At 38.8% G+C, this 72,089-nt stretch overlaps 1 protein-coding gene across 16 annotated transcripts; it reads right to left on the bottom strand.

Moving 5' to 3' along the window:
* Window positions 1-11,702: 11,702 nt before the first annotated feature.
* cables1 (Cdk5 and Abl enzyme substrate 1) lies at window positions 11,703-67,583 on the bottom strand. Of its 16 annotated transcripts, XR_012384306.1 has the most exons (11): window positions 66,911-67,583; window positions 47,180-47,251; window positions 45,010-45,102; window positions 42,941-43,018; window positions 34,232-34,337; window positions 32,667-32,820; window positions 30,998-31,101; window positions 24,752-24,858; window positions 18,516-18,723; window positions 15,600-16,902; window positions 11,703-15,225 (listed from the first exon to the last, which is right to left on the bottom strand). XR_012384306.1 is itself a non-coding variant. In NM_001105665.1 (10 exon segments), coding segments are annotated over 10 exon segments (1,578 nt in total). In that variant the 5' UTR covers window positions 67,426-67,491; the 3' UTR covers window positions 16,551-16,761.
* Between the last annotated feature and the right edge of the window lie 4,506 nt (window positions 67,584-72,089).

Here is a 72,089-nt window from a genome sequence, read left to right as displayed (position 1 = left end):
CTGCAGACAGGCCAGTCAAGAACCTGTATCCTCTTCCTCCGCAGCCAGGTTTTTTTTCTATGTGTGCTGAATGTGGTTTTGCATTGTCTTGTTAAAATAAGCATGGATGTCCCTGAAAAAGACACAACTGTCCTATTTTTTCTGATTTGTGGTTTTATAAAATTTGTCAAAATGTTTACGTATCATTTAAGAATATTACTGATATCAATATAAAAACTGAATATATATATATATATATATATATATATATATATATATATATATATATATATATATATATATATATATATATATATATATCCACCGGCTACTTTATTAGGTATACTTAATAGTACTGGAAATTTTCCTCAGAGATTTTGATCCATATTGACATGATAGCATCACGCAGTTGCAGCAGATTTGCCGGCTGCACAACCATGATGCAAATCTCCCGTTCCACCACATCCCAAAGATGCTCTATTGCAGTGGTTCTCAAACTGTGGTACGTGTACCACTAGTGGTACGCAGGCTTCCTTCTAGTGGTACGCAGAGAAATGAAATATGTCATGTACATGCTACACGCATTTCAAAAATGATCAAAAAATGATGTATATAATGTGTCATATATGACATATCGCCTATATTCCTGATGTAATTTGCCACATTTTTTAACTGTGTAGAGTTGTAGCTGCTTTACTGGGCCTACTGCGCTACTGTATTTCAATACTGCTCATTTTGGTGGTACTTGGAGAGACAATTTTTTTCTGAGGTAGTACTTGATGAAAACCACTGCTCTATTGGATTAAGACCTGGTGACTGTGGAGGCCATTTGAGTACAGTGAACTCATTGTCATGTTCAAGAAACCAGTCTGAGATGATTCGTGCTTTATGACATGGCGCGTTATCCTGCTGGAAGTAGCCATCAGACTATGGGTACACTGTGGTCATAAAGGAATGGACATGGTCAGCAACAATACTCAGGTAGGCTGTGGCATTGACATGATGCTCAGTTGGTACTAATAGGCCAAAAGTGTGCCAAAAAAATATCCCCCACACCATTACACCACCACCACCAGCCTGAACCATTAATTCAAGGCAGGATGGATCCATGCTTTCATGTTGTTGAAGCCAAATTCTGACCCGACCATCAGAATGTTGCAGCAGAAATTGAGACTCATCAGACGAGGCATCATTTCTCCAATATTCTATTGTCCAGTTTTGGTGAGCCTGTGTGAATTGTATCCTCAGTTTCCTGAGTGGCACCCGCTGTGGTCTTCTGCTGCTGTAGCCCATCTGCCTCAAGGTTGGACATGTTGTGCGTTCAGAGATGCTCTTCTGCAGACCTCAATTGTACTGAGTGCTTATTTGAGTTACTGTTGCCTTTCTATTAGCTGGAACCAGTCTGGCCATTCTCCTCTAACCTCTGGCATCAACCTGGCATTTGCACCCACAAAACTGCTGCTCACTGGATATTTTCTCTTATTCAGACCTCATAAACCCTATGGCTGTGCTTGAAAATCCCAGGAGATCAGAAGTTTCTGAAAAACTCAGACTAGCCCGTCTGGCACCAACAACCATGTAATATTAAATCACCTTTCTTCCCCATTCTGATGCAGGCTTTGAACTGCAGGAGATCGCCTTGACCATATACATACATGTACATACATACATTTACATAAGTAAAAAAAAGATTAAATGATGGGCTCAAAAACATGGCAGAAATCTGCATACTTCTGCAAACACAGATTCCATGTGGGCCTACTTATTACTAATTCAAGACATGTTGTTATTTCCTCATTCCTACCCTAAATAAAATACATGCATAACACAGATGGAGTACCACCTTTGCTATTATGTAGCCTCACCACTTAAAGTTAACCTATGTTTGCAGGGGCGGACTGGGACTAAAAATCAACCCTGGCACTGTAGCCACACAAGCCCACATTACCACACCGACACAGCCCCATCCATGGACACGCACATTCACTACTTATATTGTTGTATAGATGGTGAAATAATGTAAGCAGTACCATATTTTACGCAGCGGATGTCCTCCAAAGCATTGGGAAACCCCTATACACACACATTCACATACATGCACCACAGACAATTAGGCCTACCCAATCCACCTATAGCACATGTGTTTGGACTTGTAAGGGAAACCAGGAGGAAACCCACGCGAACATGCAAACTCCACACAGAAACACCAACTGACCCAGCCGAGGTTTGAACCATTGACCTTCTTGCTGTCGACGTTGTCCTCACGAAACTATATCAGTTAATTTTATGCATTTGGCAGCTTCTGATTTTAGAGCAATTTTTGGCTTTCTCTGTGCTTTTCGGCACCGCCTTTCCTTTTTTTTACCGTCCATCTCTGACAATTTGCTTGTGTTGCACTTACCTGTTTGTTTGACATTCTCGCCAAATTTTGATTACGTCCACGTAACCTCTGATTGGGTCGGCCCATCTTGAAACCAGTCGGCTATTGCCGATTGGGCCAATGCTTAACATTTATTATCATTATTATTATTATTATTATTATTATTATCATCATCATCATCATCATTATCATAATATTCACATCTTGCAAGAGATAAAAGCTGCCTGCATGTAAAAACAATACATATAAAAAACGTTATTAAAAAAAATAGCATACCGGCCGACATTTAAAAAATGGTCCGGCCCTTCTGGCATTTGCCAGAATTGCCAGATGGCCAGTCCGCCCCTGTATGTTTGGAAAAAAATAGATTTTAGGAAAAAAATCAGTTCACATTTCTGAAGTGCTGAGTTTTGTCTAAACGGATGTAGGAGTCTTACTCTTGCCTCCCACTTTCTGACTATTATCTGGAAATATTTGACATCCAGGTTAATATTTGCATCCAGACCCCTCTCAATATGTTTGTTTCTTTTCCTCTTCTTAAATGGCAGATTTAGGCACCTGCAATGAGCAGCCAAAAGACTTCACAAAAGCATTAATAAGTAAGTGTCTGGATTCAGTGTCTGGTTTTTGCGTCACTGGCTCAGTTACTGGGGTCATTTGACAGGAGAACAGGCCACAAGTGGAGAGAAATGAACTGGATAGTCAGTCGGATAATCATCTGAAGTGCAGGAGGCCCGGATCAGATTCATGGGCCCATCTGCAGCACTTTATTCCCGAGATGCCATTTCATCCAGTGCCATACCTCTGGCCAAACTTTGCAAGGCCACATTCAATTAGGCCCACTGAAAATGCTTTCAAGCGCTTCCTTGTTTACAAACTGCCTTATAAAGAGCGTAACCAAGAGCGTAAGACTGAGTCACCGCCACCGGAGGAAGAAGATAAATCGCCACCTCAGCCAAAACTCCCACCGTTTGAAAAGGAAGCAAAGGGACAATCGCATACCTTGACGATTTTTCACATATTTCTCCACAATGAGGGTGACCAGGAATTTCAAATCAGGAAAGGGCTTTTATTGCGGGCTGAAGGGGGAATTAGCTGCTGAATGGGGAGAGTTAAGCTACGCACGGCGTGTCCGCAGTCAGGCCCGCGTGTTTGTTTTTATCGCTGCCTGAGACTAGTGTGACCGGGCCTTGTTTACCTTGGAACTGTGTCAGAATTCGCTCTCTGCTTGAAACCTTTCCTCTCGATTGCATCAGAGCTATGGGAACAACATTTTCTGAGCCCCATCTGATGTTTTGGCTGCTGCTCGGAGTTTCTTATTACAAGCTATTAGGGACTCATCATTCATTCTCTTCTCGGCTTAGTCCCTTTATTAATCTGGGTTTCGCCACAGCAGAATGAACCGCCAACTTATCCAGCATATGTTTTACGCAGCGGATGCCTGGGAAACATCTATACACACATACACTATGGACAATTTAGCTTACCCAATGCACCGATACTGCATGTTTTTGGACTGTGGGGGAAATCGCCCACACAAACACATGGAGAACATGCCAACTCCACACAGAAACACCAACGGACCCAGCCGAGGCTCAAACCAGCGACCTTAATGCTGTGAGACGATTGTGCTACCCACTGCGCCACCATGCTGCCACTAATAGGGACTATTATTGTAATTTTATTTACACCGTATGCTTAAAACTGCATTTTAGGATATTAGAAAAACATGTTGTGATTTTAACTCTTGTGCATTGTTCAAATTGACTACCCTTTCATTATGTTGGTGGCTGTTTTTGCCCCAGATTAATAAAGGGAGTAAGCCAAGAAGAAAATGAATGAATGAAAATAACAATTATATAGTGTGAAAGCAGCAAATATCAAACTGGCCTTCTGAATATTGTGTACAAAAAGCCAACCAACCAACTTTTTTGTACAGAAATCTCATTTTGCATGCTATCTTTAGCAAATTTTAAATAGAAACACATGAAATACTTGGCTTTCAACTTTTTTTCTAGGACACTACATTAATGTTTTCCTGTGTTTGTATATGAAAAACAAATTTTGAACACAAAACAATTTTTTTTCCTCATGAATTCATAATGTATAGATTTTTATATATATTTTTAACATGTAACTTCTCATTTTACCACAGTAAAGCTCAGTGTCTTCTTTCCAATGACACATAATTTGTGTTTGTACTGGATTCAGGAACTGTTACTATTTAAAGTTAGGTAGGTATAAATCCCCAAAATTGAGTGCTGGCTAACAGGTTAATACTTCAAAGCCAAGCAACATTTATTTATGTTTGCTATTTTAAAGAAATCTTTTAAGGCTGTGTCTGAAATTGCATACTTCCATACTAAATAGTACATTAAAAACAGTATGCGAGTCGAGTAGTACAGTTGAAGTCAGAATTATTAGCCCCCTTTTGAATTTTCGTTAAATAATTCACCATAACCAAATATAGACTATAGATTTATTTCGAGCAAATAAATTTTCACAGTATGTCTGATAATATTTTTTCTTCTGGAGAAAGTCTTATTTGTTTTATTTCGGCAAGAATAAAAGCAGTTTTTAATTTTTTATTAAACATTTTAAGGTCAAAATTATTAGCCCCTTCAAGCAAAACATTTTTTTTTGTTTGGCCCACATGCTGTATGCCAGTGCCGGATGAATGCCTGCTGTGCTAGCTTTATGCCAAATCTGGCCCAGAATTCTTTGCTGGATCCTGGCCTAATTAAACCTCGAAATCACCCCAGAGTGAATGAAAACAGCACACAAGGGTTAAAAGTGTATAAGTCAATACAATAATTGTAGTCCATCTCAAATATTTCAATTCAAATGCTTTTTAACTCAATCACCTTTGGCCAGTGTGTACACTGTACTCTCGGTCAGCACTGTATATAGGTGAAAGGAAAGCTGTCAGCAGACATTTAGTGCTGATGTTATACTAGACAATGAAGTGTGTGCTCACCTGTCAAATAACACACTTAATCTCTGCGATATGTGTCAACATCATCTGATAAACAGACGCTAGGTTTAAAACATCTTATCTACTTCATTCTGGTATAGAGATATTTGGTTTCTGAAGGAGTTTTGTAGTAAAGTTTTCCTTATGAAAGCATTTACGCGTTCTTCATATCAGAGGCGATGTCCTGAACGTGCAGTGTAGAGTATAAGCCAAGTGTGAAGGGTGTGTCTCAAGAGCCAGACAGAACGTCGAGTACAGGCACTGTTGTTTGAGTGAATGACTGCAGATAATAATGAGGAATGTTAGAAACATGAGGTTGATAAGACTGCTTTCTATTCTTTTATCAGCGTTGAGTTGTAAAACACTGTCCTAAAGGACATTTCATGTGCACTCTTGATTTCTTATGTGGCCGCTGTTTACATGAGTACTTTTTGTGTTTTTCGTCTTCCAAGTCCAAACCGAGGTGACCCCCATACAATTCTACCTCGCAATCGAAAGTGCTACTACACTTGCTAGTGCCACTTGGGAAAAACTAGGTTGCTGTTGGAAGTGGTGTTAGAAAGGCCAGCAGGGGGCGCTCAACCTGTGGTCTGCGTGAGTACTAATGCCCCAGTAAAAGTGAAGGGGACACTACACTGTCAGTGGGCGCTGTCTTTTGGATGAGACGTTAAACCGAGGTCCTGACTCTCTGTGGTCATTTAAAATCCCATGGCACTTCTCGTGAAAGAGCATGGGTGTAACCTTGGTGTCCTGGCCAAAGTCCCTCTATCGGCCCTTACGATCATAGCCTCTCAATCATCCACCGAGTTGGCTCCATCACTGTCTCTCCACTCCACCAATAGCTGGTGTGTGGTGAGCGCACTGGCGCCATCCGCTTGTTAAGTGGTGACGTATGTAATACTGTTTCCGGGTCCAAGCCGCCATTCATTTGAGTGGAGAAATCATTTGTTTATGATCACGTTTTATTCCTATCACACATTAAAGTTAATTTTATATAAAATCATAGTGTACACAACAATCTCTATGCTTGCTGCATAACAAATACCAAAAATTTAACAATTTATAAAAAATGAATGACTTTCTGGCCATCGGATATTAGGCATGGACATATATATTGCGATTGTGACTTTCGAAAGTGTTAAATCGCTTTGTAAACGTTTATTACCATTTCATGAATCTCCCCATTCAGTTGAATAGAGCGCTTGGACCCGGAAGCCGCTTCGCGTGACGTCACACTTAACAAGCGGATTGTCCTGTGTCTGCCGTCGCAACATCCAAGTGGATGCTGCACACTAGTGGTGGTGTGGAGACACCCCCCCCCATCATGATTGTGAAGGGCTTTGGGTGTATGGCCATTCACAATATATGCGCTATATAAATACACATTACATTACATCATGAATGTGTGTATAATGTAATGTGCGGAAAAAAACTTGTTGGTTCAGCTGTGTTTGATTTGGAGCTAAACTCTTCGCATGTTTTCTTGTACACTGCAAAAAAATGCTTTTCTTACTTAGATTTTTTGTCTTGTTTCTAGTCTAAATATCTAAAATTTCTTATATCAAGAAGCATTTTTTAGACAAGCAAAACATATTGCCTTGCTTTGAGAAGTCAGTTCAATATAAGTCAGTTTTTCCTTAAAACAAGCAAAATAGTCTGCCAATGGGGTAGTAAGCAAATTAATCTTGTTTTTTCTTTTGACGTAAGATTATTTTGCTTACCCCATTGGCAGATTATTTTGCTTGTTTTAAGAAAAAACTGACTTAATATTGGCATAATATTTCTCAAAACAAGGCAATATGTTTTGCTTGTTTAGAAAATTCTTCTTGATTTAGGAACTTTGATATGGGTAGCAACTAAAATCTGCAGCAGGAAGGTGGCTCTCCAGGAACAGGGTTGGCCACCGCTGTTTTAGCCCAACTAGGCGAGTTGTCGAAGCGATTCAACAAACGCTCAGTTAACCCAACATGGCGATCTAATATTTTTAACTCTTCTATTTTTTGTATAATTATTAACCCAATGTTTTTTGTGTAGCGCATGTCTTTGGTCTGTGGGAGAAACCAAAGTACCTGGAGGAAACGCCAACTGGTCCAGCCAGGACTTGAACCAGCAACCTTCTTGCTGTGATCCGACATTGCTAACCACTCTGCCACCGTGCTACCATATCTGACATTACCAACCTAAATATTGGTGCAGATCAGGTCCAATTATATTTGGTGGTACATTCCACTGTGGCAACCTCTGAAACAGTGACTAAGCTGAAGGAAAATGAATGAATGAATTAGCTAATAGCAATGGTTTCTCCATTCTAGCAAGATCTGACCACCAGAGCATTGCAGCTGAGGTATGAGAGAATTTGCACAAGCATTGCTGTAGATACGCACAGGGAAGGTGGCAAATACAGGTGAAGAGGGAATAAATATTGTACAGGAGATCAGCTTTGGAACAGACTGAATATTTTAAACATGTAAAGCACACTTTAGTGGACTGGTTTTCTTACAGAGACTCGTTCAGTTTGCATAGAAAGTGTCTAAAAGCTGCACGCTTGACTTTGAGACCGAAAGTTGAAGGGCATCATTAAAGTCTCATTGAGAAAGTGAACTTGAGGCAAGTGTTGAAATGACTAGAGATGTACACTCACTGGCCTCTTTATTAGGTACATCTGTCCAATCACATGGCAGCAACTCAATGCATTTAGGCATGTGGCTGTTCTGTGGGCACAAATCCCTTGCTGATGTCAGAGGAGAATGGCCAGACTGGTTCCAGCTGATAGAAAGGCCACAGTACCTCAAACAACCACTCGTTACAACCAACTGAAGTATGCAGAGGAGCATGTCTGAACGCACAACACGGCCAACCTTGAGGTGGACGGGCTACAGCAGCAGATGACCACACCGGGTGCCACTCCTGCCAGCTAAGAACAGGAAACTGAGGCTACAATTTGCAAAGGCTGACCAAAATTTAACAATAAAAGATTGGGAAAACATTGCCTGGTCTGATGAGTCTCAATTTCTGTTGCCACATTCGGATGGTCGGGTCAGAATTTGGCGTTAACAACATGAAAGCATGGATCCAACATGCCTTGTTCAAGTGGTTCAGGCTGGTGGCAATGATCACAGACTGGTTTCTTGAACATGACAATTAAATCACTGTGCTCAAATGGCCTCCACAGTCACCAGATCTCAATCTAAAAGAGCACTTTTGGGATGTGGTGGAACGGGAGATTCACATGTGCAGCTGACAAATCTGCAGCAACTCCGTGATGCTATCATGTCAATATGGAGCAAAGTCTATGAGGAATATTTCCAGTACCTTGTTGAATCTGTGCCATGAAAGTCTAAAGCAGTTCTAAAGGCAAAAGGGGGTCCAACCCGCTACTAGGAAGGTGTACCTAATAAAGTGGCCAGTGAGTGTATATTGACTCAATAAAACAAAGCAAGAAGTGAGAAGATGCAGTTTGGACCTGTACCTGAAATTCCAACATTAAAGGAGCTTCTATGTAAGGAACTCTCAAGGTCTTACAAATAATGCAAAATACAGTTTTCTCATCAAGCAGTGATCTTAATTGTGGTTCCTGATAGTGGGAGGAAGAGGAGTGTGGTGAGCTAGAGATTGTGGTGTTGAGAAGCGCATGTCCAGATAAACAGTGCGATAATGAGACTACAGTGTGTAGTAAACAGAGCCTTGAGTGTTCTCACTGTAATGTGTGTAGAGAGAGAGGCTGAAGGACGTGAGATGATGCAAGACGACAGTGTCAGCATAAATGTAGAAATCACCGAGAAGTGTATGTTGAAGAAACTTCTCCATTTTTTTTTCAATACTTTCCCAGTGAGGAATGAAAGTACACAGCATTTCTTTTAGACCTGTGGTCTGATTTATTTAATAAAGATTATGGCTCATATGGTTTAAAGTTGTTCAATCAAGTCAATATTTAAGTGAAATATGTTGCATCTCAATATGCACACTTTTACCACGTCCTAAAAGCATTTTGGTGAAGAAAAAGTATACTTTTGAGTGTGTGACAATAGAGTATGCAAACACATACTACTGCTCATTAAAGGACTGCTATGTTGCTAGTTACATCCCCTGTCAATCATCTCGACACGTCATCCATATATTTCTGTCATATGTAATTTCCTACCTTATTCAATTATCTTTGGAATGTTTGTTGCCTGGTAATGCTGTATTTGTAAATTACTAATGCACAATAATAACCTACCTTTTTGGAAATTTAGAAGCAGGCTAATCTCCTATTCACGAAACATACATGCTGATAAATCTTCTCAGGAGTTTGGATAACTGTTTTCAGAAAGTAAGGTCCAAAACTAATTTATACAAGTTCACATTGTTGCAGCAGATGGAATATAAGAAGGAAAATGTGACTATATATTTTTTTCAATTGGCGAGATATTAATTAGTCATTCAAACAACTTTACCGAAGCCTCTTGACGTTTGGTCTCGCGCGTCCGCCATGTTTGTAGTTTGTTTACACTTTTTTTCTCAGAGTTTGTAGTTCTTACCGAGTTCACGTCCAACACGCAGTGACAATATTAGCGGTTAGAGTATGGACGGTTCTACACAGTAAACCATTCAGGAACCTTGAACATACTCAACATACTATACGGTTTGGGACACATTAATTCTATTTTCAAATACTATTTAAGAGCAATAGTATGCGAATTGGGACGGAGCATTATATAGATCAACTTTTGCACAGGAAGTGGGAAGCTTTCGCACATTTTCACCCATTTTATGTGTATGCCATGTTTATAAATCAGGTCTTTTATTTTTTTGGTCACACTTTAATATGATGATCCGTTGGCTGAATTAAAGTTACATCGCAACTAATTCTCAATAGATTATAAGTAGACTGTTAGGTTGGGGTTAGGGTTAGTGTAAGCTGTCATGTACTAGCAAAGTTTCTTATAGTCAGTTAAACGTCTGTTAAAGGAGCAGTCTACTAATACTCAAATGAACCATCAAAATAAAGTGTTACCTTTTTTTTAGGGCTATTAGAATTTTACAATTTAATTTGTTATGCCAGCTTCTACAAAGAATTATCTTAATTTCTTTTATCACCTTGTTGTGATTACAACCAATGAATTAAATTAAACAAATTAATTAAACACTGAAAAAATCTGGACAAAAAGCATCAACAAATTAGAGTATAACGTCCATTCATTTTCCCTCGGCTTAGTCCCTTATCTATAAGGAGTTGCCACAGTGGAATGAACAGCCAACTATTCCAGCATATGTTTTACACCACTTTAGTTCATCCGATTCCCATCTGGATTTCCATCTGGCCCAGCTGGAACTCAAACCAGTGACCTTCATGTTGTGAGGCAACAGTGCTTACTACTGAGCCACCGTGCTGCCTGATAAGAGTACAATAACACAATAAATTAATACTCGCATGTTAGTCAGGGCCGGCGTGTCCATAGAGGCGACACTCTCAACTGAGTCTTAAAGGGAATTAGAGATGAGACTCTGTTTGGTTTAAAGCAGGTTATGCTCAAAACACACCCATAACTCATTAAGACACGCGCTTTAGACTTTGCAATTATATAATTAAAATAGAGCCCAAATACTATCACTATGACTATTACTATGACTTCATTCATTCATTTTCTTGTGGCCTTTATTAATCCAGGGTCACCACAGCGGAATGAACCGCCAACTTATCCAGCAAGTTTTTACGCAGCAGATGCCCTTCCAGCCACAACCCATCTCTGGGAAACATCCACACACACACTCATTCACACACACACACACACACACACACGCACGCACCCACCCACGCACGCACACACACGTTTGTTTTTGTGAAAAGTGGGGACATTACATAGGTTTCCATTCATTTTATGCAGCCCAAACCGTATATTATATTGCCCTCACCCCACCCCTAAACCCTACCACCACAGGAGACTGTGTGCAGCTTTACTCTCTGATTAAACTCATTCTGTAGGATTTATAAGCATTTTGAGAAATGAGGACGTCACCAATGTCCTCATATTTCACCTCCTTTTTGTAATACCCGTGTCATACCCATGTCATTATACAGATTTGTGTTCTGATATGTCACAAAATCACGTACACACACACACACTTTAGCCTACCCAATTCACCTGTACCGCATGTCTTTGGACTATGGGGGAAACCGGAGCACCAACGTCAACTGAGCTGAGGCTCGAACCAGCAACCCACTCCGCCACTGCATGCCCATTACTATGACTTAAATTGCAACATTGTTGTGTTTCTATAAATGAAGCAGATTTAAACGTTGACAGAGCACCTAAGTCACAGTCATTTATTGTTGAATTCTTCACATCTTGCATGAAATGAAATATAGAAAGGAAACAAAACAGTTCCTAAAATGTTAGCTTTTTTATTGAACAAGCAAAGCAGCATATTTACACAAATGTATCAGCATTGTACAAACGTTTCATTGATTTCGGGCATCCCAGTCACTTGCTAACAAAGTCTAAAGTGCATTTCACAAGGCCAAATCTTGTTCTTTCTTCTTTCTTTATTATTATTTTTTATCTCTTCACATTCTATCCATTATTCATTAAAGAATTAAGTGGTTAAATGCCAAAACTTATCTAGAAGTGTTTATTCTTTCTCTAAACTGATTTAAATTAGCATTAATCTCTCACAGATGCTTATAACTGATTGATGGAACCGAGTAGTGCATAGTGAACATAATACACTTCACACATTCAAAAATAATAATCATTCTGAATGTAGAAACAGTTTGTGAGATAAAATTCAGCTTACACAAAATTCTGTACCACCGACGGTGATAGAAAGTCTCAGGTTCGAAGGAAACGGAGTCGAAACAACCATCAAATCAAACATTTTGTTTTCTTTTAAAAAGTACGAGTCAAACGCAAGTTTAACACTGCTTTGGTGTACATGCATTAGTTAACACCGTAGCATATTAGTCATACAGATTTCACTTCTGGGCCCAGTTCGGCCAAATAGTGTTGATTATCAGCGGTATGACCTGATGTTGCTTCATACAGTGTGTAGCACTACAAATGTGCTCAGAATCCACTCTAACATAGAGCACGGACACGGTAACCATGAGTGCAGCAAGCCACACCACTAAAACTGTCATCATCAACACTCAAGGGTAGAAAAAACAACAGCGGTACGTAAATGTACCCCTTAAGAACTGTATAAAAGTCCCACTAGAGAGACGCCGCCATTACTGTCTGCAACATATTTTTGCTTGGTGGTTGCACTAACAGAGGAAATGCTGGCTGAAATTAATTTAAATGAGATGAAGACCCCCTCAACATAGAGCTCACTGTACACTACCTAAGAAAAGTATTGTCGCCTATCCAGGTTTTAGGAACAACAAATAATAACTTCTAGTTGATCGTTTGTTATCAGATGTGGCTAATTCATCTTCAATGCCTCCTCCTCCATTTTACCCCAGACATGCTCAATAATGTTCATTTCTGGTGACTGGGCTGGCCAATCCCAGAGCAAATTGACCTTCTTTGCTTTCAGGAGCTTTGACATGGAGGCTGAAGTATGAGAAGGAGCGCTATCCTGCTGAAGAATTTGCCCTTTCCCGTGGTTTGTAATGCACAAATGTCTTGATACCTCAGGCTGTTGATGTTGCCTTCCACTCTGCAGATCTCTCGCACGCCCCCATACTGAATGTAACCCCAAACCATGTTCTTTTCCTTTACCAAACTTGACTGATTTCTGTGAGAATCTTGGCTCCATGAGGGTTCCAGTAGGTCTTCTGCAGTATTTGTGATGATTGGGATGCAGCTCAACAGATGATTCATCAGAAAAGCCGACCTTCTGCTACTTTTCCAAATGATCAACAAGAAGTCAAGTTATTATTTGTTGCTCGTACAACTGGGATCGACGACAAGACTTCTGTCAGGTAGTGTACGCTCTGCCATTCACACAATAGCCTGAAAAGTGCACTTGTAGTACAAAATGAGAATGTCGGCGAGAAACAGTCACAAACTTGCAAGAGTTCAGGATCATTCAACGTTTTTTTTTTTTAAGGCTTTCAACCGAGAGCGATCGTCCGATTTGGCAGAGTGTCAAACTTTGGAATTAAGGTAGATGTGAATGGAAAAACTAATAACACAGAAATACTATAATCTGCTGAAAGAATGCAGAAATCAAACAGTCCAAACTTGGTCGGCATACGAATGTGAAAACCAATGTTCTGTCATCATTTACTTGCCCTTGTCAAGTATTGTTCGATATCGCTCCAACTGTTCATTTTCCCATGAAACACAACAGACCTTCCAACAGTGATTATTAAAGGCGAAATTCGGTTCCAAACTTGTATTGCTTTTCTTTTTCAGATACAGAAGTCAACATTTAAAGTGAATTGTTATCTTTTGAGTTGAAACTATTGAACAACACCATGTGTTGACGAACCTTTTTTGATCACTTCAAATAAGGGCTGCACAATATATCCTTTCAGCATCGATATCGCAATGTGTGCATCCGCAATATTCACATCGCATGCGGTAGATATACAATGCTGAGTTGGGATTATATCTGAGCAAGAGTCACAGTTCAGAACATGAGAATTGTTGAATCATTGCAGAGTTTAACCATAATGGAGGGAAATTGTATTGTTTGCATGTTTTTAAGGCCTGAGAGAGGTTCAAGTATTCAGGCACAAGACATTTAGCCAATTGGAAGTTTAATAAAAAATTATTGTATTAAGTTATTTATACATCAAAAACTTTGCAGGGTAATTTGAACATTTACAAAATGTTACCCAATAGCTAAGCTAACTTAATATCTATTAACAAGGACCAAATTAGAAGTTTATTGAAGAAAAGTCGTAGTTAATCGTTGACCAATCGCGGGAATTAGTGGTCTGCAGTACCGGTGGATACCAGATTTCTTGCAGCGCGAGAATACATTTCCGAATAAAACGCCCATTAGGGTTGGGCCGATAGACGATGGCCAATAGACAACACAATGCTGAGCCAGCATCGCGATCCATTGCCCCGCCCCCATCATAAACCCGGTACAAATAAAGATTGTACCACTGGATTGCGTCTCACTACAGTTGTTAAACGTGATATTCAGACATCCTGTCTCTATGCATTTGCGGGACTCAAAATGCCCGCAAACGAGTGATAATCTCCCGGAAATCGCACGTGTTCCTTCTGGTCATGCACCCTTCTTACCCCCGCAGTCTATCACATGCTACCCCCCCCCCCATTCTAGCGGGAATAGTTGGGTTGGGTAGAAAATTATTCTAAGTGTGCAGCGGGTGAACAAAGACTGAATATACAGCAAAAGCGGTTAGGTGTAGAATAAGACCTGGCGGGAGCAGCACTAAAAAAATCAGTCCCGCGCAGACCTCTAGCGGGAATGGAGCCTTAAAATCAGGGGTGCCCAAACCCTTGGTGGTGCCCAAAAAGTTCTGGAGGACTGGTGTCTTGCAGATTTTAGTTCAAACTTGCCTCAATATACCTGCAAGGATGTTTTTAGAAAGCCTGGTAAAGAGCTTGATTAGCTAGTCCAGGTTTTTCCAATTGGGGTTGGAACAAAACATTGCTGGACACCGGCCCTCCAGGGGTCAAGTGCGGAATAATACCTGGCGGGAGCGGGACAAAAAAAAAAAATCAGACCCTTAAAATGAGGCTTAAAATCAGGGATGCCCAAACTCAGTCCTGGAGGGCCACTGTCCTGCAATTTTTAGTTGAAACTTTCCTTAACACACCTGCAAGGATGTTTCTAGAAAGCCTGGTAAAAGCTTGATTAGCTAGCCTAGGTGTGTCTGATTGGGCTGGGAGCTAAACTTTGCTGGACACCGGCCCTCCAGGGGTCGAGTGCAGAATAATACCTGGCAGGAGCGTGACTTAAAAAAAGTCAGTCCCTTAAAATAAGCCTTAAAAAAATTTATATCGCAATGTCAGATTTTTCCAATATCGTGCAGCTCTACTTGTTAACTACTGTATTCGGTAAAAGTTTTTATTTGTTCTTTACGGTCAATATTTCAGAATATCAACAAATGTGTTCTGCACATAAAACAAAGTGATACAAATTTGGCGAGCAACGAGCCTTCTCATAAAAACCCATTGTATGGATTCAACCAGATCTAAATTTTGCGGGAATAGTCGGGTTGGGTAGAAAATTATTCTAAGGGTACAGTAGGTGAATAAAGACTAAATACACAGCGAAAGCGGTTGGGTGTGAAATAAGACCTGGCGGGAGCAGGACTAAAAAAATCAGTCCCGCGCAGACCTCTAGCGGGAAGTAAGCCTTAAAATCAGGGGTGCCCAAACTCAGTCCTTAAGGGCCAGCGTCCTGCAGATTTTAGTTGAAACTTGCCTCAACATACCTGCAAGGATGTTTCTAGAAAGCCTGGTAAGAGCTTGATTAGCTAGTCCAGGTTTGTCCAATTGGGGTTGGAGCTAAACTTTGCTGGACACCGGCCCTCCAGGGGTCGAGTGCGGAATAATACCTGTCGGGAGCGTGACTTAAAAAAAAAAAAAAGTCAGTCTCTTAAAATGAGCCCTAAAACGAGGGGTGCCCAAACTCTGTCCTGGAGGGCCGCTGTCCTGCAGATTTTTATTCCAACTTGCCACAACTGCAAGGACGTTTCTAGAATGCCTAGTAAGAGATTGATTGGCTAGCCCAGGTGTCTCTGATTGAGCTTGGAGCTAAACTTTGCTGGACACCGGCCCTTTTTAAGCCCTCTGCTTAAAATAAAGTGTGTCTATAAATTCTTTCCAAGTAGTGCTATTTAATTATTAGGTGAAATTGTATAGATGCAATATATCGCAGTACATATGACAGAAAAACTTTATATCGCAATGTCAGATTTTTCCAATATCGTGCAGCTCTACTTGTTCACTACTGTTTTCTGTAAAAGGTTTTATTTACACTGTACGGTCAATATTTCGGAATTTCAACGTGTTTTGCATATAAAACCAAGCGATACAAGTTTGGCGTGTTTTTCATTTTTGGATGAACGTTGAGTCTTCTACTTAAAAAAAAAACTACGGCTTCAGAACAGAGCACTGGTCAAACGGACCAATTTTGTCGCGTTTTTGTAGCTCGCCACTGTATTGAAAACATCAGCGATTTCTACTTTTGTGTTTCATCGAGAAAAAAAACAACCTTATTCGAACAACATGGGCCGATCAAATGCTGACAGAACCCTCAGTATGTCTAACACCTGCAAGCAGGAAAACAAATGTTCCCAGTTAACTGAGAAAAATCAACAGTCTAGGAAAGAGGTCTTCCCTTTAGAAAGTAGCTTCTTCAAGTCAAAACGAAAGAGCTGTCACTTTGGCCGAAAGGAGAACAGTGGAATAGTGTCTTCGTTCCAACATCTGGAGATGATCGTTGGCGATGTGCATAGGGTTTTTTTCTGGGGGAGATCAGGAGAGACGCTGGGCTTCTCCTGATGGGGCTGTCGCTAGGAGTTTTGCAGCAGGCGTCTGTAATGCGGCATGACTTCGTGCTCGGGGAGGTGCAGGTTGAACTCTAGAGCCACCAGAACTGGGAACTCGAAGGCGATCAGCTCTCGACGGTTCACCCTAAACCTCTCCTCCAGTTTCTAGATGGAAAGAGATCAGGGGGTTTCGTTACATAACAGTAATCGAAGACAACCCTTACACAACAGCGGAACGTCTAAAAATACACCCTATTGAGATTTAAAGAATGCCTTTTTTCCCTCTACAATGTCTGATTTTAGTCTCAGGGGGCCTATTTTACTGCTGTGCAAAAGGCAGAAAGTTTGTTTATGGCCAAAAATGAGCTGCTGATATGTGCTAGTTGCCAGATTTTGTTTTATTATTTTATTTTTATTATTTACATGTTCCAACTCCACGTTGTGGCAACTTGTGGTTACATTTTTTTGTTGTTGTTTATGGCTGAAAATGAGCTATTGATATTTTTGTGGCATTGTTTTTCTGGTTGCCAGATTTCCAGTTTCATTGTTTTGTTTTTATTATTTAACGTTGCAACAAGTCTTCGTTGTCGCAACATGTGGTTACCTTTTTTATGGCCAAATAAAATACGTTCACTAATTAGTTTAATTGATTTTCTTGGTTGCCAGATTTCCAGTTTATTATTTTATTTTTACTATTTACATGTTCCAAGTCCATGCTATCGCAACATGTGGTTACATTTTTTTTTTTTTTTGCGGCTAACAATGAGCTATTAATATCTTATCTTGAGTTAGTTCCATTGTTTTTCTAGTTGCCAGATTTCCAGTTTTATTATTTTATTTTTATTATTTACATGTACCAAGTCCACATTGTCGCAACACGTGGCTACTTTTTTTGTTTATAGTTAACAATGAACAATTGATATTTTTGGGACATTCACTAGTTAGTTTAACAGTTTTTCTGGTTGCCAGATTATTATTTTATTTTTAGTATTTACTTGTTGCGACAAGGCCACGTTATCACAAAGTGGTTATATTTTTTTGTTTATGGCTGAAAATGAGCAATTGATATTCATGGGGCATTCGCTCTTCTATCAAATGAACAAGTTATCTTAAGTAGCTTTAATTGACTTTCTAGTTGGAAAGATTTCCAGTTTTATTATTTAGATATTGCGATAAGTCCACATTGTTGTGTGTTGAGCTATTGACGTTTATGGAACATTCACAAGTTAGCTTAATTGTTTTTCTGGTTGCCAGATTTCCAGTTTTATTATTTAACATTTTATTTTTAATATTTACTTGTTCCAAATCCAGGTTATCGCAACAGGGTTTTTTATTTTAATTTATTGTCGAAAATGAGCTATTGTTATTTATGAGACATTTACTCTTTAATCATATAGACAAGTTTTCTTGAGTAAGTTTAATTGTTTTTCTGGTTGCCAGATTTCCAGTTTAAGTGTTTAGAATGAAGTCCTTTTTCTCAGTTTCACACTCTACAGATTTAAATGACTCAAGCTATTGAACACAGAAGAAAATATTTTAAACAATGTTTCAATGAAGGAATAGATAGCCATTGACTACTACAGTACAAAAAAAAAAAATACCATGAAAGTCAATGGTTACAGGTTTCCAACATTCTTCAAAATGTCTCTGTTCTGCACAATAAGCAAATCCCAGCCAGTTTTTGCGTCTCCTTGCAATCCTTCGGTTGTGTTCCATGTTATTTGCATGTGTGGTGACAAAATGCGTTATCGATGCTACAACAATATAAATAAACTTACGTCGATCAGGAGCTTGACTTCATGTTTCTTCAGGTCTCCTCCAATCTTGGCTGCGAGGAGGACACAGGCTCCGGCGCAGAGTTTGCGGTTCTGTTTGTTGAGTTTGCCCTGAAGCACCAGCTTCTCGAAGTAAACAAAGGCCATGGCCACTGTAGACTCCTCATAGCCGAACTCCTCCTGGGTGAGTTTCCGGATCTCTCTCTTCAGGCTACAACACCAAACACAATGCCACATACTCAACTCAATGCTCTAGTATGGAGCCAGATATGGTCTCAAGAAGAATACATTTGCAAAACAAAAGTCGCACAATTCACATTTACACAATCCAATTGGTAAAGTCAAAACACAATTCATAAATGCACAAATCCAATTCATAAATTAAAAACACAATGTGTGAATTCACAAGTAAAAATCATACATAATTCCACAAATGAATCAGATTTATGAGTGAGTATTGAATTAAAAAATTTAGTTTTGAATTTAGCATCCGCTGCGTAAAGCATATGCTGGATAAATTAGCGGTTAATTCCGCAGTGGCGACCCCAGATTAATAAAGGGACTAAGCCGAAAAGAAACGCATTTCACGTATTCATGAATTGTGTTTTGAATTTGTGAATTGGATTTGCTTATTTATGAATTGGGTTTTAAATTCATAAACTTCATTTTGCAGATTTATAATTTTTTTTTGAGTTTACAATTGTGTTTTAAATTAGCGAATTGGATTTGCATATTTATGAATTATGTTTTGAATTTATGAATTGGATTTGCATATTTACGAATTGTGTTTTATATTTACGAATTGGATTTGTGTATTTATGAATCATGTTTTAAATTACGAATTGGATTTGCATATTTACGAATTGTTTTAGGTTTATGAATTGGATTTGCATATTTACGAATTGTGTTTTGAATTTATGAATTGGATTTTTGTATTTAAGAATTATATTTTAAATTTATGAATTGGATTTGCATATTCATGAATTATGTTTTGAATTTATGAATTGGATTTGCATATTTACGAATTGTGTTTTATATTTACGAATTGGATTTGTGTATTTATAAATCATGTTTTAAATTACCAATTGGATTTGCATATTTACGAATTGTTTTAAGTTCATGAATTGGATTTGCATATTTACGAATTGTTTTAGGTTTATGAATTGGATTTGCATATTTACGAATTGTTCTTTGAATTTATGAATTGGATTTTTGTATTTAAGAATTATATTTTAAATTTATGAATTGGATTTGCATATTCATGAATTATGTTTTGAATTTATGAATTGGATTTGCATATTTACGAATTGTGTTTTATATTTACGAATTGGATTTGTGTATTTATAAATCATGTTTTAAATTACCAATTGGATTTTCATATTTACGAATTGTTTTAAGTTTATGAATTGGATTTGCATATTTACGAATTGTGTTTTGAATTTATGAATTGGATTTGTGTATTTATGAATCATGTTTTAAATCACGAATTGGATTTGCATAATTACGAATTGTGTTTTGAATTTATGAATTGGATTTGTGTATTTAAGAATTGTTTTAAGTTTATGAATTGGATTTGCATATTTCTGAATTGTGTTTTAAATTTACAAATTGAATTTGTGTATTTATGAATTGGGTTTTAAATTTACGAATTAGAATTGCACATTTATGAGTCATGTTTTGAATTTACTAATTAAATTTGTGTATTTATGAATCGTGTTTTGAATTTACGAATTGGATTTGCATATTTTCGAATCGTGTTTTGAATTTAAAAATTGGATTTGTGTATTTACGATTTGTGTTTTGAATGTCCAAATAAAATTAGCATATTAATGGATTGTGTTTTAAATTAAAAAAAATTATTTTGTGTTTTTGAATTGTGTTTTGTTTATTTATGAGTTGTTTTGAATTTTCTAATGGGATTTGTGTATTTCCAAATTGTGTTACAAAATAAATTTTGTGAATGTGAATTGTGCATGAATTTTATTTTGTAAACATATCATTTTTGAGACTGATCTGGCTCTATACTCTAGTTACCCAACACTATTTTTAATTTTTTGGCACAGTCAATTTGATGTATTCAACTGGAAGCCCAATTTATACAATTTTAACGACTAGTGATGGCACATGGCTGACAACATTGTGAGTATTTACAGTATGCTTCTGCTTTTCAGTCTGTTGCTGTACTTCTAAAATGTAATAATCAATGGGGTTTCTGTCTGACTGTGTCGAGTTTCTTTGCTGGCATTTTGAGATTACGTTGGAAATGCATACGATGCTACAGTAAAAGTAACTTAAACTCACAATCATTCAGAGAGCCTTCTAAGGTTATTTATGAAAACTTGTACACTGATTTGTTTTATCTTGGAGTGTTTATGCTGGGAAAATCTAATTGGTGTGACGTTTGTGCGCACTCTTGAGGGTCAAACTGTCATAACAGTGTCCTTTTTAACCTCCTCAACTGTTAACAAAATGTCTTTGTTTTTATTATCTTGGCTATGTTTTTGTCTAGTTTTCTTGTATGTATGTTTTTACTTCTATAGTGTTTATATGCATGCAAAGAGCTTTGAGATGCTACTTGTAAATAAAGATTAGCATGATAATGCGTTCATGAACCTGTGATGTCTTGAGTTTGTGCAAACATATTCATACTGATTTGAACAGACTTTTTTTAAACTGATGCTTTCTCACTTTTGTCATTTTTCCTGTGTGTTTATTTTTTGCCAGGAAAGAGTGCTATTATTATTAGTTATAATTATTATTATAATCAATGAAAAGGCATTTCAAGCTTCTATTTACATTTAAGTGAAAAACTAATAGGAACTTTGCCATGAATTTAATGGGCAATAAATCACAAGCTCAAGAGAGAAAGTGAGCTAGCAAAAAATTTGCTGGCTGCAGTTCACTCAATGGCCACTGGTGTCACTAAAAACAAAAATGTCCAAATTTTAGATAAAAAAGCCATTTATACTTCTGCGTTGAGTGATCGGCTCTGCAATAACACTTCTGAAACTCTAGCTGGCAGTAGGTTTTTGTGTTCCTCTGTGTCGAGTTCCTTTGCGGGGGTTTTATTTTTTTTAATGCTACCTTATAGTACAAGTAGCTAAAACTTGCTCATTCAGAGGTGGAAACCGGCAGATGTGCAACAAATTTAATCAGAAGGTAAACACAAAACAAAAAGTCTCCATCTGAAGCTCGGGACTCCACACTTGTAAACACTCGCTCCATCAGGCTTGCAGCTCTCAGCGCCGCCCACACTCGTCACCACAACCAAGCCGACCAATCACAGAGCTTGTGCTATGCGATGTGTAGTTCCATTTTTTGAGAGGTGCGCATCAGCGTCAGCCATGGCGAGGGGTCTGCAACCGCACAAAAGCTGCACCAAAGTATAAATCAGCTTTGACCCATTATTTACTGCACTTAAAGACACGTAATTTAAAAGGCTTGTCTTGTGATTTTGTGCAAAAAGACTGAATCAACCGGAAACTATTTACTAAAACTCCTGACATCATTTCTGTTATCATTCTAAACTTTCTTATTTAGCAGCCCAGCAGAAATCAACATGTTTTATTATTGACAAACTGCTTTGTTCAAGTTTTTCTGGACTTTGCGCACTCACGCTTGCAGCATGGGTATAAATCAGCCATTGGTTTGGTCAACTTTGGACTCTGAATAGCAGAAAGACCTGTGTTAAGAGTTCAATCTTGACTGAAAACCTGAATAATAAAGCTTCAAAAGTTGTAGAATATGTAGAAAGCGACATAATCAACAAAGTATCAGCTTGATTTTCAATGTTGAGGAAATTTATTTTTAAAAGTAATCAGGGCTTTACATTAACTTTATTAATCACCAGTCACTGTGGCTAGTAGTTTTCTAATGTTACTAGCCACTCTGCATTTTCACAAGCCAAAATTTTGTTGTTGGGAAAATTTATTTTATATGCATAAATTTGATGTCGACATGCTAAAATTACTTGATTTAAATTGTGTGTTATGTCCACATGCGTCCTCATTCATTTCACTTTTTGTGTGTCGAGTATGGGCTTGCTCAATGAGCATGAGCAAAGGAGTCATGGTTTCACAGTGTTATACTGCAATTAGTTTTGATTTCACATGACTTTTTTTAGAGCTCAAAAACAACGATTTACCAAATTTATCTCTATAACCACACGAAACAATAATTATTTCTTAGCCACAAATTTTTAATGTGTCAAAACAAGCAAAATATAGCTGTATACTATACTTTTTATTTAACAAAACATTTCTTAAAAAAGAACGAAAAGCAATTGACTTTTAAAAAATAACTATTGTCATGTATCAAAAATAATCACGGTAATCTGTCCTGGCTAAGATCTCTTGGATCACCAGTTAACTGCAAATAAATGGAGAGTTCATCTCCCATTAAAGCAATAATGTAAAAAAAGATAATTAAACAATTATAACAAAAATGAAAGCACAGAAAACCGTATGCAAATGAAAGCAGGTGAAACATACCGTGTGTGATAATGAAAGGATGATCACATGTACACGGTTAACTATAGGCAATTTAATAATCTGTTCAAAGTGAAAGCGACCGGTGCGCGTTTTAAGAAGTCGCGCGCATCACATCAGCTGTTCTCTCATTCGGTATTCACTTGCTTTCTTCTGCTCGCGTGATCACAATTATTTTACTTCTCGATTCCAAGATCACATTAGCATGCATATTGGGTCATCCTTAAATTGTCGAACTCTGCTTTTAGGAAAACTAAAATTTAAAAATTATTTTCAACCAGCCAAAGTGGCTAGTGGGATTGTCTGTCCAACCCGCCAAAGCTGAAATCTACCCTCATTTGGCGGGTGTTAATGTAAAGCCCTGAAAGTAATATAATACAGCCTTAGTCACTTTAAAAAAAAATGTTGGGTTGAATCAATACTGGGTTTTGAGATTGATCATAGCTTTGGTACTATATATTTAGGAAATATACAAACCGATTTTAATGCACAAGACAAATACCTTCTCAAAATACTATTAGTTGCTAGTAAAAAAGCAATAACCAAGAAATGGTTGGAAGAGATTCCACCAACAAAGGATGAGTGGATAACAATTGTAGATAATATGTTTGAAATGGAGAAACTCACCTTTTCTTTAAGACTAAACATGGATAAATGCTATAAAAATTGGTCAAAATGGTTTATATATAAGAATATAGAAAATATATAATTTGCTAGGAAATGCTTTGCAATGAGTGCGAACCCCCCTCCTCCCCTTATTTATATTTATTTATATTTTTTATTTTTATTATTATTATTTTTTTCAATATATGTACATATATATGTATATTATATATGTGAAATATTTTGTTTGGACCGCACATTACAGATTGTAAAAGACTGAATCATATGGACTTGAAGGAAACTATGTTGGTGTTTATGCTTATAACACAGTACCTTTTACTGACGGGTTAGGGTGGGGGCTGATGGGAGAGTAACCTGTACTATAAAAACGACTGTATAAGAAGAATGTAATAATTGTATGTGATGCCTCTGGTGATCTGTTTGTTCCGTTATGTTAAAACGAATAAAAAACAAAAGTTTAAAAAAAAAAAAAAAAAAATGTTGGGGGTGTTCATATTCTTCAGAATATCTTGCTTTGTGTTCAATAGAAGAAAGAGAACCGCTGGAGTGTTACTAAATGTTTTATTTTTGTAATTGTTAGATGAGTTGTCACTTTAAGGGGGGCGTATTATGTAAAAATCACTTTTTAAACACATTTGTGTGGCAGCAGTGTGTGAATATAGCTAGTCTTTAATGGTAAAAATTAATTAAATCAATTTTTTATAATCACACTTAATAAAAAGAGGCTGTAGAAACACTTCGATTGACATTCTCCCTTTATACGTGTCATCAGAGGGGGAAAGCCCCGCCCATTAGTGATTATTTCTCCATCATTAGCATAAACAGCCCTGAGTGAGAAGCAGCCATCCGCCATTAGAGTTTTAATCTGCCACTATGCTGACACATAGGCATTTGTAGCTCCGCCCTCTTTTAAAAAGAGCAAAATCTCATTTGAATTTAAAGCGACAGTCACCAAAACACCACAATTAGACCATTACGGCCTAAAAGGGTCAGTTTTAAAGAGTTATAAAACATTATTTGTGCAGTATTTTGAGCTGAAACTCCACACACACACACACACACTATAGGGACATCAAAGACTTATTCAAAAGAGCATTAGACATCTTTCCTGCGCATTGACTTCCTTACCTTCTGATTTTGCTCAGTGTCAGACGAATGTGTGGGAACTTCTCCTTGAAGGTCTCGTTCATGTCCTTCTTCAGATCAGAGGGTTTGACGTACTCGATGACCGTGGTCTGTAAAGAAGTGAGAATATTTATTGAGACCTGATGTCAAATACACATATGAGCACAAACATTTTCACACAGATGAAAGAGCCACTGTGTTTCTCTGGGTCACTGAAATATTTGGCCAGGTTCAAAGCATGTTTTGGTTTTCTCTTTGGCATGCTCTTTGTGTTTTCTCATTGCAGCCATATCACCCTGCAGTCCAAGACTGGTTACTCACTGAAGCTAAGTAGGGCTGAGCCTGGTCAGTAGCTGGATGGGAGACCACATGGGAAAACTAGGTTGCTGTTGGAAGTGGTGTTAGTGAAGCCACAAGGGTCACTCAACATATAGTCCTAATGGCCCAGTATGGTGAAGGAGACACTATAATGTCAGTCGGTGCCGTCTTTGATGAGATGTTAAACCGTGGTCCTGACTCTCTGTGGTCATTAAAAATCCCATGGCACTTCTCCTGAACTGGGTCGGGTATTGTTTGGGGTTATTTCGATACCAGTGTTAAATCAAAACTTTTAAAACGGTAACGGTGCCTGAACCGATACTTTTGAGCCACAAAATTATGGTGGATGAATCTAGAAAAATCTTTAATTTGACAAAATCTTTTAAAAAAAAAAATAATTTGAATAGAACAATATAATTACAGCTTAAAGTAAACATCAATTCATATTTTATACATTTGAATTACATTAATATATTTCCTTAGATCATGTGTTGGTTAGCATGAATTTAAGATTTGCATTATGAAATTACATTAGCTTACTACTAACCTGTGGAAAGGCTTTCATCAAAATACTGAACTCCGCTTATGACTATGTTTACATGGTTATCAGCAATCTAATGATTTGTCTTAATCTGAATAAGGCAATAATACGAGTCGGGTGTTTACATGAGTTACTTTTTGAATGTTCCTTTCATGATCCTGTCTTACATGTTATAGCAGTTACAGTAGATCGATTAAAGTCATCGCGTCACCATGCTATCCATGTTTCCTTCAGAGCTTCATGTAATTTTAGGTGTTTAATTTTAAATTTTTCGACTTTAACTGCAGTTTCACTTTCATTCAGGAACATTTCATTCATGCCCCCATGACAAACTGAGGTATTTGATGCGAGCATTAAGTAAGGACTGGTGGAAGAGTGCTCATTTAGTGGAATTTAAAACCGCATTTCACAACACAGATGTCTGTGGTCCTTTAAGGTAATCAAAAATCACGGTTTACATGGTAGTCTAGACTCTTAATCAGAGTATTGTCTTTATCATATTAAAATTGGAGCATTGGTGTCCATGGACGTACTCACTGAAAGTGCCAGATGATGTGGCCAGCTTTCAGAGACAGTGCATTCCTCTGCCTTTAAGTTGATTTCATGAGTCCTCAAATGTGTCATTAAGTTTGACGTGTTTCCTCCTTACACAGAATTTTTGCTGTATCAGGATCATGCTTGTAAAATACGCTTTAGAACGCTTAGTTTAAGCAAACTTGATGAACGCGATCATGCGTGTTTATCTGAAGAGTCGCTCCCGCACACCGAATGCCCTGTACTGTGCGTGTTGCATGCGTCCGTTCGTTCTCTAAGCAACAAGAACAAACGCCTGACATCGCCTGTCCATATTCCTCTAAGTTGTTTAGAATGAAATGTTTAGAGATGGTGTGACAACGCGTACCTATGTGTGCCTTTGATGCACCCCTTGATGCTTCTTACGTCCTTGTCGCAGCACCAGTGGCATCGAAATTCATATGCTGATTCGGTCCGGTACATACCGGTTACAAATGTGCGGGTGCTTTAATGGCACCAGGTTTCAGTACCCAACCCTATCCACCAAATTAGCTGTGTCAATGTCTCTCCGCTCCCCCTATAGCTGGTGTGTGGTGAGCGGACAGGCGCCGTTGTCCTGTGGCTGCTGTCATATCATCCAAGTGGATGCTGCACACTGGTAGTGGTATGGAGAGACCTGAAGCGTGATTCAGGCCATTCATTTTAATAGGCTAAAACATTTATTTGCATCGTTTGTAGGTTTCTTTTTTTTACCTCCATATTAGACCTGGGCAATTAATTGAAAAGTATTTAACATTCAGAGCCTATAATCAACTGATTTTTCGAGGTCCTTTTTTTTCGATTACTGTCCCTACCATTTGTGGAGTCACATGACCCCGCTCTGTTAATGGTCGGCAGTCTTCGCGCGGTCACATACCTGTGCACCTCAAAAAAAAGTTTTACTACACATTCCGACAACACGTAGCGCAATCTCTGTGATTGGTCGGCTTGGTATTGGTGACGAGAGTGGGTGCCATTGAGACTGTTTTATTCTTCTGCGTTGAGTGATTGGCGTGACCCACGGCACAAGCCTTGCACGTAGTCGTCCATTTATACGATGCATCTATTATTTTGTTTCCAAAAGTGCAAGTTATTTAATTTTCCTTTAAGGCAATGTGTGTTTTAATGACAGTTGTTCAGCACTGATGTTCAATAAATAATCATAGATAGCGTTTGTTTCCTTCAATTATTTTAAAATCAAGTAACGCATCCTTTATTCAACAATCTCTCACTTGTAATATGTGGGCATATGTACTGTACAAAACCTGTCAGTGAACTATGAGGGCAAAAATAATTATAATTATATTAAATAAAATAATCGTTCATTAATTGTAATAGAGTTAAAATGTTCAATGAATCAAGATTTTTTTATTTTATGCCAAATCCGTACCCCATATTACTGTTTCAACTGTATATATTTACAATTAACCTGCTCTGAATGAACAGATTTAGGAGTTTAGGGATAGTTGGGGTGTTATTGTGGATGGGTTTGCATTTTTTTAGGGTCTGTTATCGGTTATCTGTTACTTTTACACCCAAATGTTTACAGTTAGGTGCTATCAATAATCATAACTTCCAAACTTTAAATAAAATAATAATAATAATGAAATAACAGATCATTATTGTCATATTCACTTGATACATACAACATAATACAAATGTCTGGGGATTTTCAGTCTGACATAGTGTGCATGAGAACTGCATGGCAATTCCTTTATGCATTCTCACTGGTAACTTTCCCTGCTAGAACACAATAGCAATTGTTACAAGTGTTAAATAACCAAGAGAAGGAAGGGGAAGGCCGTCTCCTGGACTGTCTGCGAGTCTGAGTTCAAGTACATGTCTACCATACAATGCAAAAACAATAACAGAGCCCAATAGGAAATGAACAGCGAGTCTTCTGTTAAGTAAACATGATAAAATCACTCTCAGTGAACAATAATGAAAAAATAAAAGCGAAGACTTCATGCAGTCAGAGTGACGCTGTGCACAATGTCAGATTTCAGAACACAGACGATTCTTATGTTTCAAGGCCACCAGTCTGGTATTTCTGCTGTGCAAAGTTCATTACTAATTAACTAACGACTAGAGACTCAAGTTCATGATGTAACAAAAACAAAATATCACTTTATGTATTATACAGTAAAAGTCAGAATTATTAGCCCACCTGTATATTTTTCTCACTATTTCTGTTTAACTGAGAGAATAATTTTTTCTAAACATGATAGTTTTAATAACTGATTTCTTTTATCTTTGCCATGATGACAGTGCATAATATTTTACTAGATTTTCTTCAAGATACTAGCATTCAGCTTAAAGGGTCATGAAACCCCCCCACTTTCGGTTCAGGTCTACCTCAGAATTTTTTCAAAAGATGCATCATAATGGGCGTGGAGCTCCGCGAGCAAAGGGCAGGAGTGGGCGTGGCCAGCAGGGGAGAAGGTGGGGAGCGAACAACTGTTGTCAGTCGGCTCACAAAATGAGACACAAACTGTGAGGAGATGCGTGATTTTATAGTTTACAAAGTTCAAATGCAAAGAAATAAACAGTAATTTAACACGCTGCTACATCTGTTATTCCTAATTTCATACACACACAACCACAATTTATATCATTATATAGGTAATCGTGTTCATATAAACACTACAAATGAGGAATTTTCCCTCAATCCCCGGGTCTGAATGCAGACTCAGTGCAGCAGGTCTCTTACCCTGTCTATTTGAACCAATAGCCCTGTTAGTAATCTGGAGGATTTAGGCAAACACAGCAGCACGGCGATGTGTCTAAATGTGAACGAACTCCTGATAAAAGACAACGTCCGCCATTCTCCAATTCTCGTACCGCTCTCCCGACAAAAATGCTTGCTGCACACAAACAGCTTTGCTGTATGATTGACACTGACAGGATCGTGGGGAAAAACATGCAACAAACCACGTGGATCATGAAAACAAACACATACGACCCTTCATGAACGGCTAAATACTGAGTGCCGTGGGTCTGTGTCTCACAGCTTGGGCTTGGCACTGGCAGGTCTGTGCCTTCGGAAAGCATGTGCTCTCATGAATAATTAAGAAGCCGGCTATTTTTCCACTATGAAAAATAATGAGAAATCGACGCGTCATCTTTGCACTTGCAGTTCAGCGCTACGATGCCAATTTCGATTCGGAAGCTGAAATTAGCTGACAAAAGCTCAAAATTATCCAGTTTTCCCCACAATTAAAGCTGACAGGTGCTCACATTGTTTTAAAGGGCCATGAAACCCCCTCGTTTCAGCAGGGTGTTTTCACACCTCTACTTTGGAAAAAGTCAGAAAAGTGGGCGTGTCCAGCTCTGTTTAGGGGGAGTGTCGGAGGAAGAAAAGAGGCTTGGTGTGGAAGTGTCTATTTGGGCGCGCTGACTTTCCGAGTCAAAACACACACACACACACACACACACACACACACACAGGGGACAAAGTGACTGTGTTTACATGGACATCTGTAGTCGAATTATTTGCCAAATTATTAAATGGAGGACTTTAACTGCAGTTTGGCTCTTTCATTTAGGGAATTCATTCATGTCCCTCGCGACAAACGAGATATTTGATTCGAGGAACTGCTGCAAGCGTGTATTTTTCATGCAATGTTTGATACCGCACGGCGAATGAGAGAAAAAAAAAACTCTGCATTTTCCGGAAACTTAGATGCACACAGCAGGTAGTGTCAGAAAGCCGCGTGTGTTATTCCGGTCACAAAATGCGGTAAAAACCCTACTCGAGGTTAAAGTTTGGTTGTAGTGCTAACATGTTTACACTCGGTGCAATAGTTAACTTAGTTCGATACGAACAAACTGAATAAACAAAGAGCGCTGGTCGCTCACTTACCAAATCTGTAGAGACAGGACAATCACCAACAACTAGAGCCGCGTCTTTATGAAGAGAAGACTACAAGCGAATCCGGATCTCAGCGTTTGCAGATGAGAACAGCTCTCAGGTAAACAATAATCCTCCTTAAACACGTAAGTTATTGTTGTCGAGCGTCGCGTACACTGTTAATCCACACGTGACTCCAGCTGAGCTCTCACAGAGAGAAAATGAAAACAAAACTTAACGGCAGCAAACTATAAAAGCAACACTTCACGCTTGTTTTGCCAACACAACGTTGCGTCTCTGCCGTCTAAACAGTCGGCAGTAATGAATATTAATGAAGTTGCACAATAGAGCGCGCTGATTGGTTTGAACCAAGCTTTACTCATGCATTAATGCAGCACACTGTAAGACGTAATAAGACACACTCTGGCACAGACGTCCAGTCTGCACGCTGGAATACAGGCTATTATGTCATGACCGTGAAGCAGCTTCAAAAATTCGTTTCAAACCAGAAGTACGAATTTGCTTAAAATAACGCAAATGCAACCAATTTACACTTTTTAGTGAAATATAGGTGTCCTAATAGTGTTTTTAGCAGTGTGGGACACATATACGGCTGTCAACAGCTCAAAAAATGTGTTTTGGTGTTTCGTGACCCTTTAACTGATGCTCAACACACACAAATCTGTAAAGATCTCAAAAAAAAATAATACTTTAGGGTTATGTGAACCTTTAAGGTGACATTTAAAACCATAATTAGGTTAATTAGGTTAAAATTAGGGTAATTAAGCAAATCCTTATTTAACAGCTAATCTTAAGGCAAATTAAGAACAACCAGCTTTTTCAGCCACAATATTTCCATAATTTATCAAATTAATTTTCCTTCTGCTTCATCAACATCAACTCCTAAACCTCTGTCTTAAGCAAGAAAACAGCCTTTTTTTCAATAAATAGATATTTGAAACTAATTTCTGCAAATGTTATAACTCACCATGTATGAGGGAAAGATCAGCACTCTTTTGTGTTTTCCACATGGCCACTGTGGGTCATCCAGAAGATTTGGGTCGTACTCCCTGAAATCTCCCAGTTCATTCCCTGTGAATATAAAAGAGGGTAAAACATGTGATCCTGCTGTAAGTACATTCATTACTAAGCAACATGAAGGCACACACACTAGAACTGGATGATATTGGAAAAAAAGAAAAGTACATTGCGAAATTTAAATTTTCTATTAGAGAACTTATTTTGATAAGACAACATAACTATTAGATAACTTAATAACTTTAGATCGATTGGGTTGATTTTGTAGGGGAGTGCATACAATATAACAAACAAATTCCAAGCAGAAATAAATAGAGCAAATATACAAATGAAGGAGTCTAATGGTGCGTTCACATCATATGCGGATGAAGCATCAAGCGCAAGTGATTTACATGTTAAGTCAAAGTAAAGACGCGACTCATGCAATTCATGCGTGACAAGCGAATCGAACGAATCGCTCTAGATGGAAAATCTGAACTTCATTCGTGGACATTCACGCTGTGTTAACCAATCAGGAGCTTGCTCTTGTAAAGGCATGATTATGACGTAGTGTTTGTTGTTGGTGTCCCGAGCAAGATGTCCTCGCTGCAGTCTGTATCACGATGACATACTGAACCAGGTTCAATACGAAGTGGACATTGTACTACCTACTAAGGTAATGCCCATGCTACTTTTACAGTTGGGTTTAGAGTTGGGGGAGGAGTAGGCAATAAGTAGTGGACCTGGTCCAGTATGTCATCAAGCTGCGGGCTGCAGTGAGGACTCTCTTGCATATCTGCCAACACTCCTGTTTTTTCCGGAAGTCTCCTGTATTTTAGACCCATCCCACGCCACCCTCCCGTTTTGTTATTTCTCCCGGAAAACTTCAGTAGTTTTACCCCTCCCCCCGGGTCCTCAGCTTTTTGGTACAGTCTGTAACAGCCCCGGATCGCCAGCTTTGGTATATTTACATTTACATTTAGTCATTAGTACATTTAGTCATTGGTATAGTATCCTAACGCAGGAACGATGAACCCCGATGCATAGTACAGTTGCTTATCTATGTTATTCAGACACCTCACCCCCAACACCTAGACATCCCCCAAAATAAAATATGATCATGAGCGTGGCGGACTGCACCCATACATCTCTGCAATGACTCAAATCACTGATTAATAAAGTCATCTGGAATGGCAAAGAAAGCGTTCTTGCAGGACTTCCCGAGTTCATCAAGATTCATCTTCAATGCCTCCTCCTTCATCTTACCCCAGACATGCTCAATAATGTTCATGTCTGGTGACTGGGCTCTAAATTTTGCACCATTTACTTAATTATGCATTAAATTCAGTGATCACAGAATCGCTAAATTCTGAAGGAACACAAGTATTCATTATAAGTCATGGAAATTCAGCTTGTTAGTCAGGGGATTTGACATTTGGTTTAAACTCCAGACTTCTGATAAAACTTGAGAGCCCTGAGAAAGTCATGACCTTGCTTAAACCAGCAAAATAAATAACATATCATTAAACTGAGGTCCTACCAAAATACTCATTAAAACCAAACAAGCGGCCCCTTGTCAGGCCATATTAAGGAGACTGAGAGAAAATGAAAGAGCCATGACAAGCTGTTGGCAAACGCACCTGTGTCAAGGCTACTCTGGTTACTGTTGGCACGAGCCAGAATGAGGCTGCGATGGCTGGCGTTACGAGACTGAGAGAAAGACGACGTGGAGTCGATGGTGTTTCGACGGCCCAGGACATTGGTGGGATACAGAAACTGTGCATATGACACCGTCTGCAAAGAGATTGACAGAAACATTGTTAGTATATTCAACATGATTACAGATACATCACTAAAAAGTGACCATAACACTCATCTGCACTCAATGATGACCTTATTAAAGGTATAGTTCAACCAAATAATGTAATTCTGTCATCATTCACTCACCTTTCAATTTTCTGTTAAACACGAATGATGATATTTTGAAGGAAGCCACAAACCTGCAACTAGGGATGCACCGATCCCGATACTTGGATCGGATATCGGTTCGATACCGCATATTTTTGCTGAATCGGGTATCGGCATCGATCCAAATCCAAATCTTGTGACTATATTCTATGTTTATAAACCACCTAAGCCATGAAGGTAGTCTATTATAAGTCACTAGAAAGTTGTCATGTAGGCTACTATATCCCAAATGTTCTGAAATCATAAAGTGAAGCACAAACGAATATTCAAATGTGTCATGTTCAGTTCAGCGCTTCTTGTCGATCATTCTTCATTCAGTCACAACTGGAACTGCATGTTGCATTTATGATAACAGAAAAAAACTTTCTCCAAGACTGTATGTTCCTGTGTCCAGTGTCCGTGTCTGTGTTTACACTCTCATTAAACAGTGGTGTGTTCAGTGAATTGATGACCTTCACGACCAATTACAATCATTTCTGTTGAGCATTTAAACACAATGGCAAGTCAGCGCTGTTTAACAACGCGCTTAACAGCGCTCAAATGTTGGAAATGGACGATTTACAAAATTCAGTATCGATTGGTATCGAATTCCAGTATCGCGACAAACCTAGTCAGAAGACGACAAAATATCCAGTGACTGACAGTTTAATGTGTAAAAAAAATGTGGCACAAGCTGTTGGTAAGTTCTATCCTTAACGGAAATGCAAAGTCCACACTAGACTTAGTTTTTTAAATTTGTTCTGACTTCGGTTGCATCACATGTTCTTAAGGCAAGCCATAGTTAGTAGGTCGTAAGCTCTCTGTAAAGTCATGCGTAGTTGCATTCAATGACGTAATATCCAATGAAAAGCATTTAAAAACAATCGAACAGGTGCGGATATATCTGCTACTTGACTGTCCAGTGTATTCATGTGGCTGGTGTTGTTGTTTTGGATGATGAAGGAAGGAAGGCAGGACTGAATGAAGGAAGGAAGGAAGGAAGGAAAGAAAGAAGGAAGAAAGGAAAGAAGGAAAAGAAAGAAAGGAAAGAAGAAAAGGAAATAAATAAAGGAAGGAAAGGAGGGAAAAGAAAGAAAGACAGAAAAAGAAAGAAAGAAAGAAAGAAAGAAAGAAAGAAAGAAAGAAAGAAAGAAAGAAAGAAAGAAAGAAAGAAAGAAAGAAAGAAAGAAAGAAAGAAAGAAAGAAAGAAAGAAAGAAAGAAAGAAAGAAAGAAAGAAAGAAAAATGTGTGGACTCACCTTGCCATCTGCACCCAGTTCAACCCCCTCCAGGCCAATCACCATCTCCTTGGCACTCATGCCACCTGAGGGGTGTCGCTGGCGTCCGCTTTCTGCCTTCACATCCCTGCTGGAGCAAAAGAAAAGCTCAGAGCTCGTCCAGACAACCACCTGACAAACCTGCTGCTTCACCATTTGCCACATTAGCCTGTTGTGCGCACAGTTCGAGGGACTTTAAATTATTTGAATAAAACATATTGGGGAGGCTTGATGACTCAGTGGTTAGCACTGTTGCCAAACAGCAACAAGGTTGCTGGTTCGAGTCCCAACTAGGCCAGTTGGCATTTCTGTGTGGAGTTTGCATGTTCTCCCTATGCTGGCGTGGGTTTCCTTCGGGTGCTCCGATTTCCCTCACAGACCAAACACATGCGCTATAGGTGAATTGGATGAACTAAACTGGCCGTAGTGTATGTGAGTGAAAAGGAGGGGTTGTGGCTAGAAGGGCATCTGCTGCGTAAAACATATGACGCATGGTGTGTTAACTAGTATTAACAAGCATGAATGTGGATGTTTGTGCATCAACAAATGTTGAACTATGATTAATAAATGTTGTACAAGTACTGTTCATCATTAGTCCATGTTACTAAATTAACTAATGAAACCTTCTTACTCATATAATGTGACCCATATAACGGTCACAAGTTAAATTTACATATTCATTCAAATGGTTCTACAAGATATAAAGTACAAATACATATACACAACAGATATTTTAGGAATATTGTCTCATGCACAAATCATCAAGGTGAATAAATGGATTAATGGGTTTGTATGTAAATATACAGGGTCCTGAAATCAATCTATCACTCACATGGCCTTATGTCTATATATATACATACTATAACATAAATAAACGGTGCATACAGTAATTCTAGAAATTCATAGTTCAAAGTTACAATGGTTTTACTTACTTTATGTAAAGTCAACTTGTCCCTTTTAAGGCGAGTTTACTTGCTTATTTAATATATCTAATTGCTTTTTACATTGTAACTCTGATGTTGTTTTACTCATCCGCTTGATAAAGCCTGGTGTATACTTCTGCGTCAAGTGACCGGCGTAACCCACGGCGCATGCAACGCGCGTAGCTGTGCATTTATACTTCTGCTTTATGCTCTGTTGGTCTGCATTAACACTTCCGAAATGCTAGTTGGCAGTAAGGTGTTAATGTTCCTGTGTGTCAAGTCTCTTCGCTGGTGTTTTGCTTTTCCTGAACACTTCCTGAATGTACAAGTGGTCTATTTGTTGAGCCTCCCCATACAGTTTGACAGAGTGATTGGACTCGGAAGCCACTTCGCGTGATGTCACACTTAACAAGTGAATTTAACAAATTTTTCCTGTTGATAAAACTTGACTATCGAAATAAATCCTACAAAAAACATGACTTATATTAGAACTAAAGGATTATTTGACATGATGAAACGAATCAGAAGTACAAACAACATTCCCTAGATAGGCGGTGCCCAAACGCTGTCCTCGAGGGCTGACACACCTGTACTCGCTAATGAAGCTCTTACAAGGCTTTTAAAAATGTCTTTGCAGGTGTGTTGAGGCAAGTTGAAGCTAAAATCTGCAAAACACCGACCCTCTAGAACCAAGTTTGTTCTAGAGCAAGTTTCACCGAACTTGTTCCTGGAGGGCCGGTGTCCTGCAGATTTTAGCTCCGACCGTAATCAAACACACCTGAAAAAGCTTAAAAAGGTCTGCGGTCAGACTAGAGTTTGAGCTTGCGAAATTCTGTTGTATGGCGCTGCGAAAAGGGGCGGGATTAAACAAGATGATCCAGACAGGTCATGTTTTGGTCTTTGATTGGTCTCATGCCATCATATGATGCAATTTTGCTGGTCAGAACCCTGCTGAAAAATCCAGCTGAAACCAGCCTAAGCTGGTTGGCTGGTTTTAGCTGGTTGACCAGGCTGGTTTTAGAGAGGTTTTGGCCACTTCCAGCCTAGTCTTAGCTGGTCAGGCTGGGAGATGACCAGCTAAAACCAGCTTGACCAGACAAGCCAAGCTGGGAGTCCAGCCAAAACCAGCTATATCCAGCTTAAACCAGGCTGGTCAAGCTGGTTTTAGCTGGATTTGGCTGGTCATTTTCGAGCCTGACCAGCTAAGACCAGGCTGGAAATTGCTGGAAACCAGCCTGGAAATGGCCATAACCCCTCAAAAACCCGCCTGGTCAACCAGCTAAAACCAGCCAACCAGCCTAGGCTGGTTTAAGCTGGATTTTCAGCAGGGAAGTTACCAAGCTTGAACTTTCCAATATAGCGAACTGCGAAAATTGTCACAAGACTTTGCGTTTCCGGTCTGACGCATTCGTGTAAGTATGAATGGAAGTCTATGGGGAGAAAATTGCAGTGTCGGCAGCTTTACTAGGTATACTTGAAACATCAAGGCAGGTGTGTTGAGGCAAGTTGGAGCTAAACCCTGCAGGGACAACAGCCCTCCAGGACCGAGATTGGTGACCCTTGATCTAGAGCATACTTTTTATGAGAATTAACTATTACAATAATAATCTCTACAGAGAAAGACCAACTAACTAGGTGTAACGACTAGTTAAAGACGGTGGTGAAGAGTAAAACAAATACTAACTTACTCATGTGCAGCAGTGTTATTAGTAGATAAACGAGAGAAGTTAGCATTAGCGCTGAGTATTTGTGAGATGTTTAACGATGCGTCAATAATCCCAGATGATCCCATGAGCATTCGGACCGCTGTTATAGATGCAAAACAGGAGTCCTTCAAGAGCTCAGCGCATGAAGAAGCATTAGGCAAGAACTATTAGGAACAGGTGCCCTTGAGAGTTTTTGAATAAATATTTAAAGACAAAACCATGATTTGTCCACCGATGTACAGGGTATGAGATACACTCTTGGTCGTCCCATAGCTAATTATATGTGCTACTCGATCCTTCAGTTTGCTGAAATAATCAATGTGCATTTTGGTTTGTTAGCACTCAATCAGGAATACCAGAGGATGTAACGCGACTCACTGGTGGTGGAGCTTATGCAATAAATAGGCGGCGCATTCAGGAAAGCTCTGCTGTCAATACTGTGCACTTCACAGCCTATCAGCAGAGCCAAAACATCAATAGACTAAACAATGGTGAATCCCGCCATGTGATGTTCATCATTTTGATCCCAAATGCAGTTGAGGTCAGAACTAGATATAAACATTTGAGGACAAACTTTATGGTGGCTTGAGAAAGCCTGTTAGAAGTAGATTATTTAATTTGAAAAAGTATCAAGCTGGCTAAAATAATGTTTAATATCCCTGCAGTCAACAATCCAACCACTGTAAAAACTGAAACAAGCCAGCCTAACATGAATTAGCATGTTGTTAGCATGATTCTAGCATGATATTAGCATGATTTTATCATGAATTAGCATGTTATTAGCATGCTTCTAGCATAAATTAGCATGCTGTAAGCATGATTCTATCAATTAGCATGTTGATAGCATGACTCTAGCATGACTTGGCATGTAACTAGCCTGATTTCAGTATGAATAAGCATGCTGTTAGCATGATTTTAGTATGAATTAGCATGTTGTAAGCATGATTCTATCAATTAGCATGTTGATAGCATGACTCTAGCATGACTTGGCATGTAACTAGCCTGATTTCAGTATGAATAAGCATGCTGTTAGCATGATTCTAGTATGAATAAGCATGCTGTTAGCATGATTCTAGTATGAATTAGCATGTTGTAAGCATGATTCTATCAATTAGCATGTTGATAGCATGATTCTAGCATGACTTAGCATGTAACTAGCCTGATTACAGTATGAATAAGCATGCTGTTAGCATGATTCTAGTATGAATAAGCATGTTGTTAGCATGATTCTAGTATGAATAAGCATGTTGTAAGCATGATTCTATCAATTAGCATGTTAATAGCATGACTCTAGCATGACTTGGCATGTAACTAACCTGATTTCAGTATGAATAAGCATGCTGTTAGCATGATTCTAGTATGAATAAGCATGTTGTTAGCATGATTCTAGCATTAAGCACATGGTAGAGGTTGTGGAGGAACCTAGGTACCAAGAAACAGTCATTAACAACATGTTGAAATTTGATTAAAATACACATACAATTGTTAATTAGGCTCATCAAAGACGGAATTATTGCGGAAACTCAACTCTTTTAATGTATAGAGTTATTCTTAAGACCTTTTACGATTCATTTATTGAAAGTATTTTGTCCTTTTCCTTTATTTGCTGGTTTTCTTCACTGTCTATAAAAAAACAAGAATCGTCTTCAAGGCATCGTTAATTTGTGTTCAAAGATTTTGGGAGTTCCCCTGCGAAGTCTTGCATACTATTACGAACAGCAGGTGTTAAGGATGGCACATAAAATACTAGGAGACAGAACACATCCATTAAATAAACATCTTGAGTGGATACCCGTTGGTCGACGTCTAAGGACAATAAGATGTTCCACAAATCGTTGTAAATTTACTTTTGTGCCTGAAGCAATTAGGTTATGTAATAAATGTAGTTAATCGATGGACTATTATTTGTTTTTTTTTTTGTACCTGTTGTTAAGTGTTGATGTTTATTGTGTTAAGTGTGTCATTCTTGTTATAGTGTATGTGAAGCACCACCATGTCGAAACGAATTGCCCCAAGGGGAATAATAAAGTTTTAAACAAAAAAAACTAAACTAACTTACATGGTTTCCGCTACATTCATTCGTCCATGGCGGGGCGCCACGCCAAAATTCATTACAGCTTCTCATTCGAAACCTTTTATTTTTTTAATAGCGGGTAATAATCGCACCAAAACGCATTAAAGGGTAGTTGAATTATAATGGCGCTAACTTTTCTGTAACCGTAGTAGTGCTGTGCGTCATTTGTTTACCCTTTAAGGTGACGTGCTGACTGACTGACTGACAGGTGCGTGATGCGTGAGACCAGCAAACACGATGTATAGCCGTTTCACTTTACTTCAAGACGCATTAATGCATTAATGTATGACTATTGGAGACATTTATAAATATTCCTAGCAAATCTAATAAATGCTGGAGACATACTCGTTACATAAACGCACTAAATCGCACCCAGCAGCGTTTATTTGAGAGCGCACATGAAGATCTGCGCGCTCTTAAAACGGCTTAAATTTGAGGAGGCATGCAAGAAGTTTTGTGCACGAGCAGAGGAAATCGGCGCGCAAGCACAGAGATTCGCATTCTCTTGGCTATTACATTATACTTCTAATACTGCGCTCACGACATTTGTGATGGAAATATTAACGCCACAGGTAGTTGGTAGATCTGTGTAAAAAAAAAAAGGCCTGCCGCCAGAGCTGGAAAAAATCCTAGAGGAAACACTGACTTACTAAATATTTTTTAAGATACTAGTATTCAAAGTGACATTTAAAGGCTTAACTATATTAATCAGACACGTTAAGGTAATAAGGCAAGTCTTTATATAATGATGGTTTGTTCTGTACACAATTAAAAATATATATTGCTTAAGGGGGCTAATAATATTGACCTTAAAATTGTTTAAAAAATAAAAAATAAAAATAAATAAATAAAAAATAAAATCTGCTTTTATTCTGGCCGAAATAAAACAAATCAGACTTTCTCCAGAAGAAAAAATCTTATAGGAAATACTGTGAAAAATTCCTTGCTCTGATAAACATCCTTTGCGACATATTTGAAAAAGAAACAAAAGTCCACAGGAGGGCGAATAATTTTGACTTCAACTCTACATGAGGCTTCGACTGTATGAGATCACGCTGAAAACAAAGCAGCATTCAGTATTTCTAGGTCAAACGCAGTCAATCAAATCAATCGATCAATTGCTTGCATTCTAATCAAACTCTCCACATCAACGCGTGACTTCACAATGTTAAGCCTCTTAAGAGAAGGTCAGATTTTGTTCTCCCATTAGAATATTACCGAATTATGGCCAAAAACATGGAGCATTAAGTGTTGGAGGGAACAAAGCTTTTTTCATTGATTTGAATCAAAGTGTTATGGTCTATACCAGGGATGTCAAACTCAATTCCTGGCGGGGCGCAGCCCTGCACTGTTTAGTTCCAACCCTGCTTCAACACACTTACTGGTAGGTTTCAAACAAGCCAGAAGGACTCAATTAGTTTGATCAGGTGTGTTTGCTTAGGGTTGGAACTAAACTGTGCAGAGCTGTGGCCCCTTAGGAATTAAGTTTGACATCCCTGGTCTAAAAGGACGTTCAAAAAAATAATAATAATGCAACTTGACTACTTTCTAGTGGACTTTTAGGCTATGCTTTTATGTGCAAAAGTAACTGTTTTCAAACAGGTTTCCTAAACTACCAGTCAGTCAAACAGAAAGTCTGCCTCAAATTGATACTAATGGTTAAAGGTGCAGTAGGTGATCTGCCAAATAGCTAACCGCTTAGCATATTATCTTTGGACGGCGGGGAGGGACTGTGATTCAAAGCCACACTCCCTGAAATAGCGAGCGCGTGCGCACCGCGTCACAACAGCAGACAGACAACCCAGTAGTTCATTAGTTCATTTTTCGTTTTAATTTTTTTTTTACTAAAAGCATAGTTAATAACTAAAAGCATCCCAACATTTGTGAGTAAATGGTGAATAAATTTTAATTCCTGGGTGAACTATTCCTTTAACTAGCAACTGGAGAAAATATTTACATAAATAAACCACAATCTTCAGCTTTAAACAATGCAAAACCAGTCCAAGATGTTCAGTAGGTAAGGAAAATGTACCATTAAAAGTTAAACATCACGGCAGATGGCTAGATTTGTCAAATTATTAAGAAATAAGCTGTATAGAAAAGTGTGTTCTTGAAAGAAAAATCTGAGAAAGGAGCAAAGTCAAGAGTGAAAACTGTAAGGCATGCCCAAGCCTGCTGGTCAATCTCTCTGAATTTAAATACTCAGTACTGTAAATACTCCATAATAACACTATAATTAATATACCTAAATAACAGGTTACACTGTCAGCACACATTATTTATAATATAACCATCTTAAACATTTGTTAAAGGCATAGTTCACCCAACAATTATAATTCTGTCATCATTTACTCACTCTTCACTTGTTGGTTTTGGTTTCATTCGTCTATCGAACACAAGGATATACCTAAGAATGCCATTGACTTCCATAGAAGTTTTTGTTCCAACTATGAAAATCAATGACTGCTTTTCCAACAGTCTTCAGAATATCTTGCTTTGCGTTTCTTCAACAGAAGAAAGAACTTTATGTTTAGAACCGCTTGAATGTGAGTAAATGGTGAATAAATTCTAATTCCTGAATGAACTCCCTACAGAAAAATCCAGCTTAAACCAGCCTAGGCTGGTTGGCTGGTTTTAGCTGGTTGACCAGGCTGGTTTTAGAGGGGTTTTGGCCATTTCCAGGCTGGTTTCCAGCCATTTCCAGCCTGGTCTTAGCTGGTCAGGCTGGAAAATGACCAGCCAAATCCAGCTAAAACCAGCTTGACCAGCCTGGTTTAAGCTGGATATAGCTGGTTTTGGCTGGACTCCCTTGGCTAGGCTGGTCAAGCTGGTTTTAGCTGGTCATCTCCCAGCCTGACCAGCTAAGACCAGGCTGGAAATGGCTGGAAACCAGCCTGGAAGTGGCCAAAACCCCTCTAAAACCAGCCTGGTCGACCAGCTAAAACCAGCCAACCAGCTTAGGCTGGTTTAAGCTGGATTTTTCAGCAGGGCTATCCCTTTAACCAGCGACAGGAGAAATTATTTACAGAAATAAACCACAATTTCCAGCTTTAAACGATGTAAAACCAGACCAAGATGTTCAGTAGGTTAAAAAATGTACCATTAAATGTTAAAAATCATGGCAGACAGCTAGATTTGTTAAATCTTAAAGAAATATGCCGTATAGCTGTAGAATTAAATAGTGTAATCTTGGGAAAAAAAATCTGAGAAAGCAGCAAAATCAAGAGTGAAAACAGTAAAGCATGCCCAAGCCTGTTGGTCAATCTCTCTGAATTTAAAGACTCAATACTTTAAATACTCAATAATAACACTATATTAAATAAATCTAAATAATAGATTATACTGTCAGCGTACATTAGTTATAATATAACCATCTTAAAGCATTTGTTAAAGTGATAGTTCACCAAAGAAGGAACATTCTGTCATCATTTACTCACTCTTCACTTGCTGGTTTTGGTTTCTTTCCTCTATTAAACACAAAGATATACCTAAGAATGCCAAGACTTCCAGAGAATTTTTTGTTCCAACTAGGCATGGGACGATAACGGTGTTCAAGGTATACTGCGGCCTGGAGAAGTCGGGGTTTTAAAAGTGTCAAAATTTAGAGCAGTAATCACAATACTGTGATACCGTGAAACTGTGATATTTAGTTTATCATACCGTCATAATCTGATACCAGCCCATGCTAAGTTCCAACTATGGAAATTAATGGCTGCTTTTTTCCCAGCCATCTTCAGAGTATCTTGTTTTGCGTTTCATCAACATCAGAAATAAATTCATAAATGTTTAGAGCCGCTTGAGCATGAGCAAATGACAAGAAGCTCTTCATTTTTGCGTGAACTATGCCTTTAAAAGGAGGATGATAAATGATTCGTTTTGGACCCATTCTTTATGGCTAAAAAAAAAAAATGGGAGGATGGGAAAAGTGACGGGATAAAAAAAAAAGGCTGATGGTAAAGAGAAGATTTGCATGCTGAAGAATACATACCCTGTTTGGCTACAATCTCGATAGGGCAGGACAGAAAAAACACTATAGAAGGATCTTCTGCCACTGATAAGGACTATCCTATAAAGACAAAATGATACATGGACTAATTTAAATGAACTCTGTCAAAATAGAGGACAGGACCATAGGCAAAGATGGAGAGATACACAATATGAAATAGTATGTCATATATTATGTGGGAAAAAAAAACAAAAAGATCAGGAAAAAAAAAAAGAGAAGAAAATCGCCTGTCAAAACATTGTTTGAAGTAAATGAAAACCTGCCGGAGACCACTGAGAAACTGAACATGACAACAAGCAAACATATTTGCCTTTTAAGTTCATATATTTCCCTCAGAAGTTCATCAAGTGATATAAAGCACAAGATAAACACAATGTCGGATCAAAGTAGCAAGAAAATAGTCGTGTTTTTTTTCTGCTCGCTGACACAAACACTGCCGTTTGCAATGACTTCATGGGAAGACTGCAAATCTGTGTATTTTCTCAACAGCCTAAAAGAAAAGCAATGCTGGTCACGACCTCTCGCTTCCCAAGATGAAAGACGGCATCTGACAAACAGTCTTATCATCAATTATTCAAAGAGGTAATAATAATAAATATGCACTAATAACAGGCCTCAGATGTTTAGGTTTCTGCTCCTTTGAGCTTCTGCTATTAACTTAAAAGACCAAAGGGTCATTAGGGATAAAATATATTGCACACACACACACACACACACACACATACAGTTAAAGTCAGAATTATTAGCCCCCTTTTGATTTTTATTTTATTTTTTAAATATTTCCCAAATCATGTTTAACAGAGCAATGAAATTTTCACAGTATGTCTGATAATATTTTTTCTTCCATAGGAAGTCTTATTTGTTTTATTTCGGCTAGAATAAAAGCAGTTATTAATTTTTTAAAAACTATTTTTGGGACAAAATTATTAGCCCCTTTAAGCTATTTTTTCGATAGTCTACAGAACAAACCATCATTATACAATAACTTGCTTAATTACACTAACCTGCCTAGTTCACCTTTTTAACCTAGTTAAGCCTTTAAATGTCACTTTAAGCTGTATAGAAGTGTCTTAAAAAATATCAAGTAAAATATTATTTACTGTCTTCATGGCAAAGATAAAATAAATCAGTTATTAGAAATAAGTTTTTAAAACTATTATGCTTAGGAATGTGCTGAAACAATCTTCCCTCCGTTAAACAGAAATTGGGGAAAAAATAAAAAGGGGCGCTAATAATTCAGGGGGGCTAATAATTCTGACTTCAACTGTACTTGTAAATGTGGTTTACGAGTACTATTTATATGCGTAATGCAATTTATTTTGTAAAGGAAAGCTTATTATATTATCTTACCTCTAGAAAAAATCTGCCACTTTTCCAAATGATCAACCAGAAGTCGAGTTATTATTTGTCGCTCTAACATGACTTTTGTCAGGCAGTGTACAAGTGAGGACGTTACATAGACATCCCTTATTTTTATGGTCTAAATCCATCCCTCACAGAAAACTGTGCCAATATTTAGATGCTACTAATCATGTTTAGGCCAATTTATAAGCCTTTTCAATTAGTGGTGACCAGCAAAATGTCATTTTGTAAACAAGAATACTTGCAGATTACATCTTACTATATACTGTAACTGAGGACAATCGATTGAGTCCTCATAAGGCCTGCTAAACCTGTACACACACAAACACACACAAATGCACATTATGTCCTTTTTCAGAATCTACAACCTCAAGTGGTCTTGTTTTAAAACCAAAATAAACAAAAAAAAAAAGTAATGTTTCCAAATGGTTTGGTGGACACATCTAATGCTGGGAAAATTCCATTAAAATGTAAATAAGGAGTTAAAATTAAAAGAACTTGATTAAAATTAATAAAAAAAAATAAAAAAAAATATAAATGCATATAATTAAACACAAAAACAAATCAGCAGAACCAGGGAAAGTCTTTAAATAAATTGCGCGGGTGTTTTTTGCTGACACACTGGTTTGGTGTGGGTGCTGTTCTCTGAGAGTCTGTGTGTGGGTTGTTGGGTTTGATGTAATGCATACCTTCCATTGCGCATATCATGCTGTCTTATGTTTTTAATGAAGTGGACCTTCTTGAAACTCTTTGGTCGGGGTGAACCGGATAAAGTTCGGCATCTAGATCAAACAAAGCAGCATAATTACATTTCGCTAAGGAAAAGAACACTTCATATGGCAATTGAGATCATGCGAATGCAACAATACTAACTGCAACATTGCACAGCATATCAACATATGTAAACAGTCGGAGTAGACCCAAGACATAAGCAAACTAATGCCGAGTTCAGACTTCACAATTTTCATAGTTGTGTCACGGATGTTTTCACACTGTATAACTATCTGGAGTAGCGTTCAGTCGGTGCTGTGTTTAAATTGCGAGATGGATCAGAGACAGGGACTTTCACATAGCATGACGTTAAAATAGGAAGAATCGCCGACAACTTTGCCTAAACTACATTTCACAACAAAACACACGCAAGAAGTGACATAGAAACAACGTGAGGTCACACAGTTTATCTTTTGTTATTAGTAGTTCCCAACTTTTTTTTTTTTTTGCCTAAGACTCCCTTTTCCTCTGGAAAATATTGTAAGACCCCCCTCCACATTTAATAATAATATCGCTCATATAAAGTTTGCATTAGGGATGACAAAAAAAGATTGTTTTCAAACAAACGATATGTTTATTGCAATATCTAGATATGTTTATGCACAAATAATAGCCTAATGTAAAATATAAAAGCAAAACATCCGTAGGCCATTTGTATTGGATGCCACTTGTGGTATTGGGGATGAGTCAATTCAATTTAACTCAATTCAGCTTTATTTGTATAGCGCTTTTACAATGTAGATTGTGTCAAAGCAGCTTCACATAAATGGTCATAGTAACTGGATCAGGGTAGTTCAGTTTTTAGTGTTTAAGTTCAGTTCAGTTTAGCTCAGTTCAGTGTGGTTTGAAATCATTACTGAGAGTCCAACACTGAAGAGCAAATTCATCGATGCGTAGCTCTACCCATCCTGAACCATGCAAGACAGTGGCGACAGCGGAGAGGGAAAAAAAAAAACTTCACCAATAGAAGAGTGAAGAAAAAAAAACCTTGAGAGAAGTCGTCTGCAAATATCTTGTCTATTTGGACAGCCTCATGCAAACTTTGGGGCAGATAATGCACTTTGGCTAGATCAGGGACAGGGATAGTTCCGTTAACTATCTTGGTATTTCCTACATTTCGTGTTTCCAGTATGAAGCCAGATCAATCTCAAAAATATAACATTTACAAAACAAAATTCATACATGCACGGCACAATTCACATTAACAAAATTCAATTTGTAAATTCAAAACACAATTCATAAAACTCAATTGGTGAAATCAAAAGTAAAAATCATGAATATTTTCACCAAATGAATTGAATTTGTGTATTTTATAACCATGTTTTGAATTTACAAATTGAATTTGTGTATTTACGAATTGTGTTTTCAATTTATAAATTGGATTTATGTATATAAAAATCGTATTTTAAATATACGAATTGGATTTGTGTATTTACGAATTGTGTTTTCAATTAATGAATTGGACTTATGTATTTAAAAATCGTGTTTTGAACATACAAACTTGATTTGTGTATTTACGAATCGCGTTTTGAATTACAAATAAAAAAATTTTTAAATGTGAATTGTGTTGTGGATGTATAAATTATATTTTGTAAATGTATTACTTTTGAGACTCATCGGCGATTCTCTCAGATCGCATCTTTGGTAGTTCACACTGTGTGATTGTCACTCACGTAAACGAGCACCGATTTGCCTGTGATTTCAGGAATTTGTTGGCGATTTCTCAAAACCTGTCGGCGAGTCAAACTCAGGGCTAAAATCATGCAGTCTGAACATGGCATAAATGCTGCTTAGGGCTGCGTAGCCACCAAGGGGCCCCCAAGAGTGATGAAAAAAAAAGAAACGGAAAACTGGGCCCTCTGAAGACCCTCAGAAGTTTCATAACAGTAACAAGAGGCAATTCAATCATAATGTAATATTAAAATGGCTCTCTTAATATTATTAATCAAAATGGGCATGAAAATTAAAAATGTAAAACAGGAAATACATTAGGACCATTGTTATTGTTTACATCCCTCAAAATGGTCTATATTTGAGCACTATGAATAAATTACATTAAATCAAACTATGGCTCTAATGTGGTTATACCTGCGTAGAGGCGCATTCTCCTCAATATCCTCAAGAGTCTCCAGTGAAGAACGCTGGGATATTAGTCTCCGCCTGCAAGTGAACAAACAGTAGATTGTGTTATGGGCAGTTCCAGCGTTATGGATGTGACATTTGCAGTAAAATCTCAAAACACAACATAAATATAAATAAATAAATCGCATAGAAAGTGTATATGTTAACATTATATTAAAACATCCGTTTCCAAAACTACCAACCACAGAGTTACAGGCTCAGAAAAATATCAATCCGTAAACATTTTTTATACTTTAAATAAGGAAAATAAAGATGCGTTATGGATGTGACGAAAAAAGTTTACAGTATACAACATATACTTTGTAGAAATTCTGTGAATTAAACTGCACAACCCAAAAGAAACAAAGCTAACTCCAATGTTCTGCAAGACCACATATCGGAAGTAGATGTGTGTACTTTTCTACATGTTCATATATATACACACACACACACACACACACACACACACACACACACACACACATATATATATATATATATATATATATATATATATATATATATATATATATATATATATATATATATATATATATATATATATATATATACACATACATACATATATATATACATACATACATACACATACATATACATATACATATATACATATGTATATATATACATATATATATATTTTGCCATGCAAAGATCAGACCTCTTTGTGCAGTGAAATCGGCCGTTCACATATCGCATCCTTTCCACGCACAAGTTATTTCCAATAGAGATGCGCGCCTATTCCAGGCGCATGCAGTTAAAAACATGTCAGCTTTTCAAAGTGCCACCACAAGTCATGTAAGTTAACAAAAACGGACAGATCAGCTTTATACTTTGTATGGAAAATGCACATTTCAGCAACCTCAGACAAACACCCAAACACTCTGTGCTTTTTGATTTTCTCCTATAATATAACTCGAATAAGAGATGCAGCTATGTTTTGTTAGTTTGTCTTCCTCTGAGGTCAAAGGTTGATGCTCACCTAGCAATGACAAAGACGTGCAAGCGCACATCACATTGAATATGATCCCATACTAAAGATGTTGAGTTTTTGGGGCACCAAGTCTTCCAACTCATAATCCCTGTTTAAGCAGGCTATTTGTCATTAATGGGCACCTATTTAAACCCTTTTTAAAGATTTAAGATTTTTGTGTCTCCAGAATGTGCCTGTAAAGTTCCAGCTCAAAACACCCATCAGATAATTTATGAGACGTTTCAGAATGATAGATTTTCTGCTCTAAACAGAATGTAGCTGTTTTGGTTGCCTTTGCCTTTAATGCTAGTTCTCCCTGCCCACCATCCCCACGTGCCTGTCAGTGTGCCTAAATCTTCCCCTCGGCTGAGCCAGATAAACAGCACAGTCACAGACATGAAGGAAGCAGATCTCAAGTAATGTTTGTGAGAAATACTACAGTAAGAACTTTCCCAATGATTATTTGATGTATTTGTTGTGGAGTTGCAACGATGAGTCACACACAGCTCGAGCATTTATCTTTGCACTGTTTTTGCATGCAAATATGACAGGATGCAGTTTAATATCCACTGCTGTATGGATATCTGTTATGTTAATGTACAAAATAAACCTGATTCAATGTCCACAAACCGGGACTGAAGCATTAAAGTCTTTTATAATTGTACTGACATGCGGCTGTGCTGATGAAGATGGTAAAATTGATGTAATTCATTACAAACATGCACAGTTTAAAGACGTTTTAAACTTGTAAATCTCATTCTTGATCACATTTGATGATGACTGATGATCACAGAGAGCTCAACAGATCTTTTAATCCGGGTTGCTTTGCGCACGTCCTGTCTTGTGGATAAGATTATACCCATTATTAAGGAGGCATGTTAATACGCGGCTGTCAATCAAATATGTGGGTGGGGAAACCACACTCCTATGTCATGCTGTGGTCGGCCTCAAAATTGAAGGGATTTGGATCCTATTTTAACATCAGGAATTAAAAAAAAAAAAGAGACTCATTGTGTTTATTTCACTCCAATATGACCACACTATACCTACACACAGTTCTGTCCAAACAGCTTACAAAAGATGATTTTCATCATTGGTGCACCTTAAGCTCAGTCTCCTGTTCTTGTGCTCTGTTTAGGTGCGCTGCGTTGTGATTGGTTTAAATAGCAAACTGCAGGAGAAGCATCAGTCGAGACTGTAGTGTGCAAAAAAATCGTTCTGTAAGGCGAATTAGAAATCGTCTATGTTCAAATCGCAATTTCCATACTATTTCAATTAAATCGCACGGCCCTACTGTATGTCTTTGCACTGTGGGGGATAACGGAGCACCCAGAGAAAACCCATGCCAACAGGGGGAGAACATGCAAACTCCTCACTGAAATGCCAACTGGCTCAGAAGACTTGAACCAGTGACCTTGTTGTGAGGTGACAATGCTAACCACTGTGCCACCCACAATCCATATAATACGCATAAAATTTACTGAGGCTAAAGACTCAAGACAAGCCAAAATTCTTAAGATTTGAGAATGTTGCGAGCAGGGATCGAATCTGCATGGTTGCTCGAAAAAAAAAATGTCTCAACGGTTAATCATTTCACTACAGTTGTTGCAACACAAGAGGCTTATGTACAAAAAAAGGCAACTGCAGCATTTCACACATCACCTTTGGAGTCACACAAATAAGCAACTTATTACGAAATTAGCATGTTGCCAAAGAAAGCGCAACACACTGCGAGGCTTTAGAGCATTACTCCAAATCCAGGTTAAAGTTTCCCACCAATACCAAACCTGCGGCAGCAGAAATGTTCCGCTTTTTGCCATTTTCCTGATGTAATATGAGCTCACACACACAGAATGTTCCAGAAACAAGCCCCTGTAAGAGGATAAGTCACGGCGCAGATTTCACTTACACAAAACACATTCCTTCTCACAGGCGGAGGTAATGAGCAACATCTAATAGTCCGCTGATAAGCTACAACACACCAGGGAGACGAGAGAAAAAGCCTCATAAGCAACACTTGTTTCTATTTCTAGACATTATCATAAGCTGTTTTTCTTTTGAGCTCACGCCGTTCTTCATATTTGCTTTTCAAGAGCAGATAGCAGCACTGTAAAAACCAGGTCAGGCATGGCCTTCTGCAAAGACCTCTATCTGTACGAACGTGGGCTGAAAAATGCGAGCGTTCCTGCCAAATAAGCTCTGAAATCAGACCAGTAGCAGACACCTGATTTGAGTGTGAGCACTGCAGAAGTACACTGAACGTGGTGCCTAATCATGCTCATTCATTCTTCCATTAACCTTCACATTTCTAAAACAGAAGAGACAAACAGAAATGTCATCAGCTTCTGGTTTCTTATTGGAGAGTGAAAGTCTGCTAGAGTTTTTGCTACAATGCCGTTCAAACGTTTAGTGTTGGTGTTATTTTTTTTTTATTTTAGCACACGTCTCTCTACTCAAAACGAAGCATTATTTGATAAAAGATCAAGCTTCGCATTAAAGGGTGGTCCACTACGATATCATGTTTTAAACTTTAGTGGATGTTTAATGTATCTGTGTGAACATAAACATCATTTCTGAAGGTAAGACGCTCAAAGTTCATAGCAAAGGCAGACATTGGCTTTTACAGAGTTAGCTTAGCAAAGCCTACGATGTTTGGGGACTACAATAAAACACATCCAGGTTAATAAGATCAAAAAACACTTCAGGTTATACGCATAAACCCCACGCAGCGAAGGGGTGTGGCCAGAGGCGTTGTAATGTTATAGCAAAGAAAGCTAAAATGTCATCCAAACGCTGCTATTTCCACAGAGGTTCTTCTGTTCATGTATTTGGGTTTCCAAAGGACCCGACGCAAAGAGAGAAGTGCTCACAGTTCAATATTAATTATTCATTCATTCATTTTCTTTTCGGCTTAGTCCCTTTATTAAACCGAGGCCATAGCGGAATGAACCACCAACTTATCCAGCATATCTTATACGCAGAGGATGCCCTTCCAGCTGCAACCCATCTCTAGGAAACATCCATACACACTCATTCACACTCAAACACTACGGACAATTTAGCCAACCCAATTCACCTGTACCGCATGTCTTTGGACTGTGTGGGAGTACCAAGAGGAAACCCATGTGAACATGGGGAGAACATGCAAACTCCACACAGAAACGCCAACTAAACCAGCCGAGGCTCGAACCAGAGACCTTCTTGCTGTAAGGTGACAGCACTACCTACTGTGCCACCGCGTCTCCAAATTTTAATTATGTTCCAGAGAATTATTAAAAAAAAGATATAGATCTAGCATTCGACAAAAGACAGCTTTCAGAATCTCTCCCAGTTAAGTGCTGGATTCGGCTAAAACCTCCTCAAAGGAGAAACATTTCCAACCGCAACCTGTAAGTATGTTTGTTTGTTAAAATTGATCTGTTACATGATAGTTTCTAGCGTTGACGATATGTTTTAGCGAGGACATAAACAAAGATGTAAACAACGGGAAATGCTGTTTGGCACCGATAACAATTTAGCTGCAACTTCTTATTTAATCACCCACAATTTTCAGCAGTGCTGCAGTGTCTCCATGCGGCCACTTTACACATCTTAAAAACTAAACTCAGCAGGGTCTGTCATGGCTTTGGATCCCCTAGAAACATTTCCGTTGTGCTACGTGGATATTTGCAAGTGTTGTGACCAATTTGCAACACGTGTGCTGTCAAATTGCTGAAGATCTTTTTTTTTTATTTGCTGGTGTTTTGTGTATTTGCATGTGTTTTCTTAAATTGCAGTGCATTAGGCTCTCTCAGCTATTGTACTGTTGATATTTGGCACCAGTTAATCAGGAAGAGACTATATTGTTCTCTTGGACTCATTGTATTGAAACGCTGCTTTATTTGCACGTCTTTTATGCGATATTCCAGTTTTGTGCATAATTTTAATTCACATCATTGAATGGAAACAGAACTATTGGGAAAAGCTTTTTGCATTGATGATATATTTGGCAGACGGGTCCTAAAGAAGAACGTGCAGTGATTTCAAACTTAATACAGAAATATAGAAACACTGCAATTTTCAGAACCAAACAGTGCTACCGATTTGTGTAAATTACACAGTATTTAACTGTAATATGAAGTGCATTTTACTGTAAGACAGGTATGCAGTATGTTACTGTATTTTTAAATTGCATTGGTGAAAATTACTGTATTTTACTATAACCCAGGGTTTCTGCAGTTTTCACCAAGTTAAATTTAAGACTTTAAGACATTTTTAAAACTGTTATGACTGAAATTTTATGCTGCGTTCACACCAGACGTGGAACGCGCGGATAAATCACGCTATTCGCGCGTTAATAGCAGAGTGAACATTTGAGGTTACTCACTTCATTCGTGCGTCAAATCCCGCTTCAGAACAGACGCGGATTTGCAAGATGGGCAGGGCTTCAGTCTGCCTGGTGACTCTAGCTTCGTTGCTAAATGGCTAACATGGATTTTATGAAGAAAATAGCTGTTTATGTGCTTTATGAAGGCTGAAAAACAGCATCGATACGTTTAGGGCCGTGTCTGTGTCCACTAAATCCTTTCAGAGGTGCATCCAGCTCTGTGAGCTCAAAAAATCCTCCAGAAACTGAACCTAGATGATGGAAGATTTCAGCGGTGCTTCTGACCGAGGCCAGCCCAGTTTGATGAACTTTTTGTCACAATCACACCCCCACAAGAGCAAGCTCCTGATTTGTTAACGCGGCGCGAATGTCTGCTGTAGTGCAGATTCTCGAAATTGAGCGATTCGCGTCAAACGTGCAAAACGCTCAATTCACACCGTGCCATTCGCGCATATCCTGCCTTAGGATGCCTATTTGCGCGTTTGCATTGACTTAACATATAAATCACCTGTGCTTGACGCATGTTCCACGTCTGGTGTGAACGCAGCATTAGACTTATACACAGTAAAATGCAAAGGATTTTCCTAAATATCCCAGGCAGTTAGAAAAAATTTTCACTAGCGCTTTTAAAAAATGATTAAAATTGAATACATTTAATAATACAATATTAAATTATTTTGTTTATATTATAGTATTATTTAATTCATTTTCAAATATATCAGTTCACAAATCATATAACCTTTACCAAGAATAGAAGAAACATAGCTGTCAATTACTTCAGTCTAGAACAATATTAATTTAATAATAAAAAATATAGGTCAGGTCATGGATTGTTGGTGATTGTATGGGTGTTAATGGCCAGATTGGGTAGCTATACATGAAAAAATAAAAATTAAGACCTGTTAAAAAAGATTTAAGACCTACAACACAATATTTCAGAGGATTTAAATCTTTTTAAGGCCTGAAATTTAGCTTTTGAGATTTAAGACATTAAGACTTTTAAAGACCATGTGTAAACTGTGTTTAAAGAAATACAATACTTTAAACGCACATAGCAAGATAAATGGTGCTGTAAATGTAAATGCAGTAATCTTGCTGATTTACAGTAAGATGCTGGCGAACTGCTGCCAATAAGTTACTGTAGATTCTACTGGAAATTGTTAACAGTGAATGTCAAGGTAAATAAACCCCTCTGACAACTAAACTTGGTTAGATTTATGAAAGATCTGGTGTTAAGAAGATTTGCGTCAGCATTTGTGTGCTTGCATATGTTCTGGCCTTAGCCAGATCTTTCGTAACTAAAACACCACAAAGCCACTGCATTTAATCTTGTTTTCACAGGGAGGAATTTACAAAACATCACAAGTTCACGACCCCCTTTCAAATGACTTTAAGAGCATCTCAATATCAAAAGACGTGGAAAGTTTGAGTTTTATAGCCATGAATAAAAAACAAGCGTTGGAGCTGATTATGCTTTACACCAAGGGAAAGCTACGAAAACAATGGTCAAGACCAGACCAAACTAAATAACCCCAGTCAAAACATCGTCCAGAAAACATTTTAAATGTAGAAGGTTACAGCAAAGACTTTTAATTCAATTCAATTTATCTTTATTCCTATTGCAATTTTACAATGTAGATTGTGGCAAAGCAGCCTAGCATATACTCACCGGCCACTTTATTAGGTACACCTTATTAGAATCGTTTTGGACCCTATTTTGCCTTCATAACTGCCTTAATCCTTTGTGGCATATATTCAACAAGGTACTGGAAATATTCCTCAGAGATCTCAGTCCTTACTGACATGATAGCATCACGCAGTTGCTGCAGATTTGTTGGCTGCACATGCATGATCCACATCCACCACATCCCAAAGGTGCTCTATTGGATTGGGGATCTGGTGACTGTGGAGGCCATTTGAGTACATTGAACTCATTGTCATGTTCAAGAAACCAGTCTGAGATGATTTGCGCTTTATGACATGGCGCGTTTGATGTGTATTTTGGATATTTTCTCTTTTTCAGACCACTCAATATAAAATGGTTGTGCATGAAAATCCCAGTAGATCAGCAGTTTCTGAAAAACTCAGACCAGCCCGCCTGGCACCAACAACCGTGCCACTTTGAAAGTGCCGTAAATCACCTTTCTTCCCAATTCTGATGCTCGGTTTAAACAGTAGCAGATCGTCTTGACCTACATCTACATGGCTAAATGCATTGAGTTGCTGCCATGTGATTGGCTGATTAGAAATTTGCATTAACGAGCAGTTGATATTGTTCTCTCAACATCTGCTTCAAGTTGGATCAATTCTCAGTAGACATAGTGTCTCCTTTCACTGTTATGCTGATGACTGTCAAATTTATGTTCCCCCAAAACACAGGTGTCAAACTCAGTTCCTGAAGGACTGAAGCTTCGCACAGTTTAGTTCCAACCCTAAATAAACACACCTGATCAAATAAATTGAGTCCTTCAGTCTTGTTTGAAACTTACAGGTAGTTATGTTGAAGCAGGGTTGCAACTAAACTATGCAGGGCTGCGGCCCTCTAGGAACTGAGTTTGACACCCCTGCCCTAAAAGGACAGATGACCTTCCTCTAAATGCACTGGACTCATGTATAAAGGACTACTGCAATGCTCTTTATTTTGGGGTGAGCCAGTCTTCTATTTCTCGACTGCAACTGGTTCAGAATGCAGCTGCACGTCTTTTAACTGGCACACACAAATACGAGCACATCACCCTGATTTTATCTTCTCTTCACTGCCAGCCCGTGCATTTCAGGATCCATTTTAAGTTACTATTATTTGTTTTTAAGTGTCTAAATGGTGCTGCACCCCTTTACCTCTCTGAGCTTCTCTGTCCAAACAAACCTTCTCGTTCGCTCAGGTCAGCCGACCAGCTCCTCCTGGGTGTGCCCAGGACCAGTTGAAAGCTCAGAGGGGATCAGGCTTTTGCTGTGGCCGCACCAAAATTGTGGAATGAGCTGTCGTTGCATATTAGACAAGCCTCTTCCTTCATTACCGTTATTAAATCTCTTCTTAAAACCCACTTGTTCAATTTGGCTTTTAGCACAGTGTGAGATGTTGACATTTTATGTTTATTTATTTGTATTTTAAAGTTTTTTTTACTCTCTGTTGTCGGCACTTTGGTCGACTGTGTTGTTTTAAAGTGCTCTTAAATAACTTGAATTGAAGTTGGACAGGTGTACCTAATAAAGTGGCCGGTTAGGTTTGAAGTTCTAGTAAATTAAAACAGTGCCAGTGCAGTTTTCAGAGTTGAAGGTTAGTTTAGTTCACTGTGGTTTTAATTTTACTCCAAGTTCTCAGAAAATGCAAGTATCATCGAGTGTACGTAAAAACACAAGCTACTGTATTGCACCCTGAACAAGCAATTGAATAAACCTAACGCTCCACACGGGGCTTCAGCGTCAACGCTTGACTAAAGGCGTGTCTGAAGTTGGGGCTGATGCGATCGTCATAGCAGCGTCAGCCAACGAAATTCAGTCAGCAATAGGCCACTGTCTAACTGGTGTATTTGCATGCAGCGATCTGATTGGCTGACGCTTCCGTCAGCGCTTGAAAAGTTGAGCAAGTCCTAACTTCTGCAGCGAGCAACGCCTCTAAATCGGCGCCGAAGGATCCACAATGCAGTTCGGCAACACCTGACGTCACCCATTCAAAGTGAATGGAAAGCGTTGACGCTCCGTGTGAATGGGCCGTAGGAGGTTAATGATTGATGATTATTAAAGATGCCATCCTTTATTCCACCACATCTGCTTTGCATTATTAAGAAACAGCCTTTCCCTCACCCCTGTCCTTAAAAAATACACTGTTCATTGTAAATCTTCAACTCATTTTGTTCCTGTAAACTCGCAGTAGAGAAACAGGGCAGCAAGCAACTGCAAACCCTGCTTTTCTTCCTTTTCCTTTTTTTAAATCATGTCTTGGCAAGCTTTTGCCTGGTTGCAATTTCCACCACATCCGACACTGGTTTTAAAGTTTGGTTTTAAAACCTTCTCCTGACTCCATTTATTTCACTGGGAAAAAATGTCAGCGTAATCTCCCAGTAATGCCAGCTAACCACACAACACAAAAGAAAAGAAAAGGACTGGTCCATCCAAAACACATCTCGTTTCAATGGTTATGGAGGAGATCCAGTAGCGAGTCTAAAAGAAAACTCAGTGTTTTGTTAAGAATAAATCAGATGTGATGCTTAGAAAAATACAATGACATGAGGGAAAGAAAAACAAAGGAGATCTAAGACCAAGTAGATCATATAAACTATAATCAAATTACCTTTTGTCCTCTTTCTCAGTCCCATTCATGTGCTTTAACAAAATGTTCAGATTTGTAAAAGACTAGTCCTACACATATAAATGTATATATAAATATAATTTTTTTTTTTTTTTTACGTAAAAGGTTTAGAAGGTTCCTCATTCATTCATTTTCCATCAGTCCCTTTATTCATCAGGGGTTGCCACAGAGGAATAAACCGCCAACTTATCCAGGATATGTTTTACACAGCGGATGCCCTTCTAGCTGCAAGCCAGTATTGGGAAACATCCATACACACTCATACACTACGACCAATTATAATAATAACATTATACAAAAGAAAATTGTTATGAATGAACTGAAAAAGCCTCCCAAGATGAAGAAGACATAAAAGCCGTGGTTTTTCATATTTATGTAGGCTAGAAAATAACATGTTTTGTAATATATTAATCCTTTATATTTATATTCTATATCTATTCTTATTATATCCTATATATATCCTTAATATTTAAATGTTTTCATATGTAAAGATATTTGCCTATTGCTCTCTTATGCGTATTAAGCAGTGTGTAAGCGAGGCGCAACTCTGCGTTGGAGTTTAGACCGGGTTAGTTTTGGTCTAATGAAAAATCTATTATAGTTTCTCAAAATAGCAACGCGCCAGCGGTCCGCCTCAGAACCCCTTCCTTTTTAGACCAGAACGCCTTTGGGCGCACAAATGAGCGTAGCGCAACGCCTCAAAACGACTCTTGCGCCAAGCTGAAACTACCAAAAGACTACTGCGCCACGCCTTGCACCACACTGCGCCAGGTGTATGATAGGGCCCATAGTCCCTCAAGCGTGTCCTGGGTCTTCCCACGAGGCCTCCTCCCGTTGGGACATGCCTGGAATACCTCTATAGGTAGGTGTCCAGGAGGGATCCGTTCCACCTCAGCCACCTCAGCTGACTTCTCTCAATGTGGAGGAGCATTGGCTCTACTCCGAGCTCCACCCGAGAGACAGGGCACGATCCATAGGGTGCACCCTGCCACACTGCGAAGGAAACTCATTTCGGCTGCTTGTATTTGAGATCTTGTCCTTTCGGTTATGACCCAAAGCTCATGACCATTATAGGTGAGAGTAGGAACCTAGATTGACCGGTAAATTGAGAGCTTTGCCTTTCGGCTTAGCTCCTTTACCACAATGGACTGATACATCGACCGCATCACTGCTGCCGCTGCACCAATCCGCCTGTCAACCTCACATCCATCCTTCCCACACTCGTGAACAAAACCCAAAATTACTTGAACTCCTTCACCTGGGGTAAGGACTTTTTCTCCAACCTGGAGATGGATGAGGAGATTCCACCAAAAATGTATAAAGGGCTTTGAGTGTTCAGAAAAGCGCTATATAAAATGTAAGGAATTGTTGTTATTATTATTATTACTATTAATATTATTACGTATTTACATGCTGTTGTCGTAGATGGCCAAACTTAGTGTTCGTAACACTGTTAAACTTGCTGGGATTAAAAAAATAAAAGGAAATTAGGTCCAAGTTCCCAAAGGCAAACTGCATTTCCATAATGGGGACAACTATTTTATACAAGCGTATGACACTGCTTCTAGTTTAGTTTTCTCTTTAATTCGGCAAACAGTGCATTTGAGGCAGAAAAGGACTTGCTCTGACTTGATTTCACAGTAACTCCGATTAAGTCATTATATCATAAATTACTGGTAAGCCCATGCAATTTTTTTGAGCTCAGTTTAGTCGTCTTGGAGGACTTTTCTAATTGTGAGGCAAGATTAATTTGGCACCAGAAAGATACAGGCTATTTGCGCGCAGACGTATAGCCAGCTATTAGAGCTGAAGAGTTACGTAACAGCACACTCTTCACACAGTGAGATCTGACAGGGCAGCATTAATGCTTTTGTCTGCGCCGGCCCATGAAGGCAGAGCTCTGCTATAGCTGGAGAACAGGATCGTACAGGGTGTGTGTTGCTTCTATGGGGCATGTGCAAACATATGAGAGACGCCACTGCTCTGCTAGGCATGGGATGGTAACTGGTTTTAGGGTTACCATGGATTGCAAACGTCAAGGTTTTAAAACCACCAAAAAAAGTTTTCTGTAATACCATTCCTATGGTATATTTAGTTTTTTTCTGATGCCAAATGATCAACTAGAAGTCAACTTATTATTTGCTGTTTCTAAAAACTCGGATAGGCGACAAGACTTTTGTCAGCTAGTGTATAATCTGCACAGACTCTCCTCAGAGGCTGATCCTGGCAGTGCATCTGAAGGTCTGCTCTTCCCGCTGGAGAGTAGCGGTGGGACGGGAAGTGCAGGTCAGAGGGAAGGGACTGGAGGAAGGGAGTGAGGGCAGAGATTGGCATACTGCCTGGAGCCTGCGCTCGTTTCCAGCAGCTGCCCAATTAGAACAAGTCCCACACTGTTTTAAGCTCAAGCATGCAATGTTAAAATACCTTCTCCAATCTGAGCTTAATATAAAGGGACAGCTATGCAGTGGGGGGTTAATAGAAAGCTAACATATGGGAAGTGTACAATGTCAGTAAACACTAGGGGTGTAACGATTTATCGTTGTACGATTTATTGCGATGCAAAAATGTCACAATATGCATCGTGGCGTTATGACGATTTGATTACGATATGACATCCGTTTTCTCTTATTAGTTGAGCTGTTTGCACGTGAGCTACGTTCCACCTGCTGTCGCACGTGAGTTCAGATTGCAGCAGCAGTAATGTTAGCAGACCAAGATGAGTGGAGTTGAAATAGAGGATGGCCCATCCTCTCAAAATCAGACGTCTGGCAACATTTCGGTTGTCCAGTCATTGCTTTAGACTCGTCCGCTTTTTGACACGCATACTGGGTCAAACATCCTAAGTTTTAAAGTCTTCACAGTGATTTACATACTTTGCACAGCGACAGGGATACCTCATAATGGTGTTAAAAGAGTCACATACTGTAATTATAAGGTACAATTCACCCTAAAATATCATTCTGTCTTCATATAATGTTCTCGCCGCAAAATCACACATGACGTGAGCTGTTACTACAGAGGGTGGACTTTGATAGACTCGCGTGTATGGCAAGCCGTTTTAGCATTTAAACCTTTGTTCTGACTATCCATAAATATATTTAGAGATATCTCTAATTATATTTTGACTAGTCATAATTATAATTCGACTAGTCAGAATGACAATTAGAGATATCTGCAATTACAATTGTACTAGTACGAAATCAAATTGGAGATATCTGCAAATATATTATGACTAGTCATATTCCTCCATTGACTTCCATTGAAAAATATTTGCAGATATCTCTAAATGAGTTTTGACTAGTCACAATTGTAATTAGAGATATCTCTAAATGAATTTAATTAAATATGAATTAAATACCTGGAAATGTGGATTTTTTTTTGCACACACAAAAAACGCAAGTGACCAAGCAAAGCCTTAAGCTCTTACTGTTAAATTCAATTGAATAGAAAGCTTATTTTTTTTTGCACCTTTACTTAAATTGTTCCTTAATTTTGTCTCTGTCATTTCAATAATATTTTTAAGAAGTTTTTTAATTGTTTTATTTTTCAGAGACAGGCCTGTTTAATTTATTTTCTAAAAGAAGGTTCAGTTTAACAAGTTGAAACAAAAGAAATACATAAAAAATAGTTTACTTGGTAAAATTTGCATTTCAGTTTAATTTTCAATTTTTGTTCAAAATATCGTGATACATATCGAATCGTGAACATTATATCGTGATACACATCGTATATCGTTACACCCCTTGTAAACACTAAACACACATTTGATATAAATTCAATCAAATCTGAAGTGTTGCGCAGGAAATATTGTGAATGTGAGTTTACGGTTTTTACATTTTTTTATCCAAAATATATAGTATAACAGTATTTTTGTCATAACATTTTGTAAAATGCATTAGTATTGTAACAGTTTTAGAGTGGTACCTTATAATAAGTGAATGAGGTTTACAGTTATTAAGACATGAAGATTTCAGATGCGAAAGCTGCTAAGTGCCACTTCCGCCAAAAATAAGATAATGACATTATGTGAACGCTTTAGGCACGTAGTACATGTTCAGCAAATGGATTTGCTTGAAATCATCTAAATCCCAGCACCAGCGCATTTTGCATTTTTTTAAAATTACCCATTCAAAGTGAATGGGAAGCGTTGACGCTGACGCTCCGTGTCGTCAGGGACTGGAAGTGGGCGTTCATGAATGTAGGTGTTCTGCATGCCTCCTGAGCAAACAGTTAGAGAAATAGACGCTCTCCGCGTGGCTGTTTGGCTGAGATTGAACAAATGTTGTGGTAATGTTGGTTAAAACTGAAAGTAATGTGTTCTGGCAGACGTCTCGGTGTTGCCACCTGCTCGTCTCCGATTAGACACAGTTGTCACTATGACCGCGCTAAATATACGATCCCGGCACACACAGCAGGCGGTATCTCTTGAGGACACATGTTTTTAAAATAAATGTTTCTTCAAGAGGTTTTAACTTTCTTGATACTTCCGAACAGGGTCAAAAAGAGTTCACGATTAGAGACATACCACAATGACTACATACAGATATCGTAGTAGCTTGTTAAATTTGGTGTTTATTTTGTTTTGGGGGTGTCAATGAATCATTCCATAGCATACAAAGGGCACAATTACATTTCAAAGCTGGGACTTAAAGAGATAGTTCAGCTAAAAAATGAAACTTTCCTGTTCATTTACTCAGCCACAGGTCATCCAAGTTAACCTTTATTTCTTCAATAGATCATTGAAAAAGCTGAATCTGTAGTGCTTGGTGAATCATATAACCGCGGTGAATGATGACAGGTCTCTTTAGATTCAAAATAAACACTCACAAATGTGTCCAATTAAATAATCATGGCTCCTATTGACACACTGAGCTCTTGTAAAGCAAAACTATTGGTCCGTGTAAGAAACTGAACATTATTTACAATATTATTAGCTTTAACTCCAGCCGGGTCAAACAGTTTTCTGCGAATGTAGTCCAATTGTAGTCTGAACTAGGCATTACTAATATGCAATTCCCTCTCTAACTCCTCCACTATCTACAAAAAAATAAAATAAAATTACTAATGTTTTGCTTCTGACACTGTCCTGACACACCTGAAACTTGCCTACAGCACTTATTCATTGTTGCTCTTATAGTTGTGTAAATTGCTTCCTTGTCGTCATTTGTGAGCCGCTTTGGATAAAAGCGTCTGCTAAATGACTAAATGTAAATGTAAATAGTGTAGCAATACCATACCGACATTCTTGGGAAAGCCAATTTAATAGGAGGATCTCTTTAAGGGCCTACTCACACTATGCCATCCGTACCATGCCCAGGCCCGTTTCCCGGATCGTTTGAGAAGTGTGAGTGCGCTGAATCGGGCTCAAGCACGGTTCACTTGGCCGGCCCTGGCCCGGTTGGAAGAGGTGGGACTGAGCCCGGTTCACTTGGGCTTTGGCACGGTACACTTGTGTGTGAGTGCAGAACGCGCCAAAGCCCAAAACTGAAAGCGAGACGTGACTTTTAAGGGGTTGTTTCATATTGGTTTATTAATCAATCTTACTGTTCAGTGAACGCAAACTGCCGTAGTTTATTAAAGACGAGAACTCCTCACAGCACAACAGTTGCGTGGCTTCAGCAGACCTCCTCATTCCTGCCGCACGAGAGCTTTATGACTGTTTATGAGCGCCAAAAGTGGCGGATCTGTCCGGCGAAATATCTGACTGCGTGTCACTGCAACCCTAAGGACTGTTTGCCGAAATATTTGACGGCATATCAAACGACTGAAACGATATAACTAGAGAAATCTCCATTGTGCTGCTGAGTGAGAGAGCGCTTCTCACTGAACAGCCCAGCAGCGATGACGTAAGCGTGCCGAGGCCTGTTTGTGGTGTGAGTGCGGGCCGTCGGGGGAGACGGGAGGGGGGACAAGCGTGCTTTGGCCCGGTTCGAAGCAACTGTACCTAGTGTGAGTACGGCCTAAGGGTTTGTATCTCGTGTTCTGCCGTAGATATTCGCTTTTCGGCCTCCAAGATACGCCCACTACAGTCTTTCACGTCCGTTTGGACAACTCTTATTTCCGTCAGTACACCGTCAATTTTTGTGTTAAAGTTTCGTTTTTCCAATCATGAGGTCCTTTGTTGATGGACTTTCCATGTTCATGACTTGTTCAACGTCCGTGGACACGTCAGTGTGTGACTGCACCGGTGAGCATGGCTCGCCTTCAGCTAGCTCCTAGCCAACCTCCTCGCAGCTCTCCATCGTTTTCTTCTCCTTAGCCTCTTTTTTTTGGCATGTTTGAAGCGATTTACTCTTATGCTTACAATTTTGTCTCTTTATATGACCTCTCTCTGGAATATTATGCAGGATTTATTAAAAAGCAATTAAGCAGGAGAAAAACGCGCCGGCATAACCGGAAGTCCAACAGGAGGATCTCTGGAGAGCAAAAGCATGAAAGGAAGAGGAAACACTGCACAAATTGTGAGTCCGCATCATCTGACGCAGCGAGAGCATTGTTTTGAGTGCGTGAGAGAAGTTTTGTGCACAAGCAGCTTATATTTGAGAGCTTGCAAGCAGTTTTGTCCGTTACCGCATAAAAGTTAAAGTAACTATCCCTTTAAATGTTTGTTAAAATGTTTAGATTCCACTGCAAATGAGCAACATGCACACACTGCACTGAAGTGAGGAATTCAGCCATGCAAACTGTCATCAGCAGTATCAACAGAATGCAGGTCACTCAGGATATTAATGAATGATGTTCTGCCGAGAGGTTGAATGATTTAGTTTAATGTGTTTAATGGGGCCGTTAGTTCAATGGCAGCTAATCTCCTATTTTAATTGAAGCCTCGATAATCCAGATTCTACATAATGTGTATTCCTCTAGGAATATACCTGTATCCCACAGTATATAATAACTATTATTGTTTGAAACTGTCAGTTGTTTTAATGCAAGTTATGTGGAACAGAGTGCCTTCACTAACCTGACAAAAGTCTTGTCATGGAAATGGTTACAGGTTTTCATCTCTTGTGTTCAACAGATGTATGTTTTGGAACCACTTGAGGGAGAGTAAATAGTAATTTTTGGATGAACTATCACAGTAATGTTTAATGATAATAATAGACGATATTTTGAAGAAAGATGAAAATCTGTAACTATTTACTTCCATAGCATTTGTTGTTGTTTTTTTTTATATGGAAGTCAATGGTTACAGGTTTTCATCTCCCTTCAAAATATCTCCCCTTGTGTTCAACAGAAGCAAGCTTTGGAACCACTCACGGGAGAGTAAACTGTAATTTTAAGATGACCTATCACAGTAATCATTCATTAATTTTCTTTTCAGCCTAGTCCCTTTATTAATCAGGGGTCGCCACAGCGGAATGAACCGCCAACTTATCCAGCATGAGTTTTACGCAGGGGATGCCCTTCCAGCAGCAACCCAATACTGGGAAACTATCACAATAATGTTGTATGATAATAATATGCACAGGGTTACCTGGATAGATTGAAGAAGATATGCTGAAGGAACATGAAAACCTGTAACCGTTGACTTCCATGGCATCTGGGTTTTTTTCTAAAATGGAAGTCAATGGTTACAGGTTATCATCTTTTGTGTTCAACAGAAGAAAGTTTTGGAACCACTTGAAGGAGAGTAAATAGTAGTTTTTGGATGAACTATCCCAGCAATGTTGAAAGATATAATAATCTGCACAGGGTTACCTGGAGATATAGAAGATATTTTGAAGAAAGATAAAAACCTGTAAGCCTTGACTTCCATTTTTTTTTCTAATGTGGAAGTCAACGGTTACAGGTTTTTATCTTTTGTGTTGAACAGAAGTTTTGGAACCACTTGAGGGAGAGTCAATTGTCGTTTTAAGATGAACTATCACAGTATTCATTTTCTTTTCCACTTAGTCCCTTTATTAATTACGGGTCGCCACAGTGGAATGAACCGCCAACTTATCCAGCATATGTTATACACAGCGGATGCCCTTCCAGCAGCAACCCAACACTGGGAAACTATCACAATAATGTTGAATGACAATAATATGCACAGGATTACCTGAATAGATTGAAGAAGATATGCTGAAGGAAGATGAAAACCTGTAACCGTTGACTTCTATAGCATATGGGTTTTTCTAATATGGAAGTCAATGGTTACAGGTTTTCATCTTCCTTCAAAATATTTTCTCTTGTGTTTAACAGAAGAAAGTAAGTTTTGGAACCGTTTGAGGGAGAGAAAATTTTAATTTTAAGAAAAATGAAAACCTGTAAACGTTAACATAGCATTTGGGGGGGTTTTTTTATATGGAAGTCAATGGTTACAGGTTTTCATCTTTGTGTTTAACAGAAGTAAGTTTTGGAACCACTTGAGAGAGAGTAAATATTCATTTTTGGATGAACACAGCAATGTTGATAATAATCTGCACAGGGTTACCTGGAAGATATTTTGAAGAAAGATAAAAAAAAATGTACCTGTTGTATTGCATAGCATTTGGGTTTTTCTAATATGGAAGTCAATGGTTACAGGTTTTTATCTTTCTTCAGAATATTTTCTTTTGTGTTCAACAGAAGCAAGTAAGTTTTGCAACCATTTGAGGGAGAGAAAATTGTAATTTTAAGAAAGATGAAAACCTGTAAACGTTAACATAGCATTTGGGTTTTTTCTAATATGGAAGTCAATGGTTACAGGTTTTCATCTTTTGTGCTCAACAGAAGTACGTTTTGGAACCACTTGAGGGAGAGTCAATTGTCGTTTTAAGATGAACTATCACAGTATTCATTTTCTTTTCCACTTAGTCCCTTTATTAATTACAGGTCGCCACAGTGGAATGAACCGCCAACTTATCCAGCATATGTTATACACAGCGGATGCCCTTCCAGCAGCAACCCAACACTGGGAAACTATCACAATAATGTTGAATGACAATAATATGCACAGGATTACCTGAATAGATTGAAGAAGATATGCTGAAGGAAGATGAAAACCTGTAACCGTTGACTTCTATAGCATTTGGGTTTTTCTAATATGGAAGTCAATGGTTACAGGTTTTCATCTTCCTTCAAAATATTTTCTCTTGTGTTTAACAGAAGAAAGTAAGTTTTGGAACCGTTTGAGGGAGAGAAAATTTTAATTTTAAGAAAGATGAAAACCTGTAAACGTTAACATAGCATTTGGGTTTTTTCTAATATGGAAGTCAATGGTTACAGGTTTTCATCTTTGTGTTCAACAGAAGTAAGTTTTGGAACCACTTGAGAGAGAGTAAATATTCATTTTTGGATGAACACAGCAATGTTGATAATAATCTGCACAGGGTTACCTGGAAGATATTTTGAAGAAAGATTAAAAAAAATTTACCTGTAGTATTGCATAGCATTTGGGCTTTTCTAATATGGAAGTCAATGGTTACAGGTTTTTATCTTCCTTCAGAATATTTTCTTTTGTGTTCAACAGAAGCAAGTAAGTTTTGCAACCATTTGAGGGAGAGAAAATTGTAATTTTAAGAAAGATGAAAACCTGTAAACGTTAACATAGCATTTGGGTTTTTTCTAATATGGAAGTCAATGGTTACAGGTTTTCATCTTTTGTGCTCAACAGAAGTACGTTTTGGAACCATTGAGGGAGAGTCAATTGTCGTTTTAAGATGAACTATCACAGTATTCATTTTCTTTTCCACTTAGTCTCTTTATTAATTACGAGTCGCCACAGTGGAATGAACCGCCAACTTATCCAGCATATGTTATACACAGCGGATGCCCTTCCAGCAGCAACCCAACACTGGGAAACTATCACAATAATGTTGAATGACAATAATATGTACAGGATTACCTGAATAGATTTAAGATATGCTGAAGGAAGATAAAAACCTGTAACTGTTGACTTCTATAGCTTATGGGTATTTTTTCTAATATGGAAGTCAATGGTTACAGGTTTTCATCTTCCTTCACAATATTTTCTCTTGTGTTTAACAGAAGAAAGCAAGTTTTGGAAGCACTCAAGAAGATTACTATTCCAGTAATGTTGAATGCTAATAATCTTCAGAGGGTTACCTGGATCTTTGGAGCTCCAGGGCTGAGTTGGCGATCTGCCCTCCCTCTAGACAGCAGTAGTTCTGGCTGGACTGCCGGGCGTATGACACCGGCAGGATTCCCTGAGTGTAGGTTTGGAGTCTCCCTCTGGTAGCCGGCGGCACCGCTGAAAACGGGGAGCTGAAGGCGGACTGGAGCAGCTGAGCATCCCCGTCCGGATCCGGAGGAGGAGGAGCCGCCGCGGCCGCGCTGGTAGCCACCGTCCCGGCCATGAATCCAGCGGCGCGGGCAGTACTTAGAGCCTGGTTCGCTGCCGCGGCCAATGCCTGCTGGCCCACCGCACAAACCAGGCTCTCTCTAGTCCTCGAGGCGTCCTCCTCCTCCTCCGCCTGGATGTCCCCGTCATCCTGCACAGGTCGTCCATCCAGAGAGATGTTGCTGAGGAATGAGAGAGCAGCTTGTCTCCGTCGTGGATCAATCACGCGCTTCCGTGTGTGCTCCAGACTGGAGGGCTTCATCTGCAGCGCGCTCGCCATTACGCCCGGGAAAACGCGCGGTGGGGAAAGTCAGCGGAGACTAAAAGTGTTCATGGCGATTGTTTGCATGCGTGGTGGGAAATCGCTGGTCAAAGCGCCATAGCATTGGCTTTTAAGTGGCTGCTGCGTTTTTTTACAGTGTGTGTGTGTGTGTGTGTGTACAGAAAAGCAGGGTCACGTGTGTGCAGTATTGTGGCAGCAGGAGCTACGCTTTGACCAATGGGGATTCACGAAAACGAGGCGCTGTTCAAAAGCACAGCGAGTCCCCTATGTAGACAGCACTTGCAGCGTTCTAGACAGCATTTTTAGTGCGAGTTGTTTAGCTAAATCCATTCTGAACACGCTCTCGATTGATAAAAATGTTGTGTAAGTCAGGAGGCGACATGAATTTTAAAGCACGGCCTGTGTGTTTTTCTTGCTGCCTTCGTTTTTGGTTCCACCCTTTCGGGCTACTTGCACAGGACATTAAAGAAATACATAAAAGTAAACATTTTGGGTACGAACTGTACGAGGTATTCCCATTCATACCGTCCTGACTGTGTGCTCAATAACATTTCACCCTACATTTGCACTATTAAAGTAAAAAGTAAATGGCAAGTCTTGCAACCTTTTTCATGTATTTTGCTTGGTGTTATTTATTGCTGGAAATTAGAATTTTACAGACATAATACTTTAAAATAATAAAGTATATATTTCAATATAATATTTTTTAAATATTTTAAAATAATTTTAATTGTGAGTTTGATGTTTTTAAACACTTAACTGGGCGTTTTTTTAGTAAAGGTAAGAGTGTCCACATGGATAGAGCTTATATGAGGATATATGCATGTGTGTATATATGCCACATATAGGCAAAATTGAAGTGCATATATGTACTGTATTGCTTCTTTATACTCATGTAAATACAATATATGTCTCCTATTAGCTCCCCAGGTAGCAAAGAATTCTGGCCCAGATTTGGCATAAAGCTGGCATTCATCCGGCAATGGCATACAGTATGTGAGCCGAGCATGGCCCGGGCCATACAATAACTTTTCCCTCTGCCCAAGTACCGCAAAGAATGTCAATCATGAAGTGGCCCATAACTGGATTAAAGACAAGTCAACATTTTATAATTTTTTTTAATCAGTATCAATTGTAACAGGTTTATAATTGATACCGATTCTCAGCTATGAGTTTATACTTTAACCAGAAACCCCAAAAACTGAGCCATAGTCTAGCGTAGTTCTAACGTTATCTAAACAATGTGAACAATCGCTACACTGATCTGGGCCACATACCTACCATCCACAACTGGCCCACATGTAGTTTGCCGTCACTGCAGTGCCCACATAGCAAAATTTCTCTGGCCCAGCTCTGGCCCACACAATCAGGTTTAGCATGGCCCACATGCCGCAGTGAATTACGATACGACTGGACCAAATCTGGCTTCCAGACAAGGGCCAAACATGTACCATATCTGGGCCAAGTCTCAGCCAAGTTAATTACTCATAACTGGGCCAAATAGGTTGGTGTCAGATAGGTTGGTGGATCAAGACTGGCCAAACTCACATGGCCCACATATCCATTTTTAAAATCTGGGCCAAATACTACATTTTAAATCTAGCCCAAGTATTGTGTGCCAACTTAAATACGGTGCCACCTCTGCCAAACCAGGGCCATGTTTGGCCCACATGCTGTATGCCAGTGCCGGATGAATGCCTGCTGTGCCAGATTTATGTCCAATATGGGCCAGAATTCTTTGCTATCTGGGAACTATTATGTTTAGAAATTTGTTGAAGAAGTCTTCTCTCCGTTAACAAGAAATTGGGGGAAAAAATAAGCACAGGGGTGAATAATTCAGGGGGCTAATTATTCTGACGTCAACTGTATATATATAGTGTAGTCCTGCACTGGCATACAGCATGTGGGCCAAACATAGGTTTGGCAGAGGTGGCGCCGTCCTTAAGGTGGACATGGGCCAGATATCAAATGTAATATTTGTAGTATAATATACCCTAGCAGCAAAGAATTCTGGCCCAGATTTGGCAAAAAGCTGGCACAGCAGGCATTCATCCGGCACTGGCATACAGCATGTGGGCCAATCATGGCCCGGGTTTGGCAGAGGTGGAACCGTTTTTAAGGCGGCAGACAAGATTTGGGCCAGATGTAAAACGTAGTATTTGGCCCAGATTTAAAAATGTGATAAGTGGGCCATGTGAGTTTGGCCAGTCTTGACCCACATTTAAAATACACTAAAATCATTTTTGAGTAAAGAAAAAAAATTCTACCAATCAGGTCACTTTGAGAAAAAGCGTGCCCATAGTGTGCCTAAAGCGCATCACTCCATGGGTTTATCAATTTCATTGCAATCGTGACACACCAACCTATCTGGCCCAGTTCAGGCCCAGTTATGAGTTATTAACTTGGCTGAGACTTGGCCCAGATATGGTCTGTGTTTGGCTCTTGTCTGGAAGCCAGATTTGGTCCAGTCATGTACCGTAATTCACTGCGGCATGTGGGCCAAGCAAAACCTGATTGTGTGGGCCAGAGCTGGGCCAGAGAGGTTGGTGTGTCACGATTGCAATGAAATTGATAAACCCATGGAGTGATGCGCTTTAGGCACACTATGGGCACGCTTTTTCTCAAAGTGACCTGATTGGTAGAATTTTTTTTCTTTACTCAAAAATGATTTTAGTGTATTTTAAATGTGGGTCAAGACTGGCCAAACTCGAATGGCCCACTTATCACATTTTTAAATCTGGGCCAAATACTACGTTTTTTATCTGGCCCAAATCTTGTGTGCCGCCTTAAAGACGGTGCCACCTCTGCAAAACCCGGGCCATGTTTGGCCCACATACTGTATGCCAGTGCCGGATGAATGCCTGCTGTGCCAGCTTTTTGCCAAATCTGGGCCAGAATTCTTTGCTACTAGGGTAGTATCAGATGTTCAAAATATATATGTGGGCCACGTAAGTTTGGCCTATCTTGACCCACTTTTAAATGATTTCTAAAAAAATGAAAACATTCTACCAATCAGGTCGCTTCGAGAAAAAGCACGCCATAGAATTCTAAAGCGCAACGCTTCATGGGTTTATCAAATTCATTGCAGTTGTGACACACCAACATATCTGGCCCAGTTCAGGCCCAGTTATGAGTTATTAACTTGACCCAGATATGGTCCATGTTAGGCCCCTTGTATGGAAGCCAGACTTGGTCCAATCCTGTACCGTAATTCACTGCAACATGTGGGCCAAGCAAAAGTTGATTGTGTGTGCCAGATCTTTGCTATGTGGGTTGCAGCCTTTGTGTTGCACGACAAATCTTCATTGTTCTAATGAAGGAAAAAGTCTCCTGCATCTTGGATGTACTGAAGCAAACGTTTTGAGGGAACTATCCCTTAAGCTGGATTGTTCATTAGAGTGACCTATGGATCATTTAGTTATTGAACATGACAGGAGAATAAAAGAATGGATGAATGTTAAATGGGATATTTTAAGAGTCGGTTGCTCTTACAAGTAAGCTAAAGACCATGGCCTCTAGCGTCTGTCGCTTGAGCACCTGGTCAGAGGAGTGAGGTTTACCTGCACAGCACTTTCTAGCTGGCCTCCGGTACACTGGTATAAAGTATGTTTTGATGCTGGTTATGTGCTGGTCAGACTAGCAAAAACAAAGATGAAAACATACAGCAGCACACAGTATGCTGATACTGATTCAGCAGGGTAGATTCAGTTAATTATGGACTTTTTTGTGTTATTTTTATCGTAACAGCGCCGTCTAGTGTTTATTTTAGTTAGATGCATCTGCCTTGTGGTTATATGTTATGTGGGTATATCGCTCTGCAAAAATGTTATTCATATAGCGGTTGAAATAAAGGTGAACAAAATAATCTTAAGGGAGGCTTGACTAACATGGGGATAGTTGTAACACACATGGTTTAAACATTTCCAGATGTTTCCATACAGCAAGCATTTTTATGTGCACATTGTGAATTTGGTAACACAACAATTCACACAATTTACTCAATATCACCTGCCTATTATTAAGATATTAACTGTTTATTAGCACTTATAAAGTATGATCTAAATCCACAGACCCAATACCAAAACCCAACTACTAATTAATAAACTAAGTAGTTTATTGAGTTAAAAGTCTTTAGTCACTGGATGGTTTGTTAATAGTGTAAATTTAAAATAAAGTGTGACCTAAAGATCTTGAAAAAAAAGAAAACCATAAGGTTAAATTTGGACTGTCAGTAGAAAATCTAATATGCGTATATGAAATCCCTGCTGAAAAGTCCAGTTTAAACCAGCCTAGGATGGGTGGCTGGTTTTAGCTGGTCGACCAGCCTGGTTTTAGAGAGGTTTTGGCAATTTCCCGGCTGGTTTCCAGCCATTTCCAGCCTGGTCTTAGCTGGTCAGGCTGGGAGACGACCAGCTGAAACCAGCTTAACAAGCCTAGCCAGGCTGGGAGCCCAGCCAAAACCAGCTATGTCCAGCTTAAACCAGGCTGGTTGGTTTTAGCTGGTCATTTTCTAACCTGACCAGCTAAGACCAGCTGAAAATGACTGGAAACCAGCCTGGAAACGGCCAAAACCATGCCATGTTCAAAGCCACTCAAATCACCTTTCTTCCCCATTCTGATGCTCGGTTTGAACTGCAACAGATCGTCTTGACCATGTCTAC

The sequence above is a fragment of the Danio rerio genome, chromosome 2 (assembly GCF_049306965.1).
Source record: "Danio rerio strain Tuebingen ecotype United States chromosome 2, GRCz12tu, whole genome shotgun sequence".
Classification (NCBI taxonomy): Eukaryota; Metazoa; Chordata; class Actinopteri; order Cypriniformes; family Danionidae; genus Danio; species Danio rerio.
This window is presented reverse-complemented; position numbering and strand designations above follow the sequence as displayed.

Coding starts and splice junctions, on each gene's coding strand:
- cables1 (XM_021478424.3), bottom strand. CDS start 67,425: ATGGCGAGCGCGCTGCAGATGAAGCCCTCCAGTCTGGAGCACACACGG. Junction 32,821..34,231: donor AACTGGGTGCAGATGGCAAG/GTGAGTCCACAC, acceptor ATCTCTTTGCAG/ACGGTGTCATATGCACAGTT. Junction 31,102..32,666: donor CCAGAGTAGCCTTGACACAG/GTGCGTTTGCCA, acceptor TTATATTCACAG/GGAATGAACTGGGAGATTTC.